The 72,089-nt window shown below is 38.2% G+C and overlaps 1 protein-coding gene across 5 annotated transcripts; it reads left to right on the plus strand.

Annotated features, from left to right (window-relative positions):
• Nucleotides 1–10,717: 10,717 nt before the first annotated feature.
• Nucleotides 10,718–60,251, plus strand: fign (fidgetin). 5 transcript variants are annotated; one of them, XM_072579476.1, is made up of 3 exons: nucleotides 10,718–11,266; nucleotides 11,886–12,026; nucleotides 53,517–60,251. In XM_072579476.1, exon 3 carries the CDS (start codon nucleotides 53,525–53,527, stop codon nucleotides 55,805–55,807), a length of 2,283 nt encoding a protein of 760 aa, XP_072435577.1. In that variant the 5' UTR covers nucleotides 10,718–11,266; nucleotides 11,886–12,026; nucleotides 53,517–53,524; the 3' UTR covers nucleotides 55,808–60,251. The 5 variants fall into 5 exon arrangements, with proteins under 5 accessions (XP_072435577.1, XP_072435578.1, XP_072435575.1 ...); XM_072579477.1 differs by having other exon boundaries at nucleotides 11,886–11,963; XM_072579474.1 differs by lacking the exon at nucleotides 11,886–12,026.
• The last annotated feature ends 11,838 nt before the right edge of the window (nucleotides 60,252–72,089 follow it).

Consider the following 72,089-nt stretch of genomic DNA (forward strand, 5'->3'; position numbering starts at 1 on the left):
AGAGCTTATGCCCGAACGGTCAACTCTCCTGCCCCTTCTGCTGCCTGACCTGTTGTGCTTTTTCAGCCCAACTCTTTTTGACACTGTCTATATATTGTGTCCCATTGTCAGACATGATCTCCTCAGATTCAGAAGAGACTAAATATTGCACTTACTGTGTCTGCCAAAGATGTGCTGAAATGCCCTTTAACTGACAATTAGAATTTTGAAAAGTGGTCAGTAACTAGCAAATATATGTCACATGTGTAGCAAATCTGGAGCAACTTTGAACCAGGGGACTGATGGAATCTCATGAGAGTATCGAAATTTTTGATGTTGCTGTGATAATATGTTCTGGCTAGAGATTCAGGTACAAGAACTTATTTCCCTGCGAAAGTTAAACCTTGTGAAATACCCAGGTCTAGTGGAATTTCTACATTCCTATTCAGATTTGGTAATCTGCTCACTGTGTCTAAGGTAACCATTTGATATCAAGTTTGTACCAGACATTAAAGTCATATCCGTGCACTTTTAGCAGCAATCATTGAAGTCCAAGTGGGCCAATTGTCAATGATTTGCAGCAAGTCATGTCCAATGCTTTGTGAATAATTTCCACAGTGAATTGCTTAACACACAGGATGCATGAATTCTTATGATATTGAATACTAGAACAAGCATTTCACATACCTCATTAGAAAGATTTTATTGCACTTGTGATAGAAATTTGGATTCAAACACCACTGGATTGCCATCGTGCATGATGCTTGTCCCAGCCCTTTCTAATATGCATCAACTTCCACGATTGTCTTCTTCCGTGAATCATAATGCTGTGGATTACAAACTGCTGTTTGACAATGCTTTTTTGAATGATTCCAGTGTGTGTTGATGATCCTCCTACCATACATATGGGATGTCTTTACTTTTAAAGATGATGCTTTGTCAAAAACTTTCGCTAAGTCTGGGCCATGGAATTTTAAAAATTCTGATGCATCTCTGCAGGTCTTCTTTTCCTTGAGAGGTAGGTACTTGTTGTGCATTTCAACTTTGCCTGGGTTGAGATGGATCCCACAACTTGAATAGATAGAGCTAAAAAGGTTTTTTATTATCTTTTGTTAGAAAGTACATAGTTGAACTACGCCAGTTTGTACACTGATGTACATGACAGATAATACCATGATGTTCCGCATTATCCAACTTATTCTTAAATTCATGTTGTATGTGAATGTTGACTTTCTGGGAATATCAATTGACAGAATTTCTACTTCTCTGAGTGGCAAAGTAGCATCAGCTTTGAAGTACCTTATGTTATCAACAAGACTAAATATAGGACTTATGCCCGAAATGTCAATTCTCCTGTTCTTCAGATGCTGCCTGACCAGCTGTTCTTTATAGCACCACACTCTCGACTTGAACATAGAAAATGCATAGTTCTTAAATATTTATTACATGTCTTACAGCAACTATACATTCCTTCAAGGTGCAGAAACATAAAGAAAGGTCAGTCAACCATAGCTGACAAAGGAATGATTGTATAAGATTACATGAAGAGGCTTATAAATTTGCCAGAAATTGGAGAAATTCTGAGCATTGGAGGACCAAAAAACTGGTACAGAAATGGAGAACAGAATATGAATGCAACCTTGCAAAAAAAATCCTTAAAATATCTGTGAAAGCTTCTATAGGTACACAAAAAGGAAACATTTGATGAAGATAAATGTGGATCCATTACAAGCAGAGGCATGAGAATTGATAACAAAATGGAGAAATGCAGAGAACCTAAATTATTACTTTGTATCTGTTTTCACTGATGAAGATTCAAGAAATCTCCCATAATTAGAGATCCAAGTGACAATGGAGATATTAAACGAAATCAGTACAAATATGTAGGTTGTACAAAAGAAATGAATGGGGCTGAAAGTCAATAACTAACTGACATCTGACATTCTACATCCCAGAGTATTGAAGGAGGTGACTATGAAGATAATTGATGCATTGGCGATCATCTTCCAAACTTCTGGAGATTCTAGCATAATTAATGCAGATTAGAAGTTAGCAAATGTCACCCAGCTATTTAAAAAGTGGACAAGAGAGAAAACAGTGAACTACAGACCTGTTAGCCCTAAATCAGTAGTAGGAAAAATGATAGAATCGATTATAATGAATGTGATAAAATGATACTTGTAATAATAATCTAAGTAGTATAGTTAGTATGAATTTGTGAATGGGAAATTATGTTTGATGAGCCTGTTGAAATTTTTTGAAAATGTTACTAACAAAATTTATTTTTATAGTATACTTAGATTCAGGTGTGTTAGAACAGATTGATTGGAAAATTGGTTAATAAAAAAAAAGATTTTCAGAAGCCTTTTGATGAAGGCTTTTGTTTGTTAACAAAAGCATATGGGACAGGAGTCATGTATTGGCATGGATAAGAATTGGCAAACAGGCAAAAAACATAGTAACGATAAATGGTCATTTTTGCATTGGCAAGCTGTAATTAGTGGGCTACCATAATAATCAGTACTTGGGCTCCAGCTGTTCACAATAAATAGATATATGATTTGGATTTGGGCACCAAATGTAATATTTCCAAATTTGTGGATGATACAAAACTAAGTGGGAATGTGTGTCGTGAGGGAGATGTAAAGTGGGATCAGACTCAATCAGCAAACCAGAGCATGACAAATGGAATATTACATGGAAGAATGTGAAACTATGAACCTTGGTAGGAGAAATACATGTGCTGAATAGTCCTTTAAATTGTAAGCATTTTGAAAGTGTAAATGTACAAAGAGATCTAAGTGCCCTTGCTGAGAAGCAACTGAAGACTGACATGGAGGTGCATCGAGCTATTAGGAAGGCTAGTGGAACGTTAGCTTTTATCACAAAGTAATTTGAGTACAGGAGTTTTGAAGTCTTGCTTCAGTTGTATAGAAGCTTGATTAGAGTCAAGATTAGAGTGGTGCTGGAAATGCACAGAAGGTCAAGCAGCATCCGAGGAGCAGGAAAATCAACATTTCTGGCTGGAACCCCATTCCTGATGTAGGGCTTTTGCCCGAAACATTGATTTTCCTGCTCCTCAGATGCCACCTGGCCTGCTATGCATTTCCAGTACCACTCTAATCATGACTCTAATCTCCAGCATCTGCAGTCCTCACTTTCGCCAAGAAGCTTAATTAGCCTGCCCTTGATTCCGGTGTGCAGTTTTTGGTCTACTTACCCCAGGAAAGATATTATTATCATAGAGGGAGTGCATTAGAGTTTAACCAAACTTGTTACCAGGATGGCAGGACTGTCCCAAACAGAGAGATTGGACAAACTAGAGTTTCAAAAAATGAGGGTAAATTTCATTGAAACCTGCAAAACAATTAAATGGATAGATAGGATAAATGAAGGCAAGATGTTTCTCCTGGTGGAATCAAATCCTGGGGCTACTATTTAATAATATGGGCTTTTGCTACCTAAGACCATGATGAGAAACATTTTTTTTTACTCAGACAGTTGTGAATCCTGGGATTTCTCTGTGCAAAAGGATTGTACCATCAGCCATCATCATATTAAATGGTAGAGAGACTCAACAGTCAGAACGGCCTATGTCTGGTTTTATCTTTCTGTGGTGTCTGTCTGGGTACAATTGTTTCATACCTGGATTTACTCAGTGTGAGTATTATCAGTCTATTTTGCTAGAATTGGTTCATGAATATTACAATAATGTGATTTGTGCATACTGGTAAGCAAGCTATCGTTGTTCCACTCTTATCCACCAGGTAAAAGGCTTGTGGTTTCTTTGCAGAACTGCCATTGCTACATTTTATTGTCAATGTAATGTATCTAAACAAAGGATGGGTGACCTATTTGCATAGATGGGAAAATAGGTTGGGAAAGTTACTGGTGATATTCAACAGCTACACAACTTTGAATGAGTCCTGTGAACATTCCTTTACAGGCCAAAGATAGCACCAAAAATTTATTTTTCTGTAGCTGTTTTCAGTACTGGCAGTTTGTTACACTATATGAGAGAGAGAGAGAGAGAGTTTTGTTCTGAGAGTTGGACTTCATCTCATAGAGTCCAACTTCAGTCCAACCCATCCATGCCAACCAAACATCCCAACCCAATCTAGTCCCACCTGCCAGCACCCAGCCCATATCCCTCCAAACCCTCCCTATTCATATACCCATCCAGATGCCTTTTAAATGTTGCAATTGTACGAGCCTCCACCACTTCCTTGGCAGTTCATTCCATACATGTACCACCCTCTGTGTGAAAAAGTTGCCCCTTAGGTCTCTTTTATATATTTCTCCGCTCACCCTAAACCTATGCCCTCTAGTTCTGGACTCCCCAACCCCAGGGAAAAGACTTTGTATATTTATCCTCTCCATGCCCCTCATGATTTTATAAACCTCTCTAAGGTCACTTCTCAGCCTTCAACGTTCCAGGGAAAACAGCCCCAACCTATTCAACCTCTCCCTATAGCTCAAATCCTCCAACCCTAGAAACATCCTTGTAAGTCTTTTCTGAACCCTTTCAACTTTCACAACATCTTTCCAATAGGAAAGAGACCAGAATTGCACACAATATACTAACAGTGGCCTAACCAATGTTCTGTACAGCCGCAACATGACCTCCCACTTCCTGTACTCAATACGCTGACCAATAAAGGAAAGCATACCAAATGCTTTCTTCACTATCCTATCTATCTGAGACTCTACTTTCAAGGAGCTATGAACCTGCACTCCAAGGTCTCATTATTCAGCAACACTCCCGAGGACCTTACCATTAAGTGTATAAGTCCTGCTAAGATTTGCTTTTCCAAAATGCATCACCTCACATTTATCTAGGTTAAACTCCATCTGCCACTTCTCACCCCACTGTAATCTAAGGTGACCTGTTCACTGTCCACTACACCCCAACTTTGGTGTCATCATCAAACTTACTAACTATACCTCTTATGCTCACATCCAAATTATTTATATAAGTGATGAAAAGTAGTGGACCCAGCGTTGATCCTTGTGACACTCCACTGGTCACATGCATCCAGTCTGAAAAACAACCCTCCACCACGATCCTTCCGACTGGAATCATAAACGGTGCCAAGAATGAACCCAAGCCTCCAGACTAGCCATCAATCAAGGGGTCCTCGACAGACAGAAGGGCATAAGACTTGTTGCTTTTTCTTGTTTCTCTTCCATTTATTACCCATATTATCATTATTATTATTACTTATTAAACACTGACATTTAAGCAAATTTCTGTTGTCGAGTCTTCTTTTAACTATATTTAACCAAATCCAAAAGAACCATTTGTATACACCCTGTGATCCAAGACGCTACTATAATCAGTCAAGCATGCTGTTGTTGGCTTTGTTATTGAATTCCAATGATCCAGGAACACAAGCTTCAGAATTCTGACTGATAAACTGTTTGCATTAGCTCTCACGTTGACTTTCACCTTGAGAGTTGTCAATTTTCTTTGGGCATATGATCTTAATGACTTCAAAAGCTTCTAATGATTTGATTTTGGCCACACACTGTGTAACATGCACACTGTGGAAAAGCTATTCACCTTCTCATTGAAGGTTCCTTTACTCAGAATCTTCAACCTGCCTAGTCTCACTGCTCATCTCATGTATGTCCTTAAATAGACTTTTGGCACACTCTCTGTTACTACCAGCATGTTAAACATGCTATTTGCATGGCTATATCCTATTCTAGCCTCTGGTTCTGTCTTTGGAAGCAGATTTCTTGCATAGGTGAGCCGAGTGCCCATTTCTACCACAAGACTTGTGGAAGTTTGGTAATGCTAAATAGCTTTGTGTTGGGTGCAATTGACTGCAATTCCCCTACAGCTTGCTTTCTTTCTGCATCCTGGCTGCCATGCATACTGGTTATTGCACCTAATGCTTACAGATATCGTTTGGGTACAAAGGCTTCAAATTTTGTCATCTTTAAGCAGCGTATCATTATGTCTCTAAGAGGTCTTTTTTGAAATCTTTGGTAGGTGCTAAAACTACAACTAGCCTCATTATCTGCTCAGACAGCTTGGTCCTTGAAAAATAACAATCATCTACAGACAAACCAATCAATTGACTTTTGCCATTGTTACCTATAAGATATCAGGTCTAGGTGGTGAATTCTAAAGTTTACTTGTATAGGAAGCAGATCTTCTTGCATTTCCCAAAACTTAGCAGGATCGTTTTGGCCCTACTGACACAAACCTGAAGTGTTGACACTGCGACCCCTGGTTTCCAATGGTTTTCTTTATTTTCACTGCTTGCTTAGCTTGTTCTTTAATGACAAGATCTATAAAGCATAGCTTCTTCTTTTGTTTAAAGATCCAGAATTCATGTAGGAAACCTGCAAACTTCTAATTCATGCTAGGGAATTTGGCAGTCATATTTCTGATGTTCCCCATCTTTTTCAAATACAATTGATATTTAAGTGATTTATAATCATCCTATTACTATAAGGTTATCCTATTTGAAGACTCAGCAATGCACTATTGATATGTATTTCGCTGGTTCAAAAATTCTGCTCTATCCTGTTACAAATACAACTTAATTTTTTTTCGTCTTGACTGCTAGTTCAGTCCAATTTAGAATCAATTCTATGCTTGAACAAGCTCATAAATCAAGTACTCACTGTTCCTGTTGTTTCTTTCTCATAAGTGTAACTCTTCCACTGCTTCAGGTCCTGTTTGAGGCCTTTTCTTGGGACTTTTCAAGATTGCATCGCTGGCTTCCTTTTAAAGAAAATTCCTGAGTGCTCATCACCATGTTATACTTCTTGTGTAATTGGTAAATAGCGAGGATTAAATACAGAGGATTCAGTTTATGAAGTTGCAAACAGGATTATTTAACAACTCAGACTACAATTTGTTGAATATGTATGCATCCAGAGTCCAGCATATTTGTGCTGGACTGCATATGACAGTTGGTCATGTGGTTTCCTCCTGGACCTTGTCTCACTAATATGTTCACTCTTAAAGCTGACAGTTCTTAAAGCAATAATAGACAGCATTCCAGCATCTAAGTTACAGAATCTGAATTCATTACAGGACTTGAGCACAAAGATGAGGCTGACATTTCAGTGTAGTAATAAAGGACTTCTGCACAGATGCCACAATTTGTTTTTTAATGTAAAGTTAAACCAATGCCACACCTGACTTTGGGTGGATGTATAAGGTTCTGGAGAACTAGTTCCCAATGTCCTGGTCAATATTTATCCCTCAGACTACGATAGGAAAAAACAGGCTATCTGTCCATTTTCACATTGATGTTTGCAAGAGTTTGTTAAGCATATACTGGCTGCTTTTTTTTTACATTTCAGCAGTGACAGAATTTCAAAATAACTTCATTGTTGGTGAAGTATTTTGAGATATCTAATGAGCATGAAAAGTGCTATGCAAATATAATTATTTCTTTCATGCAATATCTGTATTATGAACACTACAGTTTTACTTTTGTCTTGGTATCATTTTGAATTTGCTATAATCCATATCACCATGCTAAAACTTCAGATCATAGCACAAGACTTTACTAGGTGTCTCTCTCTCTCTCACACTGCTGAAATAAGTATCTGCATTAACCTCTCAGTTCTGAAGGTGAGACATCTCCTGTATCTGCTTCACTAGATAATTGGTTAGTTAGTCCATCCATAACCTTTACTTATGGTAAACTCATAATTTGTCATTCTAATGACATAGTGAGCTCATTGTTTAAGAAATTGTAATTTAAATAGCTGAAGACAGAGAGAGAGAGAGAGAGAACAAAGAGAACAAGCAGTGTGGAACTCCAAAATGACATTGACAAAGTGCTTGAGTGGGCCAATAAGTGGCATAGGACGTTCAATGCAGAGAAGTATGAAGTGATGCACTTTGGTAGGAACAACATGGAAGTGTAATCTAAAATAGGATATACATTCTAAGGGAGGTGCAGGTGCAAAAAGACCTGAATGCATATGTGCACAGATCATTGAAGTTTGCAGGACAGGTGAAGGGAGCACTAAATAAAGCATACAGTTTTTTTTTCACTTTATTAAGAGAGTAGAAGAGCAAGGAGGTGATGTTGAACTTGTGTAAGGCACTTGCTAGACCTTAGCTGGAGTATTGTGCACAGTTATAGGTGTAGCATTATAGGAAGGATGCAAATGCATTGGAGAGAAAGTAAAAGCAATTTACAAAAATCATTCCAGGAATGAGAAACTTCAATTACGAGGATCTCCTTGAAGAGAAGAAAACCGAAGAGATTTCATAGAGGTTTTCAAAACCATGAGCTGGGCTTGATTGAGTAGATAAGGAGAAGCTGTTCCCACTCATAAAAGGAATTGGAATGCAAGGGGAACCATGTGTAAAAGAATGATATGAGGAAACAAACCAGTGAGTTGGCATGGAATGGAATGCACAATGAGGCGTTAAGAGAGTATCGGATGATCCTTTGGATAAAAATAATGTATAAGGGTATGGGGAAAGAAGTAGGAGATTGTCACTGGGTAATGCTGGTTGTTTGAAGCGCTGATGTAGACAGGATGGGCTGAATGGTCTCCCTCCATCTGTAGCATTTTGTGATTCTGTGAAAAAGATAACATAAATTTCTGCTAGCAGCCAATCACAAACATTTTTTGTGGTCATGAACACAAGAACGAAGAAAGGGAAAACCAAAGGCAGAGAAAAGCAAGAAAATTAGTAAACATAGCTAGAAATGTAAAAGATGAAAGTAAACAAAACACATTAGGAAAGAAAAATATAATAATAATAATAACAACAATAAAAGTTAAAAATTGAAACATAGAAAAGACAATAAAACAAATAATAGGATAAAGTAAGAATAAATAAGAAAAGAGCAAATGAGAGTGAAAGGAAGAGCTCAGATAAAAGTTGTTTAGGATCTTTAATATCAAATCTCAGTAATAAAGGCACTCCTCACATTGTAATAACAGTTGATAGTGTTATTATTTGTTTCTTCAACCTGGTTTTGGATTGTAAAGTGAGCAGGGTATTTTTTAAAGGAGAGACAAATAACCATGGAGAGAGTTAATAAAAACAGAAAATGCTGGAAAAATTCAGTATTTGTAAGGAGACAAACAGAGTTAACGTTTAGTCAAATAAGACTCTCCTTCAGATCTCAATAACTGAGTTTCTCCAGCATGTGCTACTTTTATTTCAGATTGGCAATGTTTTGTTTTTTGAATTACAGAGGGAGTTAATATGTCAAATGATTTGTAAATTGTTTTACAGAAAACATTTAGATGATATAAAAGTGAGGTAAAAGATACCGTATACAAAGAAGGATAGGTTTCAACTTCCTCTTTCCAGAAGTAGAACCTAAAATATCAACATTAGGTTGAACATACCAATTCACCCTGTCATTCTGTCGGGTAGTCGAAGTATCTAACGGTTTCAAGTGACAGCCTCATTAATCCAAATTGGGATCTTATGGTATATATATTACTCTGAGGCCAAATAAACATCCATTTAGTAGAGAATATTCATCAACGCTTTTGGCTCCTAAACCCTGGCAAAATAGCAAAGAGGTCTTTGTAAATAATATGAAAATTTATTTTTGTAAAGCTAGGAGAAGTAGTACTTTCTCGGTTCCACAATAACAATAAAGGCCACTTCCTTCTCTTTCTTAAAGATAGCAACACCTCTTTATCTTTTACCTCGACAGGTTAATCATTAAGATTGCACCAGTCCAGATCGGATGAGATGCAACATGTCTATTTGCTGTCAGTAAATTGACACGTTAATGTTAAGGTGTCTTGGCTGTCAATGAGATTCAGATCTCTCTCTATGACAGCCAGAAGGCTAGCTGGTACCTTTATTAAAACTAACATATAAAAAGAGCAAAGAAAGTGAAGACAGGGGGCATGTCTTCAAAGAAAATCAAGGGTGCTGAAAGAATACTGCGATATTTGAAATTTGTGAAACTCTCCTAATCCCATTTTGACCTCTATTTTTGGCATTTAACATTATTCAAATGAAGATTGTTGCAAAGTTCAATAACTGTGCCTTATCTTTCAGTTAGACATTTAGCAATTCTCTAGTCTTATCATTAACTTTACAAATTACTGAACTTACTCCATTTTATTTTCTTCACATTACTGTCTGCTTAGAAAATGGGAAAGCCTGTAATGGTAGAGGAGTAGGAAAGAAATACTCCCTCAGAGCAAAACAATGTTGGTCAAATTATTTTTTTTAACAAAACAAAGAATTGTGGATACTGGAGATCTAAATTAAAAACAGAAATTGCTGGTGAAATTCAAAAGTCTGGCAACCTCTTGGGAAGATAGGAGGGCTAACATTATGAGTCCTACTTTGTTGTTATTTGCTCCAATATTTGAGGCTGTATCTTTACTGGGTTTTTTTTCCGTTTGTTTTTGTACAAAAACAGCAAGTTGTGGAGAAATTCAGATAGGCTGGCAGCAGCTTTGGAGAGGTAAAAAACAGAGTTAATGTGTCTGTTCAATAACCTTTCATCACTTCAGAGTATTTCATCACAATCTGTTTTCATGTCAGATTTCCAGTATCCACAATACATCCCTTTTGTGTTCATTTTTTTCACTATTAAGTATGCAGATGTTTTACAGTTGTTAGTCAAAACAAGATTTGACGCATTTGTCTCTGTGAGTCTTATGTAATTCAAACCTTGAAAGATGTTAACATGGTGGCACAATGCAAATTAGGTTTACAGAACACTCGAATTGATTCACGAAAGTTGTTCATTTTAAATTGGTGGTTTGAAAAAAAAATGCTCAATCAGAGAAGCAACAAAAGGTGTATTCCCTGGGAATGAACATCAACATGTAACAGTGCATGTTCATCTCGGTGAAGAGTGTTCCGAGGCATGCATTATATTTATAATATGATGCTCAGTTAAAAAGGTCGGAATTCAAACTGGATTTCAGAACTTGAGCACAAACTGACCCAGAAGGAGGAGGAACATAAAAAGCCTGCAGTTCGGATTTGGCAACAATGAGATCTTGTCAAGGAGCCGTGAGTCTGCCGCAGTTTATTTTCAGAGTGAAGCGTTCAGTGAGTGGACTATCGTGGTGTTTCACTCCTGATGTCTTGTTTGAAATTGCCTCTCCGGCTCGGACGCATGCGTGTCCCCCTCCTCTCCTCGGCCGAGGCAGCTGTTTTGGGTCCGAATTCCAACATGGCAGTCTTCCGAGCGCACTGGTTTGAAAACTTGGAATGATTTCAAATCCTTGTCAGCCCCGCTTCACCCGAGCTCCCGCTTGCCAGTAAACACCGGGGTCGATGTTCCCAACCTCCGCGGCGACCCTCCAGGTAAGACTTCCTTTTTTTTTCCGCCCCGATTGGCAGCAACATTTCCATTTGAATCCCGTAAAATCGAAGCGATCGCGAGCAGATTAGGGCATTGGGGGGAGGTGGGGGCTGAATAACCCCCCGCCTGACTTCCCCCCCAGTGTTTATCTGCACCCGCAAATCACTTGCACACGCTGTGCGCCCCGCACTCTAGACTAACGCGTTTAAAAAAGACACACGCACACAAAGAAAGAAAGACTGGGACTTTTCCTTAAAGTAAGCGGGTTAATTGCAGTAGTGAGAATCCAAGAGTTCAGCAGAGCCCCAACCCCCGCCCCTCTCTCACTGCTCTCTCTCCTCCCCTCCCTCCCCATGTGCATGTTCTTTCCCCATTGGAGCGGAGTAGAGTTATTCCGCTGTCGAGTCGGACAGCGGTGAGAGTGCTTTGCAGCTTGGTTTGCTGGGGGAATAACTTCTGAGCAAATTCAGGAGTGTAAATAAAAAGCAGACCTCCCTTACTTGGCGTGGTATATGCTCGTGATTTTTATTTAAAAAAAAGGCACCCAAGTGTCAGAGCCGAGGCTGAACCTGTGCTGTAACTGTTGGGAGCTGGAGAGATAACCACATCATCTATTTTCAGGCTGCAAAGGAAGCATGGTGGGCGTATTGTGCCGTGGAACAGAGGAGAGAGAGAGAGAGCGAGATGTATAATCTAATGGTATATACAGTACAGTGATCCTATTACTGTCCTCCCCGGAGCTTCTTGTTAGTTTCCATGGAAGTGAGTGAAATTGACAGCGACTTGGATTCGTGATCATGTGCTTGTATTTTTTTTGTGTGTGGTGCGCTCTCTGTCTCTCAGATCCCTTTTTGTTGATGTCGCTCCCCCCCCCCCCCCCCCCCGCGATTACATGCATGTAGGTTAAATGAATACCTGACGAAGGGGTCCACGTTTCAGCAGTGAAATTTGATAGCCAAGAGGGGGGGAAAAGTGGCTAATGAAAACCCAACGGTCGGAATTCTGATTGTGAATCCAATTGTGTGCTTGCAAGAAATGATCAGTAGCGCGAGTGTTTATGGTATGTTTCTGTTGTTGTTGCATTTTTGTCATTTGCAAAGCATCTAAGAGCGGAAGCTTTTTTTTCCACCTTAAAGATGTTTAATGTGCACGTTTCCATAATTTGGAGCTTTAGAGATCCTTCCGATCTCGTGCTAAACGTGTAATATATATTCATAGCGGATTTGGCAGTGGTGTGCATAGGATGCTATAGAGAGGCTCTCGCGTTTATAAATTTTAAATCGGGGGCAGTACAAGTGATGAGGGCTGGTATTTGACGGGAATGCGATTTTTGCGATTGGTATTCATTAGTGCGAAATTCACAGCGAGCGGCCAGCAGAAAACAGCAGGTTAGGGTTAGCCAACGGTTGCCTGTAGTTAACAATCATATGATTTAGGGTTTATTTTAATACGACTGCGCCATTTATTCAAAAAAAGCCATTGCCAACAAAACTTGAACGTATTAATCAATTTGCAGTTGATGAAACCCAGTGTGAGCAGAGTAGGCAAAACCAATGTTTTTTCCTCAGGATTTGATGTGAATTTTGGTGTCAATTAATTGCGATGTGTAACAGCCATAACAGTCCCAGAGCGTTTTAAGTTAAAGGAAAATTCAGTTCCGCAAATTAATTGCTGGAAAGCGAGGAATTGAAGGTAGTAGTAAAGGTCTTATGCTATTAGATATGTGTTAGATATTTAATTTTTTTCCACTTAGTTGCTTTAATGAGACATTTATAGGAATCCTTCTGATCAATAGTACCGCTATGTGAAAGACTTTTGTATTGGTCTCTGACGAAATAACAATAACTTATTCCTATCACTGGACCTATGAACGTATGAAGCCCCTGTGCCAGGATCATTGTTTTAATAATGAAAGTCCAACAGTTGCATCACGTAAATAGCAATATTTCCACATATTGATGATGACACTTGACTACCCCACCCGAGCCCCCTCCCACATTCAGGACTGTGTCCTCGCGTCCCCATGCAAAACGTGGCATTTAAATCAGTATGCGAATCAGATGCTGGGAAGTTCGCGAAAGTATTTTGCATGCGAGCGAATTTCGGTGGTGTAAATAGTTGAAAACAATGTTTTTCCTGATACTCACGAGTGCAGACCACATACCAGCTGCAAACACAGCAGAATTATTTAAGCTGTTATGTGTCTAGAAAACTCAATAAGATATATGATAGAAAAGGGCCAGAAATGAACACCAGTATGGAGCAATTCCTCATTATCTAGAGTAGATAACTATGTTACACCTTCAAGAACACTGAGAATATTGTTTGTGTATGTATGGAACAGAACAAATGAAGAATTTGTGTATACAGAAACAAGACAGATGACTGCATTTGTAACCTTCATTGCACCTTCAAGCATAATTATTTGAACTTTTAAAAATTGTTTTTGTTTTGGTGTGTACCTGATTGTATATTAGGAAGTAAAAGATAATGAATATCTGAGTAGGTTTGTTCATAGAACACTTTATCTGTACTAGTTATAAACATAATACATTTTTCAGTATCTCCAAGTAAGACTGCTCGAGTAAAATACCATCAACCTCAGCTTGTCAGCTGTAAGCAAATATGTTAAGTGTTGTGTTTGTGCTTTAGATTAGAAAGAAGAGACCCAGGGGAGCTAGCATCATGCAAATATAACAAATCCCATTTCTAATATGCATGATGTTCACCCTTCCAGCAGCTGGATATGTTTTCTTTGTGTTATTTTTGAGTGTGCTGACAATTTTTAGTACAGATCTAGGCTGGACTACATTATAAAGTGAAACCAGCTGCCTGTCGCTGCTCTGAGGGATGTGTTTGCTCTGCTGAGAAGATGAAGGACCACAAATCCTTGACACACTTCCCTGACATGATCAACATTCAGCTGCTGAGATTGTCTGCTTGGTCAATTTTTTTTTGTTCTGACTGACAGCATGCAGCGCAAACAAATTAAAGGAAAAAAAGTTTGAGCACAAATGCAGTGCTTTCTTATTATTCTTTCTGTGGAATCTCTGTGATTCTGTTTGAAGCATGAGCACTGGCTTCTCAAAAGTCCATTTCACCAGTGAAGTATTCGCTCCAGTAAAGGAGAAAAGAAAGTGCTTTTTTTCCCCCAAAATAAGTATGCAAACTGTGAAATGATATGTTAGGAAAAAGTAGAATTTTATATGTTACCTATTAGTTGCAAACTTTATAATTTAAAAAAAAAGATCAATGCCTGGCAGAAAGTAGGGTCTGGATTGTTTGTGTGCAAATTGGGAATTGGCTAGACCAGGCAGTCCCCAATGGAGAAAAAGGGAGGTTTAGTGGTAATGCTTTTAATCTGGACTTGTAGAGGATTCATGAGCATCCATAGATTTACACTAGTAATTATCATATCCCAAGTGGCACAGGAAGGCATTTGCCTAAAAACTGATGTCTTCATTACAGTGTTTACATTTTAATTGAACAGATTACAGTTTCTGGTATATGAAGAGTTGTAGTGTGAATGAGACAGAACTTTAAAAAATAACCTCTCAGGAAAAATAAAATCCATCTGCAGCTATAACATTATAACAAATATAAAATATTCTGGAAGCCAAGCAGTATGATTTTCAAATATTATTGTTTATATTTCAGTCTTTTGCAGGGTTTCCTTTTTTTTTGCTGTCTGTTGAATACTTCATACATCCAGGCCCTGAAGCATTGTATGGCTATGTACTTGGCAGTATGCCAGACATTGACTGCAGGAGCCTTGGTACCTGAGAGTTTATCAGTTTTCTGGTCTGTAAAAATGTGATGAAGATGTTGGTAAACTGCCATGAAGGTTTACAGAATGTCGGAAAAAAGGTCCATGTAATCAGATTCTAACTCTAGCCTGAGCCACCCTGTGCTGGAATTAGCTGCTTATTGACCAGAAGTGTGTTTGTGGAAAGCCTACTTGCTGACCAGTACATTAGGAAATCACCAATTTGTTGCGATGACCACAGATTGGTTTGGTAACAATATCACTATTTATGTAAATACTGTAAGCAATACTATTTTTAAGGTATAGAAACAAACTATAAAAGAATAGAAGAATTAGAAAATAAATCTGCCACAGTGAAATAATGGGACAATTACCTCAATAGACAAGTACTAAGCCACAACTGCCTTTTGGCACAATGATTCACCTTTGCATCAACAATGTGTGAATTTGTTTGATCCAACAACATCAAAGTAAATTCTTTCTTATTTAGATTAATTGCACTGCTGCTAAGATTCTTTACTTTCCTTAAACCCTGATAGTGATCCACAGATAAAGTTCAAACTGTGTTCAAATTCTGGACCCTGTATTTTATTTCCAGCTGAAGCGATTTTACTTCAAGGTTACATTGTTATTGCGTGATCATTTTTTCTTCCAGTTTCTTTGCCATGTTCGATAACAAAAACATTTAGGAATTTTATTGTCCATCTGTTTCTCAAAACAAATTTGTCACTCCAGTATTTCATTACAAAAATTTGTTCTCTTTTAAAATTCATTGTTTTGCTGTCCATGACAATAATGGGTGTTTAATTACTCAATAAGAGATTCCATTTTTACTGCAGGCTAGACAAACGGTATTGATTTTTTACTTTGCTGCAATATGAAACTGAAAAACACAATTACAATTCTTTGCCTTGTGAAATGCATTAGTCCTGTTGAAAATCAGACCTTCCAGTTGCAGGAGCCTACAGGTTGAGACTGTAAAATCATTTATTTTGTAATACTTGTATTTTGTGTGAATATTACAAATGTTTTCTGAAAATATTTGACAAGTTGTTTTCCTGCAACTGTATTTACATGGAATTACTGATGTGACCATTACCAAATTAGATTTTAAATTCTGTTAGTTCTGCATTAACAATTCTTACATAAGTTATTAAAGCATTGGTTAAACAGTTTTATTAGCTTCAATATAATTAAACTGAGCACTATTTCACTACAATTTATTCAGAATAATAGCATCAAGGTTCATGTTAATTATTCCCCCCGCCATATCTGAGCAATTGTCTAAATCTTCCCTCCTCTCTGGAAAGCATTGACTTTTTGTTGGAATATGGATACACAGGCATCAGTTACCCTCCAGTACTCTACCACAGTGGCTGTTACTAACATTCTGCCATGATGGTATTTGTTTGTAGCTTTTTGGCATCCATATGTGCACCCACTTTCAACAGGAGTCATAGGATCAAGAGTGTGAAATATGGCTGTTTTATTCCCTCCCTAACCCTGAGGTGCTATAGGCAACATAATGCTTTAGCACCTTTTGGTGAAGAATTAATTTAACATAGACAGGGATTGAATCCAGGATCACCCTAGTTGGTCTAGTTGTTCATTTAATTGACTTATTAAATAATCAAAGAAATCATTGTTTCATTTTTCTTCAATTTAATTTGAATGGCAAGGCAGAATGACTTGCTCTTAAAGTTTGATGTGGAATGATAAAAGAAACAGTAAATATAAGGATTAAAGTGAACATAAGGGGGTTAATGTATGAACCTGATATTATGTTGAATGTGTTTTGGATCTTGCACAGCTAGGTAGGCAGAGACCAGTGAATTTAAATTGTGTTCAAATTTAAGATTAGGTATATGATGAGTGAACAGGCAATTTTATCTATAAATAATTTCATAGCACATTTGTACATTGTAAAATTTAGACAGTAGGTTTAATTTTATTTCAGTAGATTAGTAAAGTAGAACACTTTTTATTCTAGGTATCTAATAAAAGTGCCAGGTATTTTCAAATGCTGTTTAATCGCTCGTAGAATTAAGTGATTCTATGTTTTCTTAATATGATTTTGTTACAATTGTAAATGGCAAATGCTCTATCTGCTGATTGATATACAGTGCATATATAGAAGAATCTATATCATTGCAAATGAAGCAGTTTAATAGTTGTACTTTTCGTGAAGGTGTTGTTCAATCACTGTTACTTTTTAGCAACTTTAATACTATTTGCCTCTAGATTGTCTATGTTCTTCTTGGTCATAGCATTCATTAGTTGCCTAGTTCACCTTTGTTCACAATAGACTTGTGAAATGACCTCCTATTTGAGTGACTGTCGATAACAAATTGCAGCATCTTCGCCATTCGAGCCAAGAGTACTGTGCCTGCTAAAGACTTCTTCAAACCAATAAATGGCTGTAACATCCACTTAATTTTTTAATTAAACTTTAAAGCTTGGAAACTTAATTACTATTTAATACTAGGCAATTAAAGTGTGTGGTCAGGGCTGTCTATATAAAACGCATCAATTTGAACCTGCCATTTGATTAATAGCCTTGCCGATGTAGAAAGTGCACCACAAAAGAGAACTGCAATAGGGTCATATCTTTAATAGCTGTATAAGGTGTGTTTTTAGCTGTTATTCTCTGCAACAATTGACTCAAAATAATATATTACATAGTTTCCATTACCTGCTTTATAAGCTAATGCAGTTTTGTTTTAAATTCATTTTAATTTTAATAATTTATTTTATGATTAATACATGTAGAGAAGTTTAATTCTTTAATATTAAAGCTTTAAGACATTCAAAGTAAAAGAAAACCACTTGTAACTGTATACTGCTCTGAATGATTTTTCTGAATTATTAGTATTGAAATAACAATTACCATTTGTGCTAATTCTACATTTTATTTGCTTGTAATATTGCTTGCTTTTATAAACTCCAAGTAAGCTTACCAGGTGATGTTATCTGTGCCCTATGAGGTAGATGTATTTCAGGTATAAAAACAGAAAATTAAACCTTATCATGTAAATAGAGCACAAATTAACAGTTTATAAAATATTAAGTTTTCCAATATCGCAGTGGGCATTTTGAAGGATTAAAGTCTGAGTTTGTTTCAATTCCTCAAATAAATATTTGTATTTTTAGCACTTATTTTCATTTTACTTATTTGTTTATATGATCATAACCAAGGCTAACTGAGAAAACTCAAATATTTGATGTTATACTAAAAGTATTAGCTGCACATTTACTATTTAAAGATCTATTAACATATTCAAGCATTCCATGTTAATACTGTAATTGGTAGTTGCTTACATATTTTCCATGGAAAGCATTATAGAATCACCAGTGGTCACTAATAGGAAATGGAACTTAGTTGTATATTTTATCATTTTGTAGACCCAGAATGATTTTGTTTTTGCTATTTCCGTAGCCACTGTTCACAATGTATCAGGTCCATATTCACAAAGACAGCTGTTTGAATTTTCTCTGCTCAGATGTCTTTTAGAGGCAATGGGAAACTTGATCTACACATGCTGTCATGAACAGGGGAATCCAGTTCTTAGATATTATAATGAACCATAAGCTAAATTGCTGAATTTTAAAGCAAATTTTATTTGCTAAACACCAGGAATAATTGGTTATTTTGGGTCTGTTATAACTTGTCATTTATTCAAGTGCAGATGTTGAGTTGTGACCCATCTGCTTTCCTCTTTACCAGGGTGAATTTAGGATTAGGAGACGACCCTGTTCTGCGGTGTTGTAAGCAATGCTATTAATCACATCCAGTTTCTATACAGAAGATGCAGTCAAATCTAGTTACTTCCCTACTTCAAGAGCAAAAATCTTGATTCAAGTTTAAACAGTATGTTAGCTACTGTTGACCTGTGTCTCTTTTTAAACTATGATATTATGCAATGCTGTTTTTATTGCTACAATAATCACTGAAAATCAAAGTAACATATACATGGTCGTGATGTGGTGGCATTCCATTAGTCCTGCCATTTTAAAGAAAATGTGTTTGTTTATGCATGGATGAAATGGGCTTCTCACAGGTGTCATAACCACTTTTACTACCAGTTTATCCTGATTACCAGAATTTTTAGGGTTTTATATTTTTCAATAAATAATATAGTTTACAGTGAATATTTGAGGTTTATTGAACCTAATATTGTATATCACTGAATTAGCAGAAGTGATATAGTTGCACCCCCAGTTTGATATTTTATTTTTTTGTTCCGTGAAAAGTCACATCTGCATAAAATTAAAATCAAAATATTCTTCAGATGCAATTATTTGAGGATTTTACATAGGAAAATAAAATAGTTATCAGCAATTAAGGAACATATTTAACTGTCAACATAACTCCATGACCACTACTGCACTGTGAGGTTCTACTTTATCCAAAAAAAAGTTTGTGGAATGGTGAGCAGTGCTTAACTTAAAGCATTAAGTTAGTTTCGCAGTAAGGTGAGAAGTAAATTATGAAACAAAATAATCCAACTTTCACTGAAAATTCAATGTCTGATTTGTGATGTTATATCTTGTGTCCAGAAGTTCAATTTTAAACTACATTTTTGTAATCATGGAATATTAAAGTGCTGAAATACTGATAAAGCGATGTAATGCTTATATGTTGATGTGATTTACTTATTGTACCAAAATGATATGCCATGAATTAGAAAGTGATGTTTCATGTCATCTGCAGTTCATTACTGGACCAGTCCTGATCTTTGCTGGTTCACTGCGAAAAGTATTGCATTGAGGCCAAATGGTTTCCTGAGGGCGTTAAGGGAGTGAGTCCCCCTGATCACTCCAGCATTCATTCCAGCGGCCAGTTATGGAGCAATAATAACAAAAGCAGTGAAATGGGTGATATCTTCATTGGCTCAGCTTTGCATTAATGTGTGTTGCATGGGATAAGTTTAAAAATTAAACCAAGAATTAAGGACATAGAGCAAAAAAAAATAATCAGCCTTCTATTACATATCTCTTCCTAAACTTTGCATCCTATTTTGATTGAGAGATAATCTGTTCATGTAGAATGATGTGTATGAATGTAAGTACTAACTCATGCCTTTTTAAAAAAAAATCTTTTAAATTCCACAGAATAACTTAAGGTATTCTAAGGGAAAGGTGCATATAGTTCTGTACCTGGAAATCTGAGCCCTTTAGTCTTGATTCAGCTCTTAATATTGGTTACTGTTGAATTTCAACAAAGGTAAACACTGCAGGGGGAAGTGTTTCAGTGCTTTAGAGAATTGGAGCAATTCCTCCAATTTTCATGGTTGTGATATGAATTCTTTTGACAGTTGGAAAGGTGAGAAGCTCTCAGAAAATGCATTTCCAATCAGCCTGACGTTGTCCGTGTTGCATTTTTTAAAAATACACCACAATGGTGTGCATCTGATTTATTTGGAATAGCTTCTGTTTCTACTCTGACTGCTTTTTAACATTTTCTCTATACCAAGGTCACCAGTTCTGGGTTTGATTCGTTCCTTATTGTTCAAGTTTTGACACCAATTGTGGGAGATGACTGGCCTCACCTTTTTTGGGGGGGCATATCTTTATCTCACTTTGTTTTAGAATCCAGGTCTTGAATTATCAATTCTGTCCTTGCTCTTGCATTGAAGCTTCTGCTCATTTTATTCTCTTTAAGTCTGAATTACCCAACTCATCAGTTTACCAAAAATACATGCAGGATTCAGAACACAGGACTGACTTTTTTTCTGGGCTGGGAATTGTAAGATGTACTTGACAGTTGCAGATTTTTTTTAATCCACTGAATCCTTTGGGTATTTTATTCTAATTATTACCCTAAACTTTGTGTTCTAGTGGAGCTCAAGATAACTATAACTTTTAATATCTTAAGTATATGTGTAATAAAATACATTTTCATTAGTTTACTTATGGTAACTTATCACCTCCTAATAGAGCAATATAATCTTTCAGTAACCTGATAAATGCACATTTCCATGAATTGATTGCGTATGAGCCAGTTTGCTTGCGTGTTGCCTCTGTGTGGTTGACACTTGCAGTCATGGAAAATGAATGCTGTTGTTAACCATATCCCATATTAACTCAAACCTATGAAATTCTTTGCCACAGAAAGTAGTTGAGGCCAAAATATTGAATGTTTTCAAGAACGTGTTACACATGGTTCTTATAGCTAAATGAATCAAAAGATTTGGGATGAAAGCGAGAACAGGGTTTTGAGTTGGGTGATCAGCCATGATCATATTGAATGGCAGAGCAAACTTGAAAGGCTGAATAACCTACTCCCTTTTCCTAATTTCTACACTTCTGTGTTTCTATGTTCAAAGAGTGAGTGCATTCCAAGTGCAATCAGCAATTTTCCTTGTGGGGACATTAAAATCTGTAGGTTTCTGTTGGGTATGATTTGAATTTTACTGCAAACAACATTTTAGGATACTTTTATGACCCACAGAGTGGACTATAAACAGTGATCACGTGTCTTATGTTAGCCTATCTCATTCAGTTTTAAAAGGATGTCCCAACAGAAGACAGCTGAGCATTGATTTGAATGGAACATTGAAATTCCTGACCAGAATTCATGCCCACTTTACGTTTTGGAAAGCATTCAGTTCAGGGCAATGTTCTAGAATTTTTAAGAATTTCCAAAGAAGCACTCAATTTCACATTTGGTGCTTTTCTGGATAAGTGTAAGTTTTTTATTGCATGCTGGGTCAGAGAGAGAAACTATTTCTTGCAATTCCTCCCAACTATAAGCAAATTACTATTAACACTGGGAATTTAATTCATCGTAGTTACATTTGGATTGATCTCATAATGTATACAATGTATGTTTGTAACTTTAGTTAAGGTATTTCTTGAAGAATGTTGCAAGATGCATGTTTGTAAAGTGACTTACTTTATCATAGAAATATTCATTTTATTTTGGTAAGCAATTGTATATTAAGTGTCTCACTAATTGTTGGTGTTATGCATTAAAATGTAAGTAAAATTCAAAAAGGATTAAGTGTTGAACAGCATCAAATGAAGATTCTTTGAGATAATGTTTATTTAGTTTAATGAGCTTTTGACAAATGTTTGCTTTATCAGTTTGTATGGATTGCTCTACATACATTTCAATTAAAAATAGTTCTGTATTGAACTCTATGTTTGCATTGCTCAGATAAGTAGAATACATTGCAAGAAATAGCAACAGCAAATAACTTGAAGTTGAGCTATTTTTGTTTTTGGAAAGGTGTTGTAACGAGTACGATCTGTTTCTGAAAATCATAGTATGATGATGCACCTGATTCATTTTCGAATTTTTTTATTCCAAGCAAGACTTTTTTATTCTTTATTTCAGTATATGCTTAATTTTGATTTCTTCTGCTGTATACAATGAATTTGTATCTGTGTTCTCCGTAATGTGTGCATAGGAAAATTACAGATCAAAGATTAAATGCATCATTTATCCTTCTGTTGTTACTGTCCTTATGCCATAGTACTGTTTGCTTGCATTCTTAGTATCATTGAGAGTGAAATTGGTTACAACAGTACCACCTAATGAGTTCATAGTGAATTGGCAACCTGTTTTGCATTGAGAAGAGCACAGGATAAAATAGGTTGCCAATTGGCTGTGTGCCGGTATTATTTTATCAATGCGAATCAACTTCACCCCCACTGCTTCACTTTTCTGTTTCTCCCTGGACCTGATTTTCTTGCATTCTGTTTTTTTCCCCCTTTTTCTATTCATGGCTGTTAATCATTATTGTCTCTATATTTATTCTTTCTGCTGTTTCTTCACTACTTTTTGTTGCCAACTTTGAAGAACCATCAGTTATTGTTTCTTAAATACTTAAGGGCAAATCATATGAATGTTAATAATGCTAATAATTGTGTAATTTTGAAAAAAAGGCATTTTGGTAATAGAATGGACTCTTTAAAAATTAAAGTTTCCTGAATGAAATTTAAAGTAATAGCTTTCATTTCTGCCTGCTTATGGTCTAACCTGTCAGCCAAGTCATCATTGGAGTGGCACTGGGGGATTGGAACCACTATTCATTGATTACTTTAAACTGAATACAGGTCATGCATTTTAGATGTTGTCTTTGATTTCTGTGTGTTGGAGAGAGGAAAATGGAGGGTAATGTTGCGTCCCAGCTTTTCTCTCATTCCCCCGCATCCAATTTAAATGTTTTCACTTTTTAAAAATTTTGATTTATCCCAGACTGTAACTGAGAAGATAGGCAGGTGAGCTGCACCATGCCTCTAATTTTCTTTATACCCTCTAATTTTCTGTACTTTTTTTCTCACCATCTCTGCTAATAATACTCCAGAATTTGAAACTCTTTGTAAAGGAATCTGATTAAAAGCTATTGAGAAGAAATTAGTTTTAGCAATCTCAAAATAAATAGGTATAATTGTTGCAGTTTCTTTGACCAACTTATAGGCCGATTGTGTTTCAGGAAATTTAGTGTGCAGCTTTAAATGGAAGGGCACTTGCATTTTATAGGCTTGTTAGGTAAACAAGTTTTACACAATGATCGGTTTACTAAATCCACTGTTGTTCAGAGAGTATTTAAATTCATTTGTGTGCATAACTTGTTATCCAGCACTCAGAGTGCCATTCAGTCAAAAAGCATGGAAACAGACCCTTCAGTCCAACTTATCCGCGCTGACCAGACATTCCTATCTGACATGGTCCCGTTTGCTAGCAATTGGGTCATCTCTCTCTCTAAACCCTTCCTTTTCTTATGCTCATCCAGATGCATTTTAAATGTTGTAATTATACCCACCTCTACCACTTCCTCTGGCAGCTCATTCCATTCCAAAAAGCCCCAGCCTATTTAGCCTGTCTGTAGTCCAAACCCTCTAATCCCATCAATGTCCTTGTATATTTTTTGCAATATCTCCAGTTTAACAGCATCTTTCCTATAGAAGGGTGACCAGAATCCTACTCATACAAACAATTTATTTTTTTAAAACAAAACTATTTTAAAAAAAACTTAAAATTCACAAATGGCAAATTTCATGTACTTATTAGTTCATACAAAATATAGACTATTATGCATTTTAAAATGGTAGAAAATTCTGTCTGATCCAGAGATGAGTGTCAGTCAAATCATTATGTTAATATTGTTATATTCATAATGAGTAAAATACTAAAGCAGCCTGTTTGAATGAAATAGTGTTTGAGATTTTCTGTTATGTATCTTGATGTGAAGACCCATGTCTGATTCATTTATAGTGCAGCTATTAACACGTTTATTGAGAGCACTGATTTCTGAAAGTCCTGTTTATAGTTTGCAAGTAGTTATCAGCTCAATATTGGATTAAACCTTACTTATGAATTTAAATCTAATTTGCTACTCTTGTCAAATAAATAATTTTATATATTTCTATAGTAGTGCATTGTATGTTCCCTGTCAGATACCTACACAACATATTAATTTAATATGTTTTTCTTCTTGCTGATCTGGTCAACAGCAAAATGTGAATAAAGCAAGTATCCTTCATGTTATAAACTATTATTTATAAATGGGCATTTTAGGCCAATCTATCCAAGTAATTATGGTTTCCTTTACATAAGAACATGTACATTTCTGAAAAGAAACAGAGTAGAAATGTTTTAGTTACAGGAAATGCAGTTGAAATTTTGCTAATGTGGTTTCTCTGTCAAATACCAATAGAGGCGTCTTTGAGAATGACAAAGAACACAGAAACAAGACACTAGTAATCTTTTCATTGCTCTGTTTCATAGAATAAGGAATACATTCATTTCCATCTCTTAGTTAAGCCTGGGTAATTGCTCAGTGGAGTGGAACATATATGAAGTGTGTACAGATCCATTTGAAAAAAAATAAAACATATACAGCTGTGTTGAATTTTCTATTTATTAGTTGATTGATTTATAAGTATAATGCATTAAACAAGGACATGAATTGTTCACAAAACAAGTAAGGTGTTTTCCCTGTTTTAATAACAATAATAGCCAGTGCTTAATTATTGTATTGAGTAGCCTGATCCTAAGTTTAAGTTAGGGTTTCAAAGCTAAATTCCTTTGATTATTGTTGGTTCAAATAATGACTTCCTAATTTTTTTTCTTTTTTTCAAATGGCCAGTGGTATGTTGAACTCATAGACTGGGTCACATTGGCTGGATCTCAGTGGAACATGATTTGAGAACAGCTTTATGTGAAAATATGCCGACTAATGTTTGGAGTTACGCAGCACATGTAATTATTTGATCATTTATTAGTCATCTCTTTCCATAGAAAAAGCTTGCTCTTTGTCATGTAACTTCTGAAGTAAAAATCAAATTTGTGAATAGTATAACTGCAGATTTGCTGCATACTCATACATTAATGTGGCCCACAAATTTCCCTATAGCTATTATAATTTAGCATACTTGATGTATGTCAAAAGGAGAGAGCACGCATGTTATTATCCATTCACATATTTCCAACTAAATTACTTTTGTATGTTTCACTTCAATCAATGCATGATACTTTTCTTTCCAAACTGCTTCAGAAGCTTTCATCTTCCATCCAACAAATGTGAACACATTGGTGAAGTACTTGCTAAGTATCAGATTTGCTGCTCAAGCTGTACAGCTTTAATCGTTGGCAAAAAAGATTGAACATCTCGAACTGTAGCCCTGTTTTCCTTGTGACATTCAAAACCTTCAAACTTTCCATTTTATTTTATAAAAGGGCAATGTTGATCTTGTCATTCTAAACTTGTTCCTAACTGAGGAATAGATTGCAATGCATGAAGTACTTTGACTTCTCTTGCAAAATCAAATCAAATTATCCATTTCTCTTGATTTAAGTGGTGGAAGGAATTTGAAGTACTCCAGTTAGACTCTGAACTACACCCGCTTTTACACTCTAGTGCTAAGTATCTGCAGCATTTGAATGTGCTGGACATCTGTATCATTTTGCTGTGAAATGATTAAAATGGCAGTACTGATCATTTCAGAACTCTGACATTTAAAGCAATCTGAAACTGAGAACAAACATTCCGTTGTTCACTGTTACCTGGTGCTAATTCTAATAGTGAATAGAAAATCAGATTGCACATTTGTTCTTCTTCAGATTAATGTGATTAAATTATTCAACTCTAATCAAACTACTTGTGTTACGGAATTATAAAATACTATTTATTTCCAAACATCTTTGAAACATTCTTATTTTAAAAGTATATTATTTGCTGGTGGCTACTGTATGTAGAAAAGCTCTGATTATGCTCAATTCATGATTGACTGCAAAGTTTCATAATGTGTTCTCACATACCATTAGCCCTAATAACTGTATTCTAGTGCTATCAATTTAAATGATCTGCATTTGACATGAAAATTGCAGAAAGTTCCAAAAGGTGAAGTCTTATCATTGTGTGCAATCTCTGGAGAACTGGAACATTGACCAGATGACTTGCCTGCTATTTCCACATTATCCTATTTACATCACTGGAATGCCCATGAACAAATCAGCTCATTGCAACAAGTTTCTCAGTTGATATGTTTTTAGCTCAATCTAAGGAAGATTCAAGAGCACTGGCAGATGTTTGTAGAAATTCCTTTGACTCTTGGGTTGTGTAGAATTTAAGCGTCACATCAGCTGCAAAAATTTGCGAGGAAAATCTGAACAAATGAAGAGTAAGCCTCAGATCTGATTTTGAACTGAGCATGTTATAATCAGTCACAGCATTACTGTTAAATATGCTGGTATTTCATGTTACTAAATTGTTTTGGCTACACTTCAAAACTATAAAAAGTCAAACAGCTATTTTTGTTTCTTTTACAGCTGTCTTGTAAATTATACATGCGATTTTCTTGTAACCTGTTTCTGTTCATAATACATCTGAATGTGGAGCCTGTACACTTAACAGACTTTTTAAAATGAATCTACTTAGATTTTGTGATAATGCCTACAAAAATTGTTAAAGTTACCAAATGGAGTAATGGCTCAAAGATATTTTGAGGGGAAAAAATGACTTATTATCTTTTGTGATGGTCAAAGTTAAATTGTAGACATGTTTTGTATCAAATTAGTGCATTAGTACAAGGAGATGACAGCAATGTTTGGCCAATGAAAGTAGTTTGATTATTCATTATTTAATGTGATAGTGGCAGTTTAATTGACTGTCAACAGCAGAAATGTGTGTTATTAAAACTGAGGAAATGGATAAGTGGGAGGTGTTGCAAGTTTACAAAACTAAGTATTACATGCTGAAAACGGTGCTGAATAGATTAAAGTTGACAAATTTACACAAGCTTTAATTTGCTTATCATTAAGCAGAATATGGTAAAATTGAACAATTTATTTCACATTTCTGCTATCAGGTGGTGAAATTGCTTTCTATAGTAATGTAGTTTTATAAGAAGTTTTTAAAATCATTGTTTCATACAGAGATATTTTGAGGCAGAAGTATTGCAATACAACATTGTATGGAATATCTCTCATAGCACAGCTTGACATTAACTATAATTCTGTATTTGGTTTGACTAAATTCTATATCAAACTTTGAGTGTAGACAAAATCTCATTCTTGTCAATTTTAATAGTATTCCTGAATTTTAGCTTGCTTTTTTTTATTCATAATAGACTTGGAAGAATCACATTGACATTGTTCAGTGTTGTTGGCAGTCATGCATATTTTAATTCCTAGGTTGGACATTTCTTGCTTTTACTATTAAACATTCCGGAGTGCAAATAAAAACTTAATGTGGCAAAGTTATTAAAACTACTGAATTAAATTGAAAAAAAAAAGAGCATTCACTGGTTCTAGTTTTAGTTGTGATAATAGACATATTTCCCTTTTATTTCTATCAATGCTTAATTTGCTTCTAGGAAACAAAGAATCATTTTTGAAGTGCAATAGCGGTGGTTCCATAAGAAGACAATTTTTGCACATAGATCATGCAACACAGTCGCAAGATGAATGAGCAGTTCATTTGTTTTGGTGCAGCTGGCTGAGAGCAAGTACTGGGCAATACGTTGACTGAATTTAGAAGACATTTTAAATTTTTGGTGTTATTGTAAAATAGTGGTCAAGAATTGGTCATCTGTTGACTTAAATGCAAAAGAGAGTTGTGTGAAATGTGCAACAGTCTCATCTGAAGTTCCACGAGTTATGTCCAATAGGAAACTCACTCCTGCAACAATGTAAGCACATGACATAATGCACGGGAACATCAGTCTAAATTATTGTCTGAGTGTGGAGTGAACTGAAACCTGAGAGGTAAGAGTACTGTTACAGAATGGAGCTAGCATTGAATCTCTCGCACATTAAAACCAATTCTGAAGGCAAGTCATACTGAACTTGAAACTCCATTTCTCTCTCCATAGATGCTGCCAGTATTCTCTGTGTTTATTAGATTATATTAGTGCCTTTTTTTTAATAATGTTGTTCGTAAGGGGAGAGTTAGTTGAGTAAAGGTTAAAAATAGTAGTGGGTCATAAAATTTCAAACATGTTCCTGTCACCCACACTCCCAATCTGCCAAATTACCTTGCAATAGATATAGGAGATGCTGTCCCAGACAGATAGAGAACTTCTTTCTATTCAAAACTTTCTACCCAATATTGTTTTCAATGTCATCATTTTAACTAAAACATTTGGTAGATCAGCACAGTGGCAAAACTCACTGCAAAACTGATGACACTCATTGTGCGGCCAGAAGAGACCAAGGTGATTTTTTTTAAAAAAAAAAACCATTTTCTCTTTATAAATATTGCAAGAAGTCATTGGGTTCCCTCAACCTTGTTCTGGCATCTGTCCCCTTGTACTTAATGTGACAGTTGCAGATATCCATTCTGAATAATCTTGCGATGTGGCCTGTTCTTGTAGATCCCAGCATACTCTGTGCCATGTCAATTTCTGTTCCCAACTGCCAATTTCAGGCAGGAAACTGGACTGCAATATTTAAATTAGATCCAGGAATTAAAATCGCCTGGGTCTTTGCCTGACATTTCTGAGGGCATTCCCCCATCTTGCACCCAATCTCTTCTAATGTACTCAAAGTTTAAATTGACCTTGTAGGAATTGTACTTTTTTCCAAAAATTAGAGAATAGAAATGTAGTCAACAGATTTCTACATGCTTGTAAAATAAAATAGCAGTTACATATTACTTCATGAAAAGATTATAGGGTGTTGTAACAGAACAAGTTTCTCTCATTTAAATTAAGCTAGTGAATTATTAGTGAGTCTCCAAATTAATTAGTAAATTCTGTTAAGCTTTCACAGAACATAATTTCTGCAGTGCATGGTGGTATACTCACGAAGCAGGCATTGTGATAGTGAATTTCGTTCAGAATTTCTAACCAGAACAAAGCTGACAAGTTATTTAGCAAGGGAGCTGACTTTATCATGGGAAGAAGCTACATAAACATTTCCCTATTACAGGGCTTATAAAATCACACAATATGATTTGTTTTCCTGCCTGTCAATTCCTATAAGGATATAAAAAGCATTGATGATTACTAAGTTTACAAAGCAAACAGTGAGCTCAGTGCAGTACGTAGAAAAATGAAGCTCGCTAAAGCTTGTAATGGAAATGTTGTTACACTTTTGTCTCCATTTAACAACTTGTGCAGTGACACAAATACAGTATATGTTTATACCATTAGCAGATTATGTGTTGTCACAATGTAATTCTGATTGATTGACAACACTACTAAACTAACTGCAATTGCATAATATTCTATATATTTTCATACATAAGCACTTCCTTTGTGATTGATGCAGTCAGCGTCTTCAAATAGATTTTGATTGACAATTTTTTTTGTTGAAAAATAAGACTGATTAGTTGGTGTAATCTAATCACAATAAAGGTACGAATTATCACAGGTTTGACCACTTTTTTCAAAAGCTATTTAACACTTCATAGATTCTATCCTGCTCTAAGGTTTTTTGGCTCTTTGGTTACTGTGTATACATGGATTTGTTTGACATTGTATAAAAATAAATCCCAACATGCATACTTTAGCAACAGCAAATAGCCATAGCAACAAGAATTATTGATTTTACAAAATGGCTACGGTTGAATGGGGATGTGGATGTCAGCCACACACACCTTCCCCATTTGTATGATTGTTCCTTTTTGTTGTCCTGCAAGTAAAGTTACCACACAATATAGAGCCAGATTTTGTCTGCAGCAGTAGAAGATTCTGGCAATGCAGTAGATTCTGTGGAAGTAAGAATGGAGTTAGCGGTTTGAGTTTTAATTCCCTGGTCTTAATCTTGGGAATCCTGACATGATTGTGGCAAGACACTGGAGGGGAGTTTTAAGAAGTTGACCAATTAAGAGGTTGCTCCCAAGAAATCGGGGACCACCATCCAATTGAGGACAGTGGGCAGGTCCCACAGCCTGCAGGGCTGAAGGGAGTGACAAGAATTTGTGCAGCCAGCAGGCAATGTCCCTTGTAGGACAATCTTCTTTTGAAAAAAAATGTTATTCTAAGATAAGTAGTGGCAGACTTAAAGCAGTAATGTGGAGGAATTGCTTCTCCCAAAGATTTTCAAATCTGTGGAATTCACTAGCCCGGAAAACAATGGACAGCAAGATACTAAATAAATTTTAAGGAGCTAAACTGTTCTTTTAATTAGTAACAGGTTAAAGTGTAATGGGGAGCGAGCTAGAAAATGGAGTTGAGACCAAGATGAGATTAGCCATGATCCTATTAAATGGTGGAGCAGAGTCAAGAGGCTGAATTACTACTCCTGCTTCTAGTTCCTGTGAAAATGTTGCCCAGTGTTTCAGGGCAATTAATCTATGTTGACTGTGCCAAACATTGAATAGGCCTACAAAAGCATGTGTCCCCATGTATAAACAGAAAGTACTGGGGAAATTCAGTAGAATTTGTGGAGGGAGAAACAGAATTAATGGTTTGAAGTTCTGTCTGACCTCTTCAGAAAATGTATACCCTCACCATTAAGTTTCCGTTGAATGAAATAGAAGAGATGTGTGGAACATGAAAGCACAATAATAGTGTGAAAACACAGCAAGCGAGCGAACATTTGAAGGAGAAAAGATAAGTCCATGTTTTACTGAAAGCACATTCCCAAAATTTAGTTCTGTTGAGTCAATGCAAATGCTAGCTGTTTTTGACTAAAATTGCAACAGCAAAAATTGCTGTTCTTAATGTTTCGAAGTACATTTTAATGATGAAAAATCTAAACGTTGGTGGTCTCGCCCAGGGTTGGGAAATTCAAAATCTTATCATCGAGTAATAGTGTTGAAGGAACTATATTGTTTTGATTTGCTGACTTGATTAATCCTGGGAAAGAGTATGACGTCTGATTCAGGTCATAATGGTAGGTTACTGTCTGAAATCAGATGCTGACTGTATTTCTAGAGGTTGGCAAGAAATTTGAGGCAAATCTATCTTCTAACAATGATCCAGGGAACCTTATTTATCAGTCCATACATTTGAGGTTAGTCTTCACTAGCAAAAGGTTGAATTTTACATGCACTTTCCTACCATTGGAAAGAATGTTTCAATATTGTCAATAATGCTTTGAATAATGTATCATACTGGTGTGTGGTATGACCAGTACAAAGTGATGGTAAATCATGGCATCTTCCATTGCTCAAAACTCATGTTAAGCTACTGTTTTTATAGCCAGTTCTGGTTCATGACTCACAACTGCATCCGGGGAGATGAGTTTTATTGAATCCTTAGTTACGACTCTGGTAGCATTTACGCAAGATTATTTACTCAGAAGCTAAATCCAGTCTGCAGCAAAACCCCTCCGGGAATACACCATTTAATAAAACAGAACAGTGCTTTAAGAATAACCTGTGTGCCAGTACTTGACAGGTAGATTTCAGACTGAGACAGGTGATGTTCTCATTATACCTGTCCAAACAAATGGGTGATTTTCATTTTGAAATAGACCGCCAATAGTTAATGCACAGATTACATTTTTAAAAAGCCCCTCAGCTGGTACCTGTCCAAACAGATATTAATATACACGTTTTTTTTGTCTAACAATATTTGTGGGCTGTGAAGTTTTTGGTCTTAGTTCTTTCATCTTACATTCTGAGTTGCATTTATTAATGTTGAAAGAAGAGTCTGTTGTAGGTATAGATTGCATTACAGGAATCCCATCTCATTTATTCGTCTGTTTCTACTTATTCACCTTCAGTGTTTCCTAGATTTTTGCTGCTGAGCTCAGAAGTGAACGAAGCAGAGATTGAAGGATAGATACAGATACAAAAAAAAATCGAGCAGGAAATCTGATAGCATTTACTCTTTGTATGTCAAAATTTCAAGGTCAGCTGAATCGGAAGAGGATGACACATGGACACTGTGTAATCATTGAGTTTCTGTAGTGTATTCTCTTGATTGGAATACTTACCTAGCATTGTAGAAGCCTTGCTGTGAATATTTTTTAAGCATAGTTTGTAAGGCTGCAAATCAGATTACGTCTTTTTTGATTTTACTTTTACTCTACTTTCCATGTTGTCCCATATCTGAGCTGGAAGGTGTAGTGCTGCTTGTTCTTGTGCTTCAGACACTGCTGTTGTAATTGGCTAGTAAAAGGTGTAAATGGACTCCTAATAGTGTTTTTTTTTCCCTTTTACTTTCAACCTCATCTTAATGAGGGAGATTCTTAATCTTACCCATAGATCCAAAGTGGAGGTCAAGACTAGAAACTGAATCTTTAGCCCTTGCTGTGCTCAGAACAGAAGTGAGCAGAATCAGAATCTTTTCTGTTCTGCCCCAGGTTATTGCTTGTGAGTGGGTAGCCAACTGTATTGATTTGAAGCCCTGTTAGGAATGGCTGTGATTGATTGGGCTGAGGGATCTTATGGATCAGTGGTAGCTGTGGCCCAGAGAGCGTCATGTCTTCACTGCCCTAGAGGTGTGTAATCATGTCCAAGCAGGAAGATTTTTCTTGGAAAAAACTGACTTGACTTCCTATAAACAGAAAGCGGACTGGGATTTTCCAGTTGGCATTAGTGGGGAGCGATAGTTACCTGCAGGTGTCTCTCCACTGAGGTGGGGGTGGCAGTATTCCAGGCACATTTTAGAAGCATTACCTGCTTGGGTTTAATTGCAGCTGCAGTGGACATTTCCCCTCCCCATCATGGTGATAGCCTTGCTACAAAGCTAGCTGTTTATTTGAAAACGTTGGAGAGAAGGCTCCTCTGTTTTGCAGTGCCTTCACCCTCACTTACCTGCTATAACTTCCTGCTGCTGCATTCAAGTTGGAAGATCTCCAATTGGCTCTCCAGTGTTGAGAGCCTGCTTGCCATCCTTAATTGGACGATGAGTTCACCTTCTCGACGTTTAGTTGGCAACACAAAGGGAAATTTCAATGAGTGACTGTTCCTTACACAGTGTGGGCTTTTGATTTGATCCTGACAGTGAATTCAGGAGCTCATGCTGATTATCCTGCCCTCATTGTTTTGTGAAATGACCTGATTGTACCTTTATTCTCAAATAAATCCCACAGATATAATCTCACCTCATTTTTAAAATACTTTTACTGACTTTCATCATTGTATCTCCACCTTAGAATCTTCATTATTTGGAATAAACAAAATGCTATTGTATAGAGTAAGAATTGCTCCCATTTTGGTTTCCACATTTTTGAAATTTAATTGTCCTTCTGCATTTGACTTTTGTTTTGATTTTAGTTCTGAAAATATAAATTATTCAAAAGCTAACTTTGATAAAATCTGATGACATGCAATTCAACACAAGTTTGTGTTCCTAATACGGTACTGAATTTTATTTTTCCTCATTTATGTTATTCATTGCCTCAGATGTCTTATTTGCAAAGCAACAGACCTGTTTCCAATTCGCTGTTAATATCAACCTTGCTTCCTTTAACTGGGGCTCTTTATTGGTACAATATTAAAGATCATTTTATTTTTGTTTCAGAAAGTGAGGAAGTTTTGGAGACAAATAAATTATGTGCTTTTAAGTCCTCTTCAATTCCGAGAAAATTCTCAATCTATACATTCTATGTTTACTTGCTGCTTTGTTCAAAGTATTATAAATCAATCCAATATCTCAAATCTCTGATTAATTGTAGTACAGAATCTTCAGAGCTGAGCCAGGCTCAGGGTACATTTGTCCAGCAGTAATTACCTGCATCAGAAGCAACAGTATCACCGGAAGCAACATGAATGTTCCACGGCAGCAGCTGCATGTATTATCCATTGTTACTTACAGTTGAGGGGGTTTTCTATTGGTTTAAAAAAAATTAGGATGGGAGCTTTTATGAAATCCTGAATTATACTCTGCTGTGTAAAATGTGTCATCTAGTACTGTCCTTGCACTGTCTCAATAAGTTTCCAGAAGTGGTACAGTCAGGGAGATGTTTCCTTTTCACTTGTCAGTGATCCTAAATTGTTATGGCTAAGTTGGGGATGGGAGAATGACCATAACATAGCTGGAAGTATCATTTTATTTTAAGAATGATTCCCCTTCTTCATTTGGAACTTCACAGTTTTAAGGTACAGAATGGCTTAACAGATGCATAGTAGTTTTATAACAACAGAATTTCAATTCACATTTGCAAATCCTAGAAGCTGTTGCCCATCTAGGTTCTAAATTTACATTGCAAGGCTGAAGACGTGGGGACAAACATTTAAATGGCTCCTGAAGTGGGATCAGCGCTGACTGGCTTGCAAATGTTCTCCACATCTGTGTCATTTTAAAAATGGATTTTTGTGGGAAGGAGAGAATGGGGAGTGATATTACCCACCATAAGTACTGGAGTAGCCAAATAAAGGTACAGCACAAACACTGAGGTTGCCCATTCCTCTCCCCTTCCCCTTTTGAAGTTGAATACTTCAGACAATGAATAAAGACAGATTGAAGTCAGGTGCTTCAGATCACATTTTTCGCCATCCCAGTCCCTACAGTTGACCACAGATGCAGTAAGAGATTTTCTCTCCAACCTAGTGGTCTGCAGCTATGGACGCAGTTTCTGTATTACATGTTCAGTCTTCAGAAGTCCCCTCCATCACTGCCATCCTACCTGCATCAGTAGCTCCCACTTCTAGCTGGAGAGCTGCTGATCTGTAATTGCTGGAAGATATCCACTTGACCTTCCAGCCTTGGGAGCTCCTCACCATCTTTAGATAGAAGCCATGCGAGCATCCTAGACACTGATTGAACAATTGATTTTAAAAAAAGAAATTTCTCTGCCCAGAAAGACACAATTGAAACTGAAGTCTCATTCCTGCAAGTGGCAAATTGTTCTTGGAGGTTTTATGTTCTTATTTTCCTATGCTGTCTCTTGCTCTTAATTAAATCTTTCTCTCCCCTTTATTTTTCTTTATGTACTTGACTCTAATTTACTCCTCCCCAATCCTTAAACTTCATTGATTTAAGGAGATAAATGTTGGTTTGGTTTTTTTCATAAGGGTCCCAAATGTCTCATTGACTTGTCCCACCTTATCAGCTCGCACTTGTAGCAATTGATACATAATTTTTTTTACCATGAAAAATGAGGGAAGACCCTTGATTACAGGACAGCTGTGAGATGCTTTGTCACAGTGCACCATAAAATATATTAGTATGATACATTTGTGTGCAGTAATGCTGGTGATAATAACTGGGTCATTAGAAAATTAAATCTAATGATCTGACCTTGAGGGCTGGTGTCCGATTCAGCTCGTTGCTTTTGGATATATGTATGTCCTTCAATTGCCTGAGGTCACAGACCCATCTATCTACTCAAATGATAAGGAAGATGGTCTAATGCTTCTATTTTAATAAACATGTTTCAAGACGAGCTAAAGGACAGGTTTTATAAATGGGTTCTTGGTATGTGAGATAGGGGAAAGATATGACTGTAACAGTGTTCAGATTACACAATATAAGAATGGGAGAAGTCCATTTACTCCCTTGAGCTTATTATACCATTCGACATAGTCATGACTAGATTGTAACCTCATGTCATGTGCCTACTCTACTCCTTTTGTTTTATGTTTTATACATTTTAGCAAGTGAAAAACAATGCTGACTATTGGGGGTCAGAAATAAAGAAAGAAAGAAGCATGGACGTTTCAATATTTGAAGCATATGAAAGCCAAATACATATCTTACCTGTATTTTATTGGTAATAGGTCAATATGAATTATGCTTTCCTATGAGATAGATACCTAAGCCTCATTCATATGGGACCGTGCTAAAGACATAAATGGCTGTATTTTGCCGATTTTTGGCAGTTGCTTCAAGAGATTCATGTTGCTCAAACTACCTTGGCTCATGTTGACATTTCTCACACAATCTTCCATTCTTATTCTCATCAATTATGCAACTAGCCTATTTGGCACCAATCTTGCAAATGCGCACTGCTGCTGGGACTGAGCAATGTTTATGAAACTCACTAGATTAAAACTGCAGTTCCATTGCACTTCACACACTCAAGCCAGGGATTTCCTTTTGCACTCTAGTGGAGGGGTTGGTGGAAGGGAGGGCACTGTTTTATTCCTGTTGACCTGCAAAGAAGGCTACACCACAATACCCAGCTGTCCTGGGTAACACCCTGGGTAAAATGCAGTGCACTGCAGTCAGGCAGAACATCAGTGATGCAAGTGTAAGTGCCATCATCCTTTTTCTGCTATAGCACACTCATTCACTCAAGGCCACTACCCACCCTCATTCTGCCACTGCACACTCCCCAAGTCTCCTAAAGTAGAATTATTTCATTCATCTTGTCCACTTCATTGTCCTTAACTGCGACTCATTCCTGTCATGTGTGCTACCGACTCAATCACTGGGAACACCGTATCACCACTACTCCTACATAATTGCTCTTCCATCCACTCTGCTCTGTCCCTCTTATTGTCTCATGACAGGAAATAATAGCCTACTTCCTGGACTGACTCTACAGTACCCCGACTGTAATCCTCGCACTGATTGAAGTTTAATCTGTAAGACTGACCATGGGTTTAACCCCTCCCCCAATGAAATCATACTGGCTGTGACGTTATCCCCTGACTAACAATATTCCTTCTCCCTAAGCATTGCTTCCCTTTGACGTTCAGCCATGGCCCTGCTTCAAGCACGTATTTACTACATAAGCTGCTGGCAGTGTGAAATTGTGCCATAAATTTCCTGCCATTCATTTCCTGAAGAAGGGCTCATGCCTGAAACGTCGATTCCCTTGTTCCTTGGATGCTGCCTGACCTGCTGTGCTTTTCCAGCAACACATTTTCAGCCCATACAGTAACCTGTCCACTTCCTAGATTGTTCAGAACTCTGAACCGTAATAAGCCGTACCCCTTCCTCTGCATTAAAAGGTAACGTAAGCCGCAGAGGCAGAGCTTCCAAGTAAGTACAAAATGAGTGAGTGCTAAATAGTGAAGATAAGAGCAAAGGATGCATTCTGTTGATGCGAGATGTGTGTTTGTTCCTGCACGTGAAGTGACCTGGCAGAAATGTGTATGCTGTAGGTGTCCTAGAGGTCTAAAGAGAAAGGCTGAAGGTCTGAAGTGTCTGTGAGTCAAGGTGAAAGCAAATGTTAAGATGACACGGTGATGATGGTGCTTTGCTGTTGCCAACTTGCTCGGATAAAAGTTAGAGGATGGTATCGGTGGGCCATGTAGGGATAAAAACAAAGTCCTGGAGAAACCCAAGTCTGGCAGCATCTGTGAAGAGAGAAGCAGAGTTAAGAAGAGTCACACTCTTCTTCCGGCTGTCTTCACCACAACATCCTCCATGTCCAAAAAAGGTGAAATACTGCAGATGCTTGAAATCTGAAAGTTAAAAACAAACTGCTGCGCTGCTGAGTTAAGAAGAGTCACGCTCAACTTGAAACAATAACCATGTTTCTCTCTTCACATATGTAGCCCAGCAGTTTGCCTTTACTTTCAGATTTTGAGCTCTAAAATGTTATGGTGAAAACAGCTGGATGAAGAAAACAAAATCAATTGGCATTTGTCTAGTTTCTTGGCAAAGGGGGAGAATTGGGAACTGCAGAGTAATGAGTCCTGTTTACCTTAATAATAGGATGCAACTGCATGGAAACAAGGCAGTTGTCATTTTTTAGTAAAATCTGATCTCTACCTTTTGAATCCTAGAGGATATGTTGGAATTTTTTTCTTGCCGTCAAGAATCTGGCTGTTTCATTCTTACTGAATTTTCCTAACTTTCTTGCCACAATGCACAAGGGAGAAGAAAATTCTGCTCAGATGGGAGAACATGAAGTGAAAGGCAGTCCAGCAGCTTTTCTCCTCACTCTAAGCAGATTTATTTTTACATAGATCAGGAAAACTTTAAATGTGCACTTTTCAATTTTTAAAAAATCTGTTCACTGAATTCGGTGATCTTTTGCCAGCATTTATTGCCCATCCCTAACTGTCCAGAAAATAGTTAAGAGTCAACCACAGTTAGTGTGAGCCTGGATTCATATGTAGGCCAGATTGGGAAAGGATGGCAGATTTCCTTCCCAAAAGGACATTGGTGAACCAGATAGTATTTTATAAGAATGGACAATGGTTGCCTGTAGACTAGTTTTTAATTACCGATTTTATTGAATTTAGGTTTCACCATCTACTGTGGTTCAAACCAGTATCCCCATGACCAAAGCTGGTGTTCTGGATTGCTAGTCCAGAGACATTACTGGACATCGTGAAGAAAATTATTTGTAATGGAAGTATAATTATGGACATTATGTAGGACTTTAAATAGATACTGGATTATGTCTATGTTCCCTAGCAGAAGAATTCCCCCACTTTCTAAACTGTTTCACTTGAGAACTCCACTTAGTTTTGACTTTGTATGCAAATTGTGGTCGATTACTTATTACTTAAAAAGTACTTATGTCTTGTGGCTCTATCAACTCATTCAATCAATTGACATTTTGGTAGTCATTTTGAAAAAAAGTAGTAAATAGTTATGTGAGAGCCTTGATAAAGTTCGCCAGTTCTGTTTTAAAGAAACCACTCAATTGTGTTAAATAACCTAAATTTTTTAACATGAATATTGGTCTGTTGCTTTATTGAATTTTACTTATTTGTGGTTCTGTGCACTCACCAACTACTACTGAAAAATATTGCAAACTATTAAGTGCTTTTCATCATTCAAAGTAGTGAGAGAAAAAGTAGTGATGCCAACCATGCCGAAGTCATCCAGCATTTCTTGCTCCTATTACACTCTTGACTTGTGCTATGTATTTGGACAGGGAAAGAGGAAAAAGGAATCCCAAGCCTTTAACCTCCTCTTGTAGCCAGTTCGGCATGTTACCGTCAATTTTGTCATTTCAATCAATGAATGAGTTAACATTACTTCATGAAACAGACATAGGCATAGAATAAGTAACTAAAAAATCTAAAATTCATAGAATTTCCAACTCATTTCATGAAAAATGTTTACTTTAAGAATAATGTGGAATGCACGGTCTTGTGATCAGCTACAGATGACTTGAACACAAATACAAGCAGCAAGATATAATATTCAATTTAACACCACTTTCTGGGCCTAATTTTATATCATGCTCATCTGTTTCATATGTTTTCATTTGGAATTAGTTGTAGATGTACAGTGGAAAATTTTAATGTAGATTGCATCATCTATTGTTTCAGGATAAACCAGCAAGTGAAATTAATAAATAATTATGGAAAAGTGGGCAGCAATTTATTGGAAGCTAGACTAGGCATGTCTCAGGAAACTTCTTCAAAATGAACTCTAGCGCATAAAAGTTTGTGAAGGCAGTTTTATTTAACAACAGAATTGTTTCTTAAAATGCTTTTGTGTCACTGCTCTCATTCCTAACAATTCAATACTTCTTTCCAAAGGCAAGTCATTTTCTGTACTTCCAGTTCAATATAGAATTGATCATGGTTATTTCTACCTTTTTAGTTCCTGATTAGTGTGATAAAATGTTACAAAGGTAATGAAAAGATAAGCAGTAGTCATTCCTTCATTAATCACCTGTGAGTATTGAAATTGGTTTGTCTCAGATATTGTAAAATTTAGGTGGTCTTGGACAGTAAAAGTAACATTTGAGAACTCTTTTTAAGGTAGACAATATCTGTTGACCAGCCTCTGCTCCCCCAAATCATTTTCCCACCTCAACAAATGTCTCTCCAATTTGCCTCATTCTACCCTTGAATCTTCTTTCTCTCTTCCAATTCTTCATACTCTTACAAATGTACATGTGCAGAGGTCTACTTATTTCTCTCTTGATGTCATTTCCAGTAAACTAGTGAGCTCTGAATTCTGACACCGTACCTGTGAATATTTTAAATTGTATATTCTCTCTTCAGACAGAGTTCTCTTCAATTTTAAAACTGCTCTCTTTTATTTTCACAATTCACCCTTGACCCCTCCATTCCTCCAAACATTCCATGACTAGCCCAACTTGGTAAACCAGTGATTGTCAAATTTAAACAATTAACCCAGAGGTCTGACTTTAAAACTCTTTCTTTCTGACAAGTCTTTGAATCTGAATCAAATACATCTAGTTATTTATGGATTGACACCTGAAAAAAGAAAGGAAGGCTACTTGATTTTAGTACATTTTTATTAGTGTTTCAAGAAATAAAACCTATCTGCAGTGCTTATATATATCGAAACAAAAACAGAAATTACTGGAGAAACTCTAGCAACGACTATGGAATGAAAGCAGAGTTAACATGCTAAATTGTCACTGTTGCTCACTTCCCAAGGACAGGTAAAATAATTTATTGTCTTTCCAATTTAAAGTCTGTAAGTATGTCCCTCACTCTTACTAAACTCTCCTACAGCTCCTTTTGCAAACTCCAGTCAGGCTTCTGGCCCTTTCAAAACATTGAAATGGCCCTAATCAGTGATGCAAATATTATTTTGTGTGATTGTGAGCATGGTGGAATACTCCACGTTATCTTCCTCAACCTCTTTGCAGCCCTCAATGCAATTGTTCAGCCCATCCTTCAAAAACTTTTTTAAAATTCCCCTGTTTGGTACTTTGAAGTTTGTCTGTAATGGTGTAGACAGAACATATGTATCAGCATTCCGTAAGGATATAAATCCTTAACTTCTCCCATCTCTTTCTCAGTTTTATGCTGCTCCTTCGAAATATCATCAAGAGACATAGGATCAGTGTCCACATGCATGTTGAGAGCATTCAGCCGTACCACTATACTGCTTCTGGGCTGTTCAATTAGAGTCATAGAGATGTACAGCACGGAAACCGACCCTTCGGTCCACCCTGTCCATGCCGACCAGATATCCCAACCTAATCTAGTCCCACCTGCCAGCACCTGGTCCATATCCCTCCAAACCCTTCCTATTCATGTACCTATCCCGATGTCTTTTAAATGTTGCAGTTGTGCTAGCCTCCACCGCTTCCTCTGGTAGCTCATTCCATTCACGTACCACCTTCTGCATGAAAAAGTTTCCCCTTGGGTCTCTTTTATATCTTTCCCCTCTCACCCTAAACCTTTGCCCTCTAGTTCTGGACTCCCCATCCCAGGAAAAAGACTTTGTCTATTTATCCTATCCATTCCCCTCCTGATTTTATAAACCTCTATAAGATCACCCCTCAGCGTCCGACGCTCCAGGGGAAACTGCCCCAGCCTATTCAACCACTGCCGATTGCTCAAATCCTCTAACCCTGGCAACATTCATGTCAATCTTTTCTGAACCCTTTCAAGTTTCACAACATCTTTCCAATAGGAAGGAGACCAGAATTGCATGCAATATTCCAACAGTGGCCTAACCAATGTCCCATACCACACCCATTCACCTATTGTATTCTTTGCTACCTTCTCCCCAGCCCCACACCCCCATTTATCTCTCCACTCTGGAGGATTCCTGCCTCTATTCCTGATGAAGTGCTTTTGCCCGAAACATCGATTTTTTTCCTGCTCCTCGGATGCCGCCTGACCTGTTGTGCTTTTCCAGCACCACTCTGATCTAAAATCTGGTTTCCAGCATCTGCAGTGCTCACCTTTTTGCCTAACCATTGTCCTGTACAGCTGCAACATGACCTCCCAACTCCTGTACTCAATACTCTGACCAATAAAGGAAAGCATACCAAATGCCTTCACTATCCTATCTACCTGCGACTCGATTTTCAAGGAACTATGAATCTGCACGCCAAGGTCTCTTTGTTCAGCAACACTGCTTGTCTATTTTGGCATTGTGGATGATCAGTTGTTTTCCCCACCTAAACAGTGGTAAGTGAAGCCAACACTTTGAATGTTCTGCATTCTTGAGCAGCGTGGGCAACGGTGAAAAGTTAGTATGACAAATATGGTAAAATCAGATTCTCGATGGCAAGACAAAGTTCCTGATTTTCCCCTTGGGGTTTAAAGGGTGAACTAAGTCTTGATAAAACCTTTATTTCCATGGATTTGCATCTCATTTCTCTATCGTTCTTTAATTTTCCCATTCCCAACAAAGTAGATGGTCCCAGTTCTCTGATATGAAAGTCAGAGAAATTACCTGGTGCCAGTAGCTCACTGCATACTTCTGCAAGCCTTTTTCTTTTCAACTCTGCCTTCGCAATAGTGCCTGTGTATGCTGCAGGACACACTGTTGCATTCTTCATCAAAGTTAAGTGGTCATCACCAAACCAGTAACCTTCTCACATTGTTGTAGCAGCTTTCTGACCCACTCTAGCACCACATCATTCCTTCAGGACTTTACAGCTCAGGAACACTTTGAGACTTGAATGTTTCTACCAGATCACTTTCCTTGCAGTGGCACATGCTCATCTCATGTATCCTCTGGATTCAAGCTATCAATAATACTGCTCACATACTTTGCATATACCTGGAGGCTCGCAGTCTCTGTGGTGAGCTTTTTTTTAAACTGTAGAGGGAGAGACTGGCAGCTTGTCGCAGTTCAGAGCACTGAATAGACAAGGAGGTGGGCGTGTTGCTGACTGGCATCATTCCATATCCACGTCACACGTAAAGCATGTGCCAGCAACATAGATTGGTTGAAGCACATGGAGTGTATTTGCAATCAGTCATGCCTTAAAGTGAAAAGGGGTTTCAGAAGGTCACATGAAAGTTAGTGAAGGCAATTTTATAAATTTTATTTTGCATAAAACTATTTCTAAGTATGTCTCCATCACACTTGTCAAGGGGATCATCTGATTCTAGTTGAGCTGGTGGGCTGGTTTTTCCTGCCAGGAGATAACAAGAGGGATTTAGCACAATGGAGGAGTAGCTGTTGATGATCCATGGCAGGAAATGTGATAGCGTATTCCCACTGAATGAGTAAGAAGCAAAGAGCTGAAAGGTAATTTGGAAAGTTGGGGTGGATGAGAGCCATTGAGTTAGCAAGATGCATGGAAGAATGAGAGTTGTAGTCCATGAGCCCTGGTGAAATGAGTGTACAGGGACAGAGTCAGACAGAGTGGTGGCCCTTTGAGTGTGAGGTAGCAGAATGAAGATGGTGGCACTTATTTTTGCGAAGTGCAGAAGGTCATTGACTTTTGCCTGCACTGCTGTGCATTGCATTTTACCCAAGACACTGCATTGATCTGGGGCACTATGTTGGTCCAGGCTGGCTGAGTCTTGTGGTGTGACCTCCTTTGCCAATCAGGAATAAGCTCTGCCATCCTTTCCACCATATTATCCACCAGCACCTCCAGGTTCCTGTAGGTAAACTGAGAAGTTCATTTGCATTTCCTTCAGGATAACAGTGCAGGACCATAGTGTGAAGAGCGAGTCCTGGCATCAGCGTCTGATAAAGCAATGGTCTTAAGTATGGTGCTAGTGGTGTGGTGGCCATAAAGTGTGAATAGTAACAAGTATTTCTGCCTCTCCTGCTCATGTGATACCATAACATGGGTGCAGGAGAGCCCTTTTGCATACAGCTGAAAAGCAGATAGCATGAGAAAAATCAACATGGGCCAAGGCAAACGAGGTACTGTGAATCCAACTGAAGAAAATACTTTGCCAAAAATGGAAACATTCAGCCAATTGTTTTGCCACACGCTTCAAACTTTTTTCTGTTGTGAATGTGTTCCTCTATTTCTTGCTCACTGACCAAGGCTGACTCAAACTGCTTGTAATCTGAGTTCCTGGAGCGAATGTCTATTCTCATATTTTCTCTCACAATAGATTGCCTACTTCCTCATCCTACCATTACTTCCATCTATAACTCAACTCACTTGCTGCATAAATTTGTAACTTGTACTGCTTTCCTGCCTGATCTCCCTTCCATCACCCATTATAAATTTCAGCTCTTTCCTGCTCTTCTCATATCCCGTGCCACATCCCACACCCTCATGAACATTGTCCTCCTTTTACTCTTATCATTCACAGCCTTGCCTTCAACTGTCTTGACCCATAGATATTACACTACAACAATGCTTCCTTACTCCAGAATGATCACACTTTTTCAGAAGTACTTCATTGGTTCTAAAGTGCTTTGAGATTTGCAATGGTCATGAAAAGGATTTTCACAAGAGCAAGTCAGTCTCTTTTTGTTCAAATCCTCATGTCTCAAAATAGGAGCAAAATACTGTTGATGCTGGAAGTACACAGCAAGCCTGTCAATCATAGAGAAGGAAACAGTTTTTATTAGAACTGGAAGAAAACTAGAGATGTAACAGATTTTAACTGCAGAGTTAGGGAAAGTGGGGAGGGGTGGAAAGAGCAAATGGGAAAGTTTGGGGTGATCTGAAGGCAGAAGAGTTTACAAAAGAAATCATGTTGTGAGGCAAAAGGAGATTGTAATGGGCCAAGTAAAGAAGCAAAAATGCATCTAAGTGGGAAACAAATGCATTATCACTCAATTGCCATTAAAACAAAAAAGGGATTCTAGTTTATGACCTGAAACTGTTGAATTTAAAGTTGAGTGTGGCAGGCTGTATTGTGCCTCATCTGAAGGTGTGGTCTATTCTTTGGGCTTCTGGTGAGATGTGTAAGAGATGGAGGACAGGAAGGTCTGAGTGGGACCGGTGTTGTGAATTAAAAAGACATCCAACTGGAAGCTAAGGGTCAAGCTTATAAGTTGATTGGATGTGTTCTACAAAGTGATAAATGACAAGCTAATGTGTATGATCCAGTATAGAGGAGACCATACAGTAAATACACCAAATAGTAAATATAGTATATAAAACTGAAAAATGTACAAGTAAATACATGCACCTCAGTTTAATTTAGGTGTTGTATTTTGGAAACACAAATCAGGGCAGGACTTAAACACTTAATGGTAAGGTCTTGGAGAGTGTTGCTGACCAAAGAGACCTTGGATTGCAGGTTGATAGTTTCTTTAAGAATAGAATTGCAGGTAGACAGGATAGTGAAGAAGTGCTTGCATTTATTGGTCAGAGCATGGAGTCTAGGAGTTGGGTCGTCATATCGCAGCTGTGCATGATATTGGCTAAGCCACTGTTTGAATACTGCATACAATTCTAGGCTCCCTGCTGTCGGAAGAATGTTGTGAAACTTGAAAGGGTTCAGAAAAGATTTTCAAGGATGTTGCCAGGGTTCGAGGATTTGAGCTTTGGGGTGAAGCTGAAGAGGCTGGGGCTACTTTCCCTAGAATGTCAGAGGCTGAGAGGTGACCTTATAGAGATTTATAAAATCATGAGGAGCAAGGATAGGATAAATAGACAGACAAGGTCTTTACTCCAGGGTGAAGGAGTCCAAAATTAAAGGGCATTAGTTTAAGGTGAGAAGGGAAATATTTAAGAGACCAAGGGGCAACTTTTTCATGCAGAGGGTGGTGTGTATATGAAATGACCTGCCAGAGGAAGTGGTGGAGGCTGGTACAATTGCATCATTTAAAAGACATCTGGAGGGTATATGAATAGAAAGGGTTTAGAGGGATATGGGTCAGGTGCTGGCATATGGGACAAGATTAAGTTAAGATCTCTGATCAGCATAGACTAGTTGGACTGAAGGGTCTGGTTCTCTGCTCCACAACTCTGATTTTATGAAATCATTATTTCACCTGGAATGATATGTGAAGCCTTAGACCAAGGACAATGTGAAGGGAAAAGATGATGCATCACCTGTGCTTGTAGGTATTTTCCAATCAATCAGTTGAGAGATGTTATCTCACACCTCCGGAGCAGGTAGGACTTGAACCTAAGCCTCCTGGTCCAGAGGTACTGCTCTGCCACAAGAGCCCTTTCATTAGTGCTTGCATGAAAAGGTGCCATGAGAAGTGGAGAGGGATGTTGGGGTGTTTTTTATTTTATTTATATATATTCCATTACAGGATGTGGATATTTCAGGGTTGGTCAGCATTTATTACCCTTCCTGAATTGCCCTTGAGCTGAATGGCCTGCTTGAACATTTCAGAGGGCAGCTAAGAGTCAACCATATTGCTGTGGCTCTGGAGTCACGTGGGCCAGTTCAGGTAGAGATGACCAATTGCTTTCCTTAAAGGCTGTCAATGAACCAGGTAGTAGTTTACCATAATTGAGAGTTTCTTTTAGAAACAAATCAAAATTTTATTTTTGATTTTGCTTGAATTCAAATCCCACCACCTGTCATTGTGAGACTCAAGCTCATGACCCCAGAACATGAGTCAGGGATTCTAGATTACTAATTCAGTAAAATTACTACTATGTCACTGCCTCCCCTCCAAGGGATTGAGGAGTAGTGGGAATATCATGAATGAAGTAGTCTCTTCTAATGCTGAAAGATAAGTGGGAGTTGGGGGAGAAGCTGTGTGGGTGGTGGCATACATGAGACATAAAGGAGGATCTGTTGAATGTGAGGTTGGTAGTTTAGGAGATGAGGATAAGGGAGACTGTACTTAAGTTTTGGGGTGGAGTGAGAGTGATGCAAGCAAACCAACAGGAAATGGAATGGACACTGATGAGGGTCTTGTCAGTCACAGTGGTGGGATTGATAGAAGTGAGGTGAATCTTTGCTTGAGGGGGGAAAAAATATAATGCAGGTTATTCTGTTATAATGTGTGTTTTGTCAACCTGGATTTGCTATATGCGATTGATTAATTGGGGGAGCAGTTTCTAAAACGCAAACTTTTAAAACATGGTCGCTGTAACACAATTACAGCATCAACATTTAAGTGCGGTTTCTAATGCACAAGAACGCACCCATCGTGTTATAGTAAAACTGACTGTCTATCATCAAGATCAGATAGGATAGAGAAACAAGGAGTTGGAGTAATCCTTTTCGGAAGCAAGATGGAAGTTAGTGAGCTTGTAACAAACAAATATTTGTCATCATTCCATTTTCTTTTTTCTTAAAAACACTTCTTTACACACCTCTTTGAGCAAACTTTGATCACCCTTCCTAAGATCTCCTGATATATGCTGAGTTAGCTGAGCAGTGCTGAGATGACATTAACATGCTGCAATTGGATTCAGTGTCCTTGGGCTAGAGAAAGAAAAATCAGCCAGTGTTCCTGATTGCTACTCAAGGATCCGTGCTGCAAAAATGTGCATGTGAGGACAGGATTAGGTTTAGCTGTGGGGCCTTAGTGGTTGAATAGTTTGTGACATTTGCAGTTCATGCTAACACATCAAGAGTAGCTGCTTGGGCAAATCAGTGGATGTTATTGACATCTATAAAACTGTATCCGAGTCAGAGTTACAACTTCCTGAGATAACAAATAAACATTCTTTCAGGTTCATTATGTAATGACTTCTTGAATTATAGCCCTGTTCTTCTTCTCCTTGTTCCACAAACTCTGCTCTCCAATCATCTTATTCATTTCTTTAGTTTAATAGACGTAGATTCTACACTGCAGTATAACTTGCAGGGTTGTAGCATCAAAACATATTTTTTCTTTGATCTATGCTGCATGTCTCAAGGCAGCATGGGATACCAGTATGGTAACATGAGATCGTCGCACTGCTGTCTTTCTGAGTCTCTGATGGTGGATTTATTAGCAACACCTAGCATGAGCCGTGCCCACCAGAGTCACCACGAGCAAATGATTCTATCTGTCTGTGCAATAAATACACCAGCAATATGTCAGTAATTTTGTGATATTGGGACTAGCTTGTGTAAGCAGGCAATCCAATTATTTTATTGTTTTCATTTCTACGTTTGTTCCATCAGTTTAGCTGTTTTCTTTGCTTGCTGAATGTGCTCATTTGGATGTATTCAAAAGCTTACGGTACAAGAAGGCTACATATTTTTGGGCCGTCAAAACCCCTTTCAAACAATGCACAGATCAGAAATGCTTGTGCATTTGGACCTTGACCTCCAGTTGGAGAGTTTACATCTGATACAAAATCTCGCCAAGTACAGTGAATTATAAATGTTGCTTTTTTTTGGCAAAGGAGTGCTCAAGGGTAGATGCAGGCTATTTCCTTGTTAAACTTGATGATTAGTAGTTTAGATATTTTATCATGCTCAATACACATCAGCTGAAATTATGTTTGAAGTGGACACAGTATTCCCAAGTAACTGAGTGAAAGATGTCAAACAAAATGCAGTGCTGTATGGTTTTGATATTAATTAGATTGACCAAGAACTTCAATATACTTACTGCATAAGGAATATTGTCATTACAACCTATATTGTGAGAGTCTATTTACAAGCCCACAAAAAAACACATCCTTCCCAACTGATGGGAAAATATGACTAGAATGTGACTGATATCTGCCCTGGTTAGGATAGATTGTGCTCATTTATCTGCATGCTGTAAATACTTGTTCAACAGCATAATTATCATTCTTGTTTACTTATAATACTTCCAAGATGGCGGTCAATTGTGGTGGTTACAAGACATGCATTAAGACACTCATTAAGCAACATTGCATTTTCTATTATGTACACAATTCTAATAAGTGATGTTTTCAATGCTATCTTTAATGGCACTGTCATACATTTTAAATTATTCTCAGTATTATCTACACTTTTTTAATTAACAGTGCTAATTCACTAAGCCTATATTGTTGGTAAGAAAGCAAACCCAGGCAATGAAACTTCAGTTTCATGACAGTAATGTTTTGCAATCTCTGTTTGTTACATATCAGTTTAACATTCATAATCGTGGTGAAAATTGGCTGTTAAGAACTTGTTATTTTTTTTTAACATGATTTATTGAACATAGTTACTTAATAAGCATCTTTAGTATTGTAAATCGATGAAAGCAGTAATGAGTCTGATGAGAATGAATTTCAATTACTGTGCTCCCCTAGCATAAAATTCTTTTTTGATGTGGTGGAATCCAGCTACAAGGCATCACGAGAACAGCCACCTCTGTGTTTCCTTTCAGCTGTTTCATAATGAATAGTGAATTGTGCAAACGGCTGTCCAATTTACGTGGTGGGAAATTGGATGGACATACTGGAGGCACAGTCATGTTTGCTTAAAAACAGCAAAGAATACAGAGATTAATAGTACTAAATAAGGTCACCTTTGTGTTGTTTGCTCTCTGAGCCAGGGTAGTGAAAATATTACTTTGAGTTTGCAAGAAAAAAGCTTCTCAATCCTAGAAAATAATTCTCAACATTGTTCACTCAAATACAGGAAATTCTTACAGCCCATCACAGTGAATGTTTTTTTTTAAAAAAAGAAGCTAACTTTGTGGCTAATTTTTGCATGCTTTTTTGGAGATTGGCATTTACAAAGCATAAAGAATGTGCTGTAAAATGTTGTAGGTTTTTAATCATTGTGCAGAAAGCTCGACCACCAAGCGCCGTTAAATTATACAAAAGTGCATTCTTTGTGAGTCTTTTGAGGTGCTAATCAGTGGAATGTGAGCCGAGGCCCTCGAGCCAGTCAGAAACTATTTCATTATTGGGATGTTGTGTAATCAAAGTGTGCCAAAAATGGTGCTGTAGACTTTGAGCAGAGTTCTTCTCCAAACTAAGAGCTGAAATGCGATTTTTGTTTTGTGTACTTGTGTGTTTGATATTCCTGGAAAAAAGGTAGCTTTTAAGAAACGAGAATAAATAGGCTGCTCACTGGAATGGTGCACACGAAGGTGACAGTATTTTATTTTGCATGCAAGATTAGATATTCAATATGGACCTCCTAAACCCTCCCCAAAAAAAGAACTCCGTACCCACTCCCACCCACCAATAACTAGGGTTCCCTTTCCGACAACAAACCTCAGCTTTTCCTGCTGCAGAATGAACTTTGCTCCTCTTGTGCACATCGCAGCACAACATGCGTAGTTAGTTTCTGGATTCTTTTACATGAGCTGAGAGGCTGCTCTAATGCTGCCAGAAGCTCAGAAATCAATTCCAACAGTTGACTGTCTTGGGATGATTTGGGAGTATGCACGCGACAAGAATAGAGTCCAACACTAAATTAATAATCCACCAGTGCCTCCACCACAGACCACTTGGCTACCCCTTTGTTTGTTTAAATGTTTATAGTCTCACTGATGTGAAGGAGAGAATTTTGCACATGGGTAATACTTGTGTCCATAACTTGAAATGTTTGCAGTGAAGCTAGACTTACAAACAGTTATGCTTTGTCCATATCCACAGAGAATGGGTAGAGCCCGTCAGCTATGGTTCAAGCTATGGTTGAATAGTTTCAAGTCAGTCATTGTGCTTCGTTTAATTTTCTGTTTCCATTTCATTTAGCATTTGATGTTGTGGGATTGCAACTGTACCTACTATAAACACACATTTACAGAGAAAGGCTTCTGTGATTGTCGGAGGTGCCTCTTTATGCAAATGAAAGGGAATAGAAATTAAGTAATTTACTCCAAGATGTAATGTAATCTGCAAATGCAAGGTGTGAAAGTGTGATTTAAAAGGAATGCTCTTCTGCCTGAATTTAAATTAGAATCTATTAGCGTAAGAATGCAAGTTCCGGTTACGTTATTCTTTATTAAAATTGAGGTAGAGGTGGGCTGGCAAAGCTGTGGATCAGATTAATGCCAATGGCACAGGGTTTAAGCACCATTCTGGCTGAGAGAGATTTCAAGCCTGCCTCCTCACCCTATCAATTGTGGGAATCATGGCACTTTGTTGTGGCTTGGCAAATAATTGCCGACAACCTTCCTTCTAGCAGAAAGAAGAAAAGTGGGGTAATTTCACATTCAATTTTGATCAATTAGCAAACTCTCTTGAATGCTGCCTGCCTAACTTCTGTAGTCCTATTTTTAAGAATCAAGGCACACATCCAAGTGAGTATTTGCTGAAATGCTAAAGATTCAGATTTCAACTTAAAGGCGGCTGTTGGTCAGTGAAATGAAATAGCAATCATTTGGAGATGTAGACCATGAGAATCACCAAACAAATTTTGTCAGGCAACATGGCTAATAGTGAACTGTGACTGTTTCTAATTATTTAATTGCAGGTATTAATTACAGAGAAAGTGCTCGAGATGTTGACAAAATTGAAACTGAAGTTTATGTATTCTGTTTATGCATTTGTTTAAGGAGAGATTTTCCAATGGCTATGGTGCATTAAAATTCGAGAAGTGTCGCCAACAAAATTATTTTCTAACCAAACCACTGACATTTAAGCTGTTTATTGTTACAAACTTGCTATGGTTTTAGGATTCTAGCTTCAAAATTAAAATTAGTGTTTAGTATAAATATGCTATATTTAGAATACTAAATTATGTTTAAAATTGTAAATATTGAAACTTTTATTTTCAGTATTCTTCTTTCTTTGTAACTTTTAATGGATATGATATTGTTTCAACTTTGCTTCCCTGAAATCCAGGTATTTTATTCCCTCCCTTCTGATCCTTGCTTTTTTTTCAGCCAGAGAGCATTTTCAATGTTTGCATTTTCATACATTTCTTCAGTGGTAAATTGGAACCATGACAAAGGTGCCAGCTATATTGTGATTTTCTTTGAATTAAACCCTGTAAATTAACACAATTAGCAAAGCATCATCCTGTTAATTAGCTCCCGATGTCTAGTGCAATGGTTTGCTAATGCCGGAGAGGGTGTCAGATGGGAATCGACATGCTGTTCTGTTACCAGGCAAACAGTATGTTGCATTTGTTTAGTGGAGCAAGGCTACAGCAGCCGCATCTGATGCCTCATCCAGGCTGTGAACAGCTAAAGAGGGGGAGGAGATGAGGAAGGGGTGGGAGCTGTTTTAAAAAAAGGACAGTAATAATTCAGAGTGGAGCAGTGCCACAGATGCTTCAATTTAACTGGGCCTCCCCCTTATCACAGAATCTGTGCCAGAGGGTACTGGACTATTTGTGAAAAATCACTTTTTGTAATATGATCGAGATTAAGGAAGCCTGTTGATACAGCTGCACCAAAACACTAATGTGTACCATGCTCAGGTAAGACCTGGACAGAGTTAGCTGATGCTTCCGCTAGTCTCTCTCTATGTATTTGAGGAGTTGGGGAAATGCAATATAACATGCCACAGATTGTCACAGATATAATGTAACTTTAAATATCTCTGCTCCGCTTGATAAATAGTGTTTGAGTTTGTGTGAGAACGGCAGGATTAGGCTGCCCAGTGCCTTTTGTACCCTGAAGGCTGCTAAAGAAAGAGGACTGGCAGACAAGTGACGCTTGTTTTTTCAGAGCTTCGACAACAGGACTAAGAAGCAAAAGGGCCAGTTGTAATTCATGCCGAGTTGTAGGCTTTGTGTGATGAAAGCGATGGAGCGCTGCCTGGGAGATTGCTTTGCTGCACTCTGTGAAGCAGATTTGAAACTGTCTCAGACCACTCAGATGAGAGTTGGATTATAGAATGACCTGAAATGTCTGTGTCATATTGTTCTGCACAGGGTGCATTATACCGCACTAACTAGGTGTTCAGTATAAAATCAGAAAGGTATCCTAGAAGTGATATGTCAGCTGTGTCTCATATTTTATATTAAAAAGAAAACAGAAACTGTACTGAGAAGCAGCCAGTAAATGCAGTACCTCTGAAATCTGTTCAGTCATAGCGTCTGTTGTGGAATGGAGTAATTAGTGCTGTTTTTGCAAATTAAAAAGACAAATGTAATATTAGCCTTGTATTCCAATTTGCCACAATAATTTTACATTGTTTTTATATATTCAATGGTAATGATAGGCTAGGTTTGGACGACACAGGAATCATTAGCTAATAATCCCTGTATACTGTAAATTTATCACATAAAAAGGTTGTGCAAATGTAAACTAATTTAAAGCTAGATGCAATTTAAAAGTGACTAGTATCCAGGTTATTCATTCTCATGTAGGTAGAAATTGATGAAGGTTACCCTAAACAAAAACATATTCCTTTGTTAAATCCCTCCTGAAGAGATGCAACTTTTTCCAATTGGGATTTGGTTTCAGTCACGCAGTTTGTGTACTTGTGCTGCTGACCTTCATCTCCAAGTACCTGCCAATCATCGAGGCTGTGGTGAAGAATGGAAGCCGGTGGCATGACTGGACATTCTTGATTTTCATCCTCATCACAAGGTGGCTGGCATTTAGAAAGAAGTTTTTCAGAGTTAGACTTCTACTGTTGCTTGCCACAACAAACAAACGTGATTATTCATCTTTAGCTTGAGTAAATATGTTTTAAGATAAATAAAAAATTAAATAGTTACTGAGACATTATTGCTGACAGTAAGAAGTCAGCAATCACTAAGTCCATTAAGTCACAGTGTCAATTCATGTAAACACTCGGTGTCACAGTAGGTTAGCCAGTATTTGAAGTGTCAGTTTTTAACGGATTAAAATCTTATCTTTTGCAGGCTTGAAGATGCAGTGGACGCCAGAGCATGCCCAGCCTCTGAGCCAGTGGCCGGAACAGCACTTTGACATTTCCTCCACTACTCGTTCACCAGCCCACAAAGCAGACGTGTTCAGAGGCCATCTGCAACGTACCTATCAATATGCCTGGGCCAACGATGATATCTCTGCACTGACTGCCTCAAACCTACTGAAAAAATATGCAGAGAAATATTCCGGAATTTTAGAAGGCCCCACTGAGCGATCGATCTTAAGTAGCTACTCAGAGGGGCCACCAGGACTGGTTAATGGGCGGAAAAATGAAGGTGAGCCTTGGCAATCCTCACTGAACTCTGAAGGTGTGTATCCTATGAGCTGTGTTCCAGACGTCATAACTGCGAGTAAATCAGGAGTGACCACTACCCTTCCACCGACAGATGCTTCTGGAAATATTGGAACCTCTCCTGGAGTAGCCAGCAATCTGCCAGAACCAAGTTATTCCACCAGTACCTGTGGCAGTCTCCATTCTGGGCTCCCACCAGTTGGTGCTTCTCAGGAATACGCCACAGCTTACAATGGCTCTTACCTGCATTCAAGTTACAGTAGTCAATCAGCTCCAGCACTTCCATCACCTCATCCATCACCTTTGCACAGCTCTGGCCTTCTTCAGCCTCCGCCTCCTCCTCCTCCTCCTCCTCCACCCCCTCCACCTCCTTCCTTAGTCCCAGGTTATAGTACAGGATCATCCAATATTTCTGGCACTGTGTATAATTATCCTTCTGCTGGCTACCCCCCACAGACTCCTGTCGGCCCTGGCTACAGTCCTGGTGCAGCCCCACCTCCCTCTGCTTATCTGCCATCAGGCATTGCTGCTCCAACTCCCCTCCCTCCAACCACTGTACCAGGCTACAGTTATCAGAGTCATGGCTTGCCACCAATTGCTCCATCGCCGCTTAGTACCAGCTCAGCCAATTCTCTGAAAAGAAAAGCTTTCTACATGGCTGGGCAGGGAGAAATGGAGCCTAGCTATGGAAATTACAGTTACGGACAACAACGGACTGCGCAGAGCCCTATGTACAGAATGCCAGATAATAGCATTTCAAACTCAAACAGAGGAAATGGCTTTGACAGGAGTGCTGAGTCAGCACCTCTAGCATTTAAACCAACAAAACAGCTGATAGTCACCGATCAGCAAAGAAAATTCAGCAGCCAGTCAAACAGGGCCCTCACACCCCCGTCGTACAGTGCTGGTAAAAATTCCTTGGGACCATCAAGATCCACCGAATCTTTCAGTAAATTCACCTCGCCGGTGATGAATGAACGTAGTGATGAGCACAGGCAACTCCTCCCACATCCAATCCAGGGCCCAGGCATTCGCGCAGCTACCTCATCAAACCGGCCAGCTGATGAACTGTTGAAGAACACTGATTCACACCTCATAGAACTTGTAACCAATGAAATTATAAACCAAGGGCCTCCAATAGACTGGAGTGACATAGCAGGCCTTGAAATGGCTAAGGCATCTATAAAGGAGGAGGTTTTATGGCCCATACTGAGGCCAGATGTTTTCACCGGACTCAGTGCTCTACCAAGAAGCATCCTTTTTTTCGGTCCACAAGGAACCGGCAAAATGCTATTGGGCAGGTGCATAGCTAGTCAGCTAGGTGCCACCTTCTTCCGAATCAATGGCTCAGCACTTATTTCAAAGTGGCTGGGGGAGGGGGACAAGATCATTCAGGCCTCTTTCCTTGTGGCACGCTGTCGTCAGCCCGCTGTCATTTTCATCAGTGAAGTTGATTTGCTTCTTTCATCACAAGTGAATGAAGAACCCAGTCCCATCAGTCGTATTAAAACAGAGCTCCTCATGCAGCTGGACACTTCAGTGACCTCTGTGGAGGATCAGGTTGTGGTAATTTGCTCCACCAGTAAACCAGAGGAAATAGATGAAGCTGGTCGCAGATACTTTATGAGACGACTTTTAATCCCATTGCCTGACAGTTCAGCAAGGCACCAGATGGTAATACACTTGCTCTCACAGCACAACTACTGCCTCAGTGACAAGGAGATTGCACTGATCGTGCAGCGTACTGAGAGCTTCTCTGGCTTAGATGTGGTTCGACTGTGTCAGGAAGCTATGGTAGGCCCCCTTCATGCAATGCAGGGCACAGACCTTTCAGCCATCATGCCTAATCAGTTAAGGCCAATCACGTACCAGGACTTTGATAATGCTTTTTGCAAGATCCAGCCAAGCATTTCCCAGAAAGAGCTGGATGTGTATGTTGAGTGGAACAAAATGTTTGGCGGCAGCCAATGATAACCCTGTGAATATGCAGTGATCATTGGTCACAATAATGTGCTACATAGGGATTAGAAACCCCTTTTTCAGTAGTATTACAGTTGAAAAAGGTACTAAGGAGACAACAGTGACCTTGGCATATGACTGAGAGTCAGGGTAAACTTGAAGGAAGAGCGCAAAATGTCAGAGCTACTCAAATGTAAGCTGTATATGGAAAAGCTTATGTTGATGTTTAGTTCTGCTCAAACAAGACGACGCTCACCAAGGTGCAGAGAAAAGTGGGTTGTTTTCAAAGGACAGGAACCCTCTGTGTTGATTCCATTCTGCTGTTCTTGAGATTCAGTTGCTGTCAAGTGCCTGAAGTGGTGCTTTATTTTTTTGTTTGCCTCACAATTCAGTAGGTGGCATGTGCTAATACAAGAGCTTTAACTTTAAACAGTTTTGAACTAAATGTTTATTGAGAAATCAACGGTTGTAATAGGAGGTGGCTAGCCAGCTTTTGCCATTCTTAGGACAACAGTATTCCTCAATCCTGTCTGTTCTGCAGTATCATCTGCAAACAGTAAAGCAGGGTATTGATAATCTGGACCTTAATTTTAGCAGTTCAGTTCTTTTAATGTTCTGTCCGCAAATACTCAGGAAAGTGATTGTGATTTGTACCTCAAAGGAATGTGTTGAAAGCACTATGTACTGCTGGGAGTCATAGGCTGGGTTTCTCATTACTAATATTACTGTATGTTTACCTCAAAAGAAAATATAGCGAGGAGATGACTTTGAATGTATCTAGGTTTATTCTGAAGTGGTCTGTCAGAACCTTTTACACTGTTTAGCTGTTCCAGGCTTAAACAGAAGGATGAGTCCTTATTGTGAAAGCGATTGCTTTCCAACTTGGGGGTAAATTCAGCCCAAGCTCCTCTTTATCGTAGTGAACTTTAGCAACTGACAATAATGTTTGTGATCTTACAGTAGCTGCAGTACCCAGTCAGGAGGTGCACATGTCAATTGAAAGCCACTTTAATAATTAAGTATTTGGGGAAATAATTTTTCATATTCTTTATTTGGTGGTTCACTACTATCTGAAAGGCACACTTAGCTGTGAACTATGACTGTTGACCTTCAAGCCACTACCGACTGGTTACAGTTGTAGCTTCTAGGTTATTGAGATGGGGGTGGGGAAGGGTTCATTATATGTCAAAGTTGGAAGGTCATGGGTCACAGAGCTACTACATGTGGCAGGCAGTTGGCTAGCTGCTGGATAAGCAGTAGCTAAGCATGAAAATGAATGGAAGATTTTCAGTACACTGAAAAAACTTTTTGTGTTCAGTTTCAGATTAATTTAACTATCATTCCTCATAGATGTGCCCAAGGAGGAAGTGTCCTGCTTTCTGTTCTACCTCAGTTTTGTTATATTCTCTCTGAAAGCAGATTATTAGAGGGTTTTTGAAGTCAGATTACACTTTGGTATGCTAACCTGCAGAACAAGTTTCTGTGAGCTGCTAATTTTCCCTCAAGTGAGCTTCACGTTTCTCCTTCCTTCAGCCATACATTCTGCAGAGTGTTCTTTCTGGAACAACTATTAGCTGGCATGTGTGGCATTTTTATCACCCCTCCTGTGTTGTCTTTCTTTTTATCCTTTAATGCTTTATGTGCAACTTTTTGTTTTTGACAGCTGATTGATGTTGGGTAATGTCTCTGAACAGGAGTAGCTTAGGCTGCAGCTGCCCCAAAGCTTGTGACTGCATGAGCAAAACAGTCTCGCTCGCTGCTGAATGTATCGTTTTTTTCCAATTCTTTATTTTATACAGTTAAAGAACTGTTGCAAAGCACTGGTACTTTGTGTTGCCATTAAATAATGTAAGTTTAAAAGCATTTTTAAAAAAGAATCTGCACTGAAAACGCCAAACTAGAAGATAAAGAAGTTAGGTTTTGCCCCATGTATTATTTTTGTGAAAAAAGCTCATTTTAATTAGAATTTCAGAGTATCCTTCTCACAGTTTTTTTTAAACATGCTACAGTCTAAAATCAATATTTCTCTTAAAGTTTGCCAATGCACTGTGCTGACCCTTTTTGTTGTCTTTAGGTTAGCCATTAATTTTGGTGTCTGCTTTCAAACTAGATTTTTATTTCAGTCTTGATGCATTTATTGGAAATGATAAAGTGAAACTTAATTCAATAATTCCAGCAAACCCACCAATTGGAGGACCCAATAATGGTTTGCAGTATTTTCTTTAGCTTGGATTATTTGTGGATGAAAATAAAAGGACACAGGCATCAGTGCTGTGGACTATTCTACCCTAATGTGCCACCTAAATGTGACATCCATGTTATATCCAAATAGGCTTTAGCTTTTTAAAAACAAAATCATACCATTTTAACTAATGCATGCCATCAGACTGCAGCTATTAAACTGATACAATTACCGTTGGTTTTCCACATGTGTATTTATTCATTTCTAATCTGTTTTGAATGCAACATGGAAACCAAAGTTTGTGGCTTGTTGGTAGAAAAAAAATTTGCTTTGCCCCAAAATAAATTTAATATTTTATCTTTTAAAACATTTTTCTTTGATTTAGCAATTTGTGAGCTGTAAATGATCAGCTTACATGGGTGGAATTTATTTTTGAGCAGAATTTTCTTAACAGCCCGATTATTTCTAACAGTAATTTAAATTCTGACCATCTAAACTAATTAACAGAATGTGAAATTAGTTTTATTTGTGAAAGCTCTTTAGTCAGCACTCATGCTCTTGAAGTGTAAATAGGTTTAATGTTGTGCTGGAGGTCATTCAGCCAGAGATGCTGGAGTGTGTCAGGCAACGAAAATCTGTACAGTATTATGTTTTTGAGTCATTGTTAAAATTTTACACAAACACCTTATAGCACAGAGATAGGCAGCATTTAATTACAATGGCACATTCTACCTCCTTCCCCAATCCTAATCAGCTGTTCCTGTTACAGCACACAGTCATTGCCTGTCATTCTAAATTCTTCTCCGTTCTTAAATGTAACACTAGTAGTGTAGCACAATACACAGCATTGTTAAAGGCAGTTCAATTTAAAATGGAAGGATGGCACATCCGAGCCCTTACGATAGCCACATTGTAGGCAGTTTGGGTCAGCCATGCTGCGGGACTGAGAAAAATGAAATAATAGAACAGAATGTTCAGCATTTAAAATGGTCCTACTGAAGTGTTTTGAGCACAATCATTCCTGTTTTAACATCATAAAGCTACTATTGTGAAAGAGCTTGAAAAAATTATTTGCAGTTTAGCCACTCAGAATTTTCGTTTAAACTACATCTGTTGTAAATTCAAACATTGTTGCATTCTTTGTAACCATTTCTACCTCATTGCTACATATTGTACATGTAGTATTTATTATTTTATGTCCTTTTTGAATGTCATGCATTTGTAAAATAAAAGACTTGTCCTTGAACTTGGAACAGTCTACCTCAGAAAGACTGTCATTACACTGAACAGTATTATCAACCTAAATGATAGAAGCATTAGGAAAGTGTGGCCGTGTAGATAATGCACACCTACTGGTGATATAGTTGGACTGGAAAATAATACTCATGACCAGACCATTTCTGTAAGATGTTTGTTACTGTATATGCCTTTTTGTGTAGCAATAAGTGCTACAATTAATTTGTGTTGTATTTAATTCTGGTCCATCAAGTGAACAATAATTAAGGATTGTACTAATTTTTTTAAAAAGAGGATAGATCCTTTAAATCCATAACCTTTTGGAAAAAAACCCTTCTAAAGACACAAAAGTCCTATACAGTATCATAAAATTTGAATATTTTTCAGCAGGTTTTAAAATACATGCATATATTATTTTGTATCTGCTGAAACCAAATTTGTCTTTACTGCAATGTGTAAAGACTTTCCCATCTTTTAGGCTGCACAGTATCACTAATTAAGAAAAAAGGTCAGTTAATAAATTCACATCATTTGTGAACATTATTTGTGTAAATGAAACATTTCTGGTTTAAACTGTTTTTTTTTCAGTTGCTGATGTGATGGGATCATTATATGGTTGAATGTATGTGCATTGGAAACTGCTTTACAATTAAATTGGAGGTCTCGAATGAGTTCCTGAAATTGTTGCAATGCATTTTGTCCTCATTGGTGCAGTATCATTGTAAACCTCTGCATCTCAGTCCTAGAAAGTAGTAAGGCACTGTAGTCTGGAAATTCAGTGCTGAATCCTATTATATTATCTAGCCACATAGAATCTTTCTTTTCATAATTACTTGCTACCACAGGGAAATTATTGGAGTAAATTTTCATATAGAATAACTAGTTTAAGTAGTTACCATGAAAAGAAAATTTGTGGTTCAAGGCAGATATTTTTATGAAAAGTTTTCTCTATTGTACAATTTGTTGTATATGGCTATGCTACTAAATATGGAAACAGAAAAGAACAAGCATACCTCAAATAAAATTCTGAATATGAAAGGTTGTGGATTTCTATTTCCTTCACACACACACAAGGGATGCAATGAAAACTAAGGAACGTTGGCCGTTTTGGGTACTGAAAATTTCTCCAATTCCAAATGTCATGAAGGGTTCAAATTTCCCCAGATGATTGCTTTGTGGTGTCTGTCACTTTGCTTCAGAACCGTTTCCTAAGGAAAAGTGTATACTCATTTGTGCATTTACAACATTCACGGATTCCTATTGACAGATGGTCGAGTAGCTTTTGACCTCTTGCTATGACTGTTCCATGTGATCGGAAAGTGACTTTTACATGGACCAGAACTGAACAAAATTTAAACTCCAAAATGACCCATATGCTCAGTTCATTTAGGTTTATTTGACCTGTCCCTTTAATAAATGGTATGGCACATGTATACAGATGGACATCCTTCTGTGTGTCCAACCATCAGATTCCCACTTAGCAGGACGAATGATGGATGAGCAGCTGCTGTTTCATGTCTGGAAACAATGCAGCAAAGGTAGGTCTTATTTTAGTTTATATATTTTTTTTCTCAGTTATGTTCTTTCTTATTGTAGTGAAACGGTGGGTAATTAGTCTTTCAATCTAAAGGATGAATCTTTTGTCCAGGACAATTTTATACCGAAGTCTATTTAATTCTTGGAAATTTAGCAACAAAAATACATAAGTTTTCTCAGGACATCTAGAGTGCATTCAATCCCTGGAAAATCTAGTGGTAAACAAGCATCCATGTTCCCTGGTGACATTGGAATGCTGATCAGCCGGGGGGAGGGGGGAACGTGTCTGCATCTGATCCCTGCCAGTGTAGAGGTGAGTGTGTGTCTGTATTCCCTGGTGTGTCAGAGAGACTGCTCCGCTGGCCGGTGGAATCAGCATTTGATTTTTAGATTTAGCGTTACAAATACCTTCATTTTATGAGCCCTACTCCTTCTCAAGTCAAATCCTCTGGAAATCTGAATTTACATCCCAGAATACTTATTGCATTCTGTAACTGACAGAATTACACTCTTCCTAGCATAATTTAATCTGAAATGTGATGAGAAAACGGCACTGCCGCTGAGAAATGGAAAAAGGTCTTCCAATCTCCAGGAATCTTTTTTTTAAAAACCTTCAAATTCAATTTATAATAAATCAGACATACAACCAATTCCTTGTTTAATGTGTTAATGAAATATAATTGTTTTCTGGTGTGAAGGCACACACCCTTAGATGCCATTACTAGGATAACATATGATTGTATCTTTAACTTGTGCTCGGTCATTTATGAACATTGGGTCGCACCTCATTTTTGATAAACCTCTGAAGGTTCTTTAGTAGCTGCTTCAGGTCCATTAAATTGTAATTAATGAATGATTTGCTGCTGAACATGTTTCTTTTTAAAACAAAACTGCCCAACAGCTTGTCTCACAGTTGCAAAAGTCTACACCAAAAACTGCGGTAATCTGTTGATGCATTTCTAATCAACAATTTTATGCAAAGTAAAGTTAGTCATTTGCAGTACTATTTGGAGAGACAAGCTCACAATGTTCACTGTTATGCTATCTTCAAAATCAGGGACATCTGTGTTTCTTTTCCTGTCCTGCTGATGAGAAGCCGTGGATTTTTCCTCTGCTCCCCTTCTAGAACCTCCACACTTCCTGCTCTTTAGTCCTAGCTGAAAGCAGAGCAGCTATCAGCCTCAGTGGTCTGGAATTCCTGGCCTTCAGGCCATGCTCACAAACAGTATACTCAGCTGTAAGGAATTCTCGTAAAATGTATACATACACACAGTATTACTTTCAGTCAAGTACGGCATTCATGAGGTGCAATCAAAAAATGAAAGCACCTATGGGTGTCCACAGAGCTGAGATAACCGAATCTATGCTTGTGTCAGGCAAATTACATTCTAGTTATTAGTGGCTAGTTTGTAAATATCAAAGATCCACTTGTTACACTCCTTCAAGCTGTATTTGCATGCTGATGAAATGCATGTGAATGTCTGTGAACTGCAGGGTTATCTGTAGCGGAACAGCGCTGAGCTCAGAAATCAGACAGTCGTTCATCTGACCGACTCAAAAGTCCATGCCGCAGACCTTTCTATTCACTTTCTTCTCAACAATTAAAATATGCAAAGTGATAATTTTACTTAAGTAGCCTTAAATGTGCGATCTATTTAAATGTGAGGAAAATTGCCCGAAGCTTGCTGCTGCAAAAAAGAATAAATTATGCAAATTACAAAAGGACTCTACCACTTGAAAGCCTAATTTTTCTGTAATAAGCATACTGTTTCATTTAATTTTTTGCCTCTTATTAAAAGTGACAGTTCCTTTGCACTGTCTGATGGCTATATCTGACACTGGGTAGAAATGACTGCAAGACTAAATGCTAAAGCATTTTGGTAGCTTTTAGATGATGGTTACATTCACAAAGTAATTATGCACTGGAGAGTAGAGAAATAAGGTTTAATTACACAGTAATCGCTTATGATGGACACAACAGAAGTGTGAACACCGCCAGACTGCAATCCATCAATGACAAACCCCTGGCCACTTTTAATTCTTCCTCATTTGCATCATAACCTCCGCACAGAGTTGCACAAATGCTGTTAAATGTTAATAGGAGCTGTCTCTCCACTCAAAATGAATGCTTAAGCTGTTTCATTTTCTCAGACCTTCATAACTAGCTTCTCTCTGAGAGCAGGCATTAAGCACAGGCACTGTACATGGTCACTGTTGTGCTAATTGGGAGCACACTTAAAGTTTTATCTCTAAAGCGCTAATAATGCACACTGCTGACAAACCTCTGCATAAGTAATGTAACTGGAGGAAACCTGCTAGGAATAAAAAATGCAGCCTCGGCTGTTGTTTGGTGACTAGCTATTTGATTAAGCCCTGTAGTCATATTTAATTCAGATCCTCTGGGAACTGGGACAAAATTACATCTTCATCTCTTCAAACATTCGGCCATTTTTAACCATTCAGCTGATCATTTTTATTGTTGCCTTTGGATCTGCTTCTGGAGCACAGGGACAATGATGTCCACTGTTTCTCATTCCATAACCCTGTTGTGGCCAGCCCTCAAAATGCTCTCATGCCTTGCTGTGATTTTTAATTTTTTTTTCAGGAAGAGATGCAATCTCCTTCACATTCCAACATGTAGGTCTACTTCATGCAGTCATTAGCTGGGAGACACCAGAAGAGTCATTCCTTTCTTTCCTGTCAATTCTTAGATTTTTCCATTTTTCAGAACAGAAGTCATGACACTGTAAGTGGCCCTTATTCTATTAGGCACCAGGCAATAATTCTTGTCATGACAAAAGAGGCCCCCTCCTGCCTACTTTTCTGTATTGCCTGTAGCTTTCCACTTCATGGAACAGAGACTGGCATAGTAATTGTGAGCAGCCTTGCTTAGTTTCATCATGTATTCTGAATAGTGGCAATAGCTCTCTTCCTAAATCGCGATTGAGAATTATCAACATCTTTCAGCACATAATAGTGAGGCCTTTATCACTTCAGGCGCTGCTGATAAGGTTAAGAACACTAGACAAACCACTCATTAGTGCAAAGGTTCTTCTACATTAAAGGCTGCTGCAAACTAGAGGCTTTCTGTCTCACTGTATTCGCTAGGAAAACCACAAGTACTGAAGCAGCCAATGTATGAGAGCAAATTGGTGATGCAACCCCTTCATACAGCTTGATGGAGAAGACATTCTGTGGAGTAAGAGTCTTTGTATGCTGTTTATTGGAGGTCAAATGCCTATGCGGTCAAGATAAACAGGAATTAAAATTGCTCCCAAAATCTAATTACTAATAAACATAACCTCAATTAGCATGTGTTAATTATGATAACTTAGCTTTCTTTAGACTGTACAGTAGGAGCAACAATAACAACCGTCAGTACTTGTATTATTTTGGCAGCAACCAGCTACTGGAGCTATCATTTTGCCTGAAAGATTTCAACCAGAAATGGAATGCAATATCTTCATTGTTTTATTTTAAATAAATCCAAGCATTTTGTCACTTATTGTTTCTTACTTTTCTTTTGCAGGACTACAGTAAAATATGTACACTGTACATTTAATTAAACCGTGTAATACTAAAAAAAGTCCAACTGTTACACTAACCTTTCAGTATGAAGTTGGTTTTAATAATTAGTGGAATATGAACAACTGAGTTTGGAATTCTACTATATTTCCCAGGAATAACACATGCTACTATTACATCATATTGAGGGAATTTATCTTAGCAATTATGTGGCAAGAATGGAAAAAAAAGGCATCTATTAAAAATTATGAAGGAAGTTTAACGTATCCTGCAAGTTCTAGAGCAATAAATGTAAGAACTACATCTTTTAATATGTTTGCTTAATTTCTTTGCATCTCAATGTGCTGTGTTGAAGTGTCAAGAATGTAGTTCAGCAATTATGCAATTCTGATGCAAACTACAATGCTAAAGTTGCAGAGTTGGATTTTTAATGTATTAATGTCAGAAATTTGACAACTTAATGTACAGTGAATAAAATAATGATCAATAAGTTTTCAAATGTAAAACAGTTAATGCTGCAGTGTTGCATTGCAAATATTAAAATATGTCAAATCATGTGATGTTGACATCTGCTCTTGAAAAGATGACATCCTCTTAGCCAGGAACTCAAATTAATAGTCCAAGATATTTTTGATTTGGAAAATAATTTACATCATCTACAATATACACATTATTCGATTAAATTTATAAGTGAAATATTTTTAAAGGAAAATATTTTATGGTGTAATATTAGTTGATGGTCATTTAAGATCAAATTATCTGCCTGCCTTCTCACACCATGACTATGATGCTATGCAAATTACCATGTTAATGTGAGTAAAGTCTTCACAGATTCAGATCAAATATTTAGCACTTCTAATTAGTTAGCAATAATTAACAATGAGGAAGACTTGTATGCTTCTCTGAGTTATAGTCACAGGATGAATTCTTTCAAACCCCATGAAGACTTCACTGCAGTAGTGATATTAGAGAGGAGAGTACATCTGTATGTAAAGGCAGCATTGGAGTGCCTGGGCTGCAGGCAAGAAACTAGGAAGAGGATTTGTGAAACTGGGAGGTCTTAAAAGGAGTTTGGTTTGTAGTCAGAAACAAGAAGAAAGTGCACAGAAACTAAAGCTAGTGAAAAGAAAGGCTGGAAAACTGAAAGTGAAATTGAAGAGAGACTGACAGGGGAAGAGGAAAGAGCTTTATAACAGAGGGACAGCTGGAATTAAGAACAAAAATAATTGCCCAAAGGGCAGAATTACAATTTGTAAATGTAAAATTAAAAGCAGAGAAAAAGGACAGAAATTGGGGAAAGGGATTCAGCTTCAGGCCTTCAATTAAGTGAGTTTATCTAATTTCAAAGATGTTAAAATAAAATTCTGATATTTATAAAATCAAGGCTTCCTTCAAACTATTATATGAGAAACACAAGAGTACACGTTTGCCAAGGTATACAATCTTGCTTTTACATTAATAATCATTGGCTAGTATTTAGCATTGTGGGAAAACAAACTTTAAAAAAACAAGTTAGGAAAGTTATAATTAGAACCTAATAAGCTTGTATAGATTGTTTCAGATTCAGTTTCCCTCATGGCTAATATCTGGCCAAAGACAGGCTGTCAGGGAAATGCTGAGAGGATGTAGGTCTATCAATTTGCAAATCCCCCGGGGGCACTCTCATACACCTCCTGGTGGACTCTTACAGCCAAACACACGCAGGGCACAGCAGCAAGTTGCCCTTTCCTCCAGCAAGCGATGATGTGACAAGACCAAAAAGGAAGAAGATAGCAACATGATTTCCAAACACTACTACCCTATTGAATATCATATCCCTAAATATTTTCCCTAAATAATCAAGTGAATTTATTTGTATTATCTTTAATTCGCAGTGCATTTTATTCTCATTGCTGATAACATTTACTCAATCTGCAAATTATCTGTAAATATGTTAATGAATTTATTTGTGTGCACATTTTCCCAATGCATTACTATTTTTAAAGGGGCAGCTGAGAATAAATGTATTTATGTCATATTTACGACCCAAAAGATAGAAAAGATATTGGTCCAAAGAGTGCTCAAACCATTCACAGAATATATTGAGACAGGTCAAAGAATTATGGGTATGTTTCCAAAATAGGAAATTTTACTGGGACTGTCTTGTTTCTTATTTGCACTGACAGCCAGAAAGGCAGACCTGGAGCTGAGAAACTTGCAACAAGTCATTGCTTTACCAAACCTAATGTCTCTGCTAATTGCAATAAGATGAGATCTACACTCTTGTGAGTGAACTGCAGAAGGCTTTATTAAACTTAGCTATATACAAAAGATTGGAAGAGAGACCATTTTACCTGATTCACAACCCCTGGCTCCAGTTGCATTTGATTTGATGTTACTCTGACTTTTGCATATTCTCAGTAACTACATCCAGAGTAATGGTATAATACCCTCTACTGTAATCTCTACCAGGGAAGCCCAGATTGCATAACCTGCCTGAAAGATGATATTTCATCAATTTTGTGGCTCTATAGTGGCAGTACACATTGAGTGCAATGAACTTGTCTTTTGCTTGGACAAAGAAGGGCCTCCCAGAAAAATTGGGCATAAAGAAAATCAGTATTCATTGTGTTTACTGAATAGACTGGAATTTCCAGTAAAGGAAACTAAATTCTGCTCTAATTTTTCCCATTATTGTTTAATTTCCTCATTCCATTCTAGGGATGCAATTGATAAACACAACAAAATTCACAGTCGAAAAGAATCAATCCCAGTCTTGTTTAAAGTACCATCTTTAAGAGCCAACTGCACATCGCTTCATATGCTGCAAGCCAGAGACTGGCGCTTACACAGTGGTACTCAACAATAATGGTCCAGAGAAAAAGAAAGCCTGCATCCTGTTTAGTGGACAGGGACCTGGGAGTGTTGGTGGGTGGGATGGTGGAGAGGAGTGCCATCATCAGGACTGCCAGAGGAGACCAGAGAACCAGACCCTTCCAACCTGGACGCAAGTTGCAGCCTAAGTCAATGCTGAGTGTCAGGTTAAGCAGGATGGTCAGCAGTGCAGGAACAAGATCAATGACTTTCTGGAGTAAGTATGACCATCTTCTCTCTGCTACCTCAACCACATAACACCACCATTCACCCTGAACTCAGACATTGATACACCTCTCATCAAAGCTTGTTGATTACAACTCTCAGTATCATGTCCACTCAATGGCTCTCTCTCCTCCACCTCATCTCCCCAAACTGCCAACCCCATCTGTGATTGATGTTTCCTACTCACTCACTGGGATCACCTCATCACCTCTCCTGCATCACGATTAACTGCTCTTCCATGTACCTTGATCATACTCAGTCTCTTCCTTTGTCTCATTGCAGAATAAATTTACCCATAACTTGGCCAAAAGATGTAAGACCTCTGAGTTAGGTAGACCTAAGACTCTTCATTACATATGAGAAGACAATTCTTCGATTACCTGGAGAAATGCATGACTGCTTATTTGGGGATGAGGGGACCTCAAATGTCAACCACCCCAATGAGTGTTTTTGTGCTGTGCTGCTTCCATTAGCATGCATGCTAACTCATTCTTAACATGCACGAGGTTTTATCTCCCTTCAATAACTAATTCCCTCTCTTTTATGCAGGGGTAAGAGTGACATCCAGCAAGTCTTTGCAAAGAGTCAGCACCAGAGACTGTTAACTGCAACTCCATCTCCAAGGGGCATGAAATGGTGTGTGCGTTGGACTGAGACCACTGTAATGACATGGTGAGGCTGGTGGTTTGTTCAAGACAATTTGTGTGGCTGAGGGTTAAAGGAGGAGGCACCATGGAAAATGGTGTTGTGATAAATCAACAGTTGCTTAAGGTCCAGGACAAGAACTCAGCAAGCTGTAGCCAGCAGAAATTCCCTCTGACTTGCATGATAGGAATACACGCTGTCTCATTTATAGATTCATCGAGATATACAGCATGAAAACAGACCCTTCAGTCCAACTTGTCCATGCCGGCCAGATATCCCAAACCAATCTAGCTCCACCTGCCAGCACCTGGCCCATATCCCTCCAAACCCTTCGTATTCATATACCCATCCTGATGCCTTTTAAATGTTGCAATTGTACTAGCCTCCACCACTTCCTCTGGCAGCTCATTCAATACACATACCACCCTCTGCATGAAAAAGTTTCCCCTTAGATCTCTTTCATATCTTTCCCCTCTCACCCTAAACCTATGCCCTCTAGTTCTGGACTTCACCGCTCCAGGAAAGAGACTTTGTCTATTTATCCTATCCATGCCCCTCATGATTTTATAAACCTCTATAAGGTCACCCCTCAGCCTCCAACGGTCCAGGGAAAACAGCCCCAACCTATTCAACCTTTCCCTATAGCTCAAAATCCTCCAACCCTGGCAATACTCTTGTAAGTCTTTTCTGAACTCTTTCAAGTTTCACAACATCTTTCTGAAAGGAAGGAGACCAAAATTGCACACAATATTCTAACAGTGGCCTAACCAATGTCCTGTACAGTGGCAACATGACCTCCCAACTCCTGTACTCAATACTCTGACCAATAAAGGAAAGCATACCAAATGATTTCTTCACAATGCTATCTACCTGCGGCTCTATTTTCAAGGAGCTATAAACCTGCACTCCAAGGTCTCTTTGTTCAGCAACACTCCCAAGGACCTTACCATTAAGTGGATAAGTCCTGCTAAGATTTGCTTTTCCAAAATGCAGCACCTCACATTTACCTAAGTTAAACTCCATCTGCCACTTCACATCTCAACCTCAATTTCTTTAGTCATCCAACATTCCCTATACCTACCAGCCTTTCCTTTCACCCGAACAGGAATATACTTTCTCTGGATTCTTGTTATCTCATTTCTAAAGGCTTCCCATTTTCCAGCCATCCCTTTACCTGCGAATCTCTGTGCCATCAGCTTTTGAAAGTTCTTGCCTAATACAGTCAAAATTGGCCTTTCACCAATTTAGAACTTCAACTTTTAGATCTGGTCTCTCCTTTTCCATCACTATTTTAAAATTAATAGAATTATGGTCGCTGGCCCCAAAGTGCTCCCCCTCTGACACCTCAGTCACCTGCCCTGCCTTATTTCCCAAGAGTAGGTCAAGTTTTGCACCTTCTCTACTGGATACATCCACATACTGAATCAGAAAAAATTCTTGTACACATTTAACAAATTCCTCTCCATCTGACTCTGTAACGCTGTGGCAGTCCCAGTCTATGTTTGGAAAGTTAAAATCCCTTATCATAACCACTCTATTATCCTTGCAGGTAACTGAGATCTCCTTACAAATTTGTTTCTCAATTTCCCTCTGACTATTAGGGGGTCTATAATACAATTCCAATATGGTGATCATTCCTTTCTTATTTCTCAGTCTCACCCAAATAACTTCCCTGGATGTATTTCCGCAGGTATCCTCCCTCAGTACAGCTGTAATGCTATTCTTTATCAAATGCCACTCCCCCACTTCTCTTGCCTCCCTTTCTATAGACTGAGAACCTACACTATGGAACCTTTACAGATTGAGGGTACAACTTCGATTCCAGTCTCTTATGAAAAGCAGCTGGTTCAATTATCACGAATTGTAGTAAATAGCTGGGGCTCAAGACTGACAGGGCAAAATTGGTTCAGAACGATTCACCTTCATTGAGTCATTTTGGGATTAGGGGAAGGTGAGGACTGCAGATGCTGGAGATCAGAGTCGAAAAGTGTGGTGCTGGAAAAGCACAGTAGGTCAGGCAGTATCCACGGCACAGGAGAATAGATGTTTTGGGCACATTCCTGATGAAGGGTTTATGCCTGAAATGTCAATTCTCCTGCTTCTTGGAAGCTCCCTGACCTGCTGTGCATTTCCAGCGCCACACTCTCAATGTCTGAGTGAAGTCCTAGTTTAATACTGGAAGATTTTCAGGGAGGCTTAGGGACTGTCAAAGGAGCCAAGGCCACCTTGTATGTTGACCAGGAAGCAATTCCATGATTCTGCAAGATCCATTTAGTGCCATTTGTCTTATGTACAAAAGTAGAGGCAGAAATCGGGAGGCTGGAAACTGAAGGAATCATCCAACCAGTCATCATAGCAATTACAGAAACATGGCTTAGGGATGCACAGGATTGGCAGCTTAATGTTCCGGGATGCAAATGCTACAGGAAGGACAGAAAGGGGGGGGGCAAGAGAGGAGGGGCATGGCATTTTTGATAAGGGATAGCATTACAGCTGTACTGAGGGAGGATATTCCCGGAAATACATCCAGGCAAGTTATTTGATGGAACTGAGAAATAAGAAAGGGGGATTAAAGATATTGAAGTTTTATTAAGAAAAGGAAGGAAACATATGTCAGGTATAGACAGGATAGATCGAGTGAATCCTTAGAAGAGTATAAAGACAATAGGATTGTACTTAAGAGAGAAATCAGGAGGGCAAAAAGGGGACATGAGATAGCTTTGGCAAATAGAGTTAAGGAGAATCCAAAGGATTTCTACAAATACATTAAGGACAAAAGGGTAACTAGGGAGAGAACAGGTTAGCAAGATGGCCTTTGTATGGAGCTGCAGGAGATGGGGGAGATACTAAACGAGTATTTTCTTGGGGAACATGAAAAAAATTGGAAGTGCAATAGAAATAAAGTGAGTTACTGTATTCATGAGATGCAAATGTATAGAAATAAGGTAGTTGCCCCTCAATGAGTAGACTGCTTTCAATGTGTTAGGCATAAGTGAAAAATTGCAGAACCTTTCCTCATCGTCGAGGTTCTGAGCACTGAACAAGCTCCTTGGATGCTGCCTGAACTGCTGTGCTCTTCCAGCACCATTAATCCATTCTCAGCCCCTGAACAATATGGCTAATGGCGAGTCAGTTGGGAAAATATGGCAAGATCATAAAGATGAGGTTCTCAACTTCAAGAAAAAATGCAGTTTTGCAACTAAGGTTTGCAGGGCAAGATGACAATCTCACTAGTGAGCAGTGAGAGGCTGATTTGCATCCATTGTAAAGGCTCTTTAATATGAAATAAAATGCAGTTTCCCATTCTCCCACGCACCAGAGAAAAATTAGAAGGCAACTATTCCTGAAATGAAAGGCCGATCGGAACCCGATGGCTTCAACTTGCTATTTGCTCCCCTGGGCTACTACCTTGTGACTGCAATCACCAACATCTCAGGGTCTGCTCCATGGGCAATGACTGCCTGCACCCTGGTCCACAGAATTATGCATCAGATATGCACCAACTTCACCACATCATCATCGCATAACTCTGACCCTCTCAGAATACAGTTCTCCATAGTAATGCTGCTCTCGAGAGTCCACCAGCAATTTTCATTGTAATATTATTGCCAGGACACTTAGCTCATGGATTGGACTAAAATGCACCCCTGTCTTCCTTGCTTGCCCTCTTAACACTGACTCATGCTGTGCCCGCCTGGATACTCACGGCATGTCCAGCATCCCTTGTTTTACCTTGCGTTTTTGTATTTTGCTGCCTGATTCTGAACTTAAAGGCTCACAGTCCTTATATCTTAGCATGCTATTTAGTGCAGACGTAAAGCCAGGCATCTTGTCATGGTTGTCAACAGTCATCAGGCAAGGCCAGGGGTGGGGGGAGTGTGGCGGGGTGTAGTGCCATGCTATTGTATGGAATCGTGCTACATCAATGTCACACCTAAGCCATGTGGCAGCAGCTTACGTGGCAAATACACCACTGAATGGTCATATCTCAAGTTCTAATGGAAGTAGGCTTCAGCCAAGTCAAGAGATCTCTTGTCAGTCAAATGGTTCTCTCCTCAGTAAGTCAGGGGCAGCATCTGATCTCAGCTTTTA

Source organism: Chiloscyllium punctatum, chromosome 10, assembly GCF_047496795.1.
Source record: "Chiloscyllium punctatum isolate Juve2018m chromosome 10, sChiPun1.3, whole genome shotgun sequence".
Classification (NCBI taxonomy): Eukaryota; Metazoa; Chordata; class Chondrichthyes; order Orectolobiformes; family Hemiscylliidae; genus Chiloscyllium; species Chiloscyllium punctatum.

What these genes read in the sequence shown, in the direction of transcription:
- fign (XM_072579473.1), top strand. Translation starts at nt 12,300, where the DNA reads ATGATCAGTAGCGCGAGTGTTTATG. An exon ending in CAGTAGCGCGAGTGTTTATG is followed by an intron (nt 12,325 to 53,516) that starts GTATGTTTCTGT and finishes TATCTTTTGCAG; the next exon opens with GCTTGAAGATGCAGTGGACG.